General features: G+C 35.7%; 4 protein-coding genes and 1 pseudogene across 5 annotated transcripts; 1 reads left to right on the top strand and 4 right to left on the bottom strand.

The window, feature by feature from the left end:
- Window positions 1-3,031: 3,031 nt before the first annotated feature.
- LOC132279879 (probable clathrin assembly protein At4g32285) lies at window positions 3,032-5,593 on the bottom strand. 2 transcript variants are annotated; one of them, XM_059781926.1, is made up of 2 exons: window positions 5,312-5,593; window positions 3,032-5,168 (listed from the first exon to the last, which is right to left on the bottom strand). In XM_059781926.1, exon 2 carries the CDS (start codon window positions 5,148-5,150, stop codon window positions 3,264-3,266), a length of 1,887 nt encoding a protein of 628 aa, XP_059637909.1. In that variant the 5' UTR covers window positions 5,151-5,168; window positions 5,312-5,593; the 3' UTR covers window positions 3,032-3,263. The 2 variants fall into 2 exon arrangements, with proteins under 2 accessions (XP_059637909.1, XP_059637910.1); XM_059781927.1 differs by having other exon boundaries at window positions 3,032-5,165.
- Window positions 5,594-9,154: 3,561 nt separating this feature from the next.
- LOC132278097 (probable galacturonosyltransferase-like 3) lies at window positions 9,155-10,600 on the bottom strand (annotated as a pseudogene).
- A 1,113-nt stretch (window positions 10,601-11,713) lies between these two features.
- On the bottom strand, window positions 11,714-18,453 carry LOC132278096 (protein TPR3-like). Its single transcript, XM_059779920.1, has 16 exons — window positions 18,374-18,453; window positions 17,945-18,124; window positions 17,687-17,797; window positions 17,453-17,611; window positions 17,197-17,380; window positions 16,995-17,092; window positions 16,643-16,763; window positions 15,265-15,357; window positions 14,478-14,573; window positions 14,198-14,383; window positions 13,680-13,705; window positions 13,487-13,592; window positions 13,297-13,392; window positions 12,701-12,888; window positions 12,246-12,425; window positions 11,714-12,144 (listed from the first exon to the last, which is right to left on the bottom strand). The coding sequence occupies exons 1-16, from the start codon at window positions 18,451-18,453 to the stop codon at window positions 11,958-11,960; spliced, it is 2,091 nt and encodes a 696-aa protein (XP_059635903.1). The 3' UTR covers window positions 11,714-11,957.
- Window positions 18,454-22,134: 3,681 nt separating this feature from the next.
- Window positions 22,135-22,938, top strand: LOC132278095 (putative B3 domain-containing protein At1g78640). The gene has a single exon (XM_059779919.1). The coding sequence runs from the start codon at window positions 22,135-22,137 to the stop codon at window positions 22,936-22,938; it is 804 nt and encodes a 267-aa protein (XP_059635902.1).
- An 8,415-nt stretch (window positions 22,939-31,353) lies between these two features.
- Window positions 31,354-49,241, bottom strand: LOC132278093 (topless-related protein 4-like). The gene is made up of 27 exons (XM_059779918.1): window positions 49,045-49,241; window positions 48,352-48,454; window positions 47,792-47,971; window positions 47,532-47,645; window positions 47,302-47,457; window positions 47,027-47,210; window positions 46,789-46,939; window positions 46,391-46,506; window positions 44,896-45,042; window positions 43,966-44,073; window positions 43,693-43,872; window positions 43,090-43,218; window positions 42,897-42,992; window positions 42,286-42,474; window positions 41,849-42,021; window positions 41,531-41,747; window positions 39,111-39,201; window positions 38,712-38,812; window positions 37,436-37,582; window positions 36,553-36,657; window positions 36,282-36,461; window positions 35,693-35,827; window positions 35,501-35,596; window positions 34,912-35,097; window positions 34,513-34,688; window positions 34,278-34,419; window positions 31,354-32,733 (listed from the first exon to the last, which is right to left on the bottom strand). The coding sequence occupies exons 2-27, from the start codon at window positions 48,429-48,431 to the stop codon at window positions 31,354-31,356; spliced, it is 4,959 nt and encodes a 1,652-aa protein (XP_059635901.1). The 5' UTR covers window positions 48,432-48,454; window positions 49,045-49,241.
- Between the last annotated feature and the right edge of the window lie 22,848 nt (window positions 49,242-72,089).

The following is a 72,089-nucleotide window of genomic DNA, read 5'->3' as shown; positions in this document are numbered from 1 at the left end:
TGCCATGGTATTCATTCCCTTATCTCATCAAAGCTAATTGTGTACTTTATCACAATTTTTTTCCACACGAACAAAAATGTAAAGATAGTGCTTGCTCTATAGCTATGTTTGGTGTGAGTGAATGGAATTAAATGAAGGTGGAATGAAATGTATTTGTTTTCATTCTCTTGTTTGGTATGTCACGTTAAAAGTGGAATGGTCAGTCCTAGGGAATGCCCATTCCATCAAAAAGGTGGAATGGCCATTCCTCTTCTTGAGAGATGGAATGATCATTCCATTCCTACCAAGAATTAATAAAGTAATAAAGTAAATTAAAGAGATAATTCACGCATTCACACACCATATATATATATATATATATATATATATATATATATATATAATATGTATCTATATGCCGTTTGTTCCCTCCCCGATTTACACACATAAGGATGAGACAAAAATAGTGTAATTGAATTTATATGAGCTTTTGTGCTTTGTTATGCAACTTTCTCAGTTATTATCTAGCCCTCTGTTTCTTTTTTCTTGCCCGAAAAAATGATCCGAAAATTATCTCTTTCCCTTTTATTTTTGCTGTTTCTCTCTATCTCGTCTATTTTTCTCTCTCTATTATCTCTTTCCCTTTTATTTTTGCAGATTAATTTTTTTAGTTATTTTTTTTTACTAATAATAAAATGTAATTTAAATAAACAATATAAATTCATTCTATTCCAACTTTCTTACCAAACATAGGAATGAGAATGAGATTCCATTTTTATACATTCCATATTTACAACCAAACAGCAGAATGAGAATCATTATTTCCACTCCATTCCATTCTCATTCCATTCCCACCTCCATTCCGTTCTCATTCCATTCCCACCTCCATTCTCATTCCATTCCAATTCATTTCACCACACCAAACATGCCCTATGTGTTTTGGATCTTATCTTTGTAATACGATTCTTCTATATTCCTTCTGTTACACTTACTCTGTGTTTTAGATCTTATTTTTATTACACAACTATTTTTTAATATCAAAATAAATAATTTAAATACTTTGTAAGATCGCTGAATTCTCATGTGAACAATTCTTCTACCATTTTGTAAAAAGGAGAAAGAAATAATTAAAAAGAATGAAAGCATTTAATGTCAAATTCGAGGAACTTTTATGAACCTTCTCCCGAATTAAAGCGTATTGTCACAAAGTGATTCCTAAGACGCTTGGAGGATGGAAGACACGCATGCTGGTTGGCAAAGAGTAGAGTTTAACTGGGAATGGTTCCAGGGAAGGGGCGTGCAGGAGCACAGGATAATACCTCTTCAGAGTTCAGGCAGGTCGACTCGGTTGAGTGCGAGAAGCTTGTCGCTGGTTGTGGACTTGACTATGAAAAAGGGAGTTGGCCATCCCTGCACAAACTGGTCGGGAGCTGGAGCCGTTCCCCTGATGAGACCAAGGCAGGTCGAAACCAGTCAGCATGTATCCTTGGAGGGCAGGTCGTGGTGGCTGACCAAGGAGCTTGCGCGAGTTGAAGCAATGCCTTGGTGCCGCACGGGCCGTGCCGCTGCACCAAATCTCTAGGCCCGTGACAAATGGTATCAAAGTAGGACTTGGGGTAAAGCACGGTGGGGTGCCCCCTTGTTAGTCCGGGAGGGGTCAGAGAATGAAGACGGTGCAATGCAGTTGCGTCAATGAGGAGGAATCAATGCAGTTGGGGGGAGAGCCTCCATCTCCCTAGGAAGAGGCATCCGTTGAAGTTGCGCACCAGAGGGCCGGAGGGCCGTGCGCACCAAAGTTCATGCTTAGTCCTTGGGTGATGCAAACCATGGTAAAGGGTGAGCATTAAGTCGACAGGAGGCCCTTGCTTGCTCAGGATGCCGCGGAGGCGACATGACGGAGAAGAATCACATCCTTGAGGAGTGGACGTCCCCTTGGTCCGAGGCCTATCATTGGGCGAGTGCAATGCAGGGAGCTGCACAAGGAAGCGATGGTGGGAAGACGAGCATACCGCATGGAGGCAGACTTTGGAAGGGAGTGGATGCAGTAGTGAAGCGCCGCACTGCGACAAGGGCGTCGCAGGATTTGGGTGGGGGAGAGTGTCACGAAGTGATTCCTAAGACGCTTAGAGAATGGAAGACACGCATGCTGGTTGGCAAAGAGCAGAGTTTGATTGGGAATGGTTCTAGGGAAGGGGCGTGCAGGAGCACAGGATGGTACCTCTTCAGAGTTCAAGCAGGTCGACTCGGTTGAGTGCGAGGAGCTTGTCGCTGGTCGTGGAATTGACTATGAAGAAGGGAGTTGGCCATCCCTGCACAAACTGGTCGGGAGCTGGAGCCGTTCCCCTAATGAGACCAAGGCAGGTCGAAACCAGTTAGCATGTATCCTTGGAGGGCAGGTCGTGGTAGCTGACCAGGGCGCTTGTGCGAGCTAAAGCAACGCCTTGGTGCCGCACGGGCCGTGCCACTACGCCAAATCTCTAGGCCCGTGACATTATGTAAAGTTTTAAAAGTTGATTTTAACATTTTTCATCAATTAAACAAGATTCAATGTAGTAAACAATAATTTTGTTTTTGTTTTTGTTTTTTTGGGTAAGAATATGTTGATTTTCTTGTAAATAACCTTTATGGTAACAGTTTGATAAGTTTAAATATATCCTTAAAAGCATGCGTAAAAACATATTAATATCATAGTTAATAATAATTAATTAGAAAATGTTAAGTCAAATATAATTAATTATTGGCATTTGAACAATTCAAATTTAAGTCAATGGAAGAACCAGTCGGGCATTTGAAGTCTTAGTCTATCCAAATACCAGAGGATCAACCTCTATTTGACTATAATTTTATCCAACAAATACGAATACGACTAGGAAATTTTCAAAGGCTTGCATTTCGAAAGGGACACTATTGATAACTGACAAGTTATATGATAGAAAACAATCAGCTAATATTCATACTTCTTGGTCTAATTCCTGCTAATCAATTGTTAGGTGTCAAATAAAATTGGCTCCAAACAGAGCAAAACAAAATGACAAAGGAAAGGAAAAGAAAAGAAAGGAAAACATGAAATCAGAATTATATGAAGAATTCATCAAACAAGAACAAATTATAACAAATACTATAGTATGGCCTCTATAATCTTCTCTCACTCCCTCTTATGCATAATATAGTAAATACACAAATGAAGCAAATGATATAAAACAAAGGGGAGGCAATCAGAAAATTATGATAGTTATGCGCATTGTAGCAAGAAGATCACTCAACCAGAGAAAGCAATTCAGTAATCAGTAGGGTGTGGAGTAGTATCCTCCGGGCTGTCCCATGCCGGTGACTGGTGGCATACCATAAGGCATCATTGGGTGCACACCAGAGCCATAGTAATTGGCATCACCGGCAATCTTGGCAAAACCGACTTGGCCTTGCATTCCATTGCTTCCATACTGCTGCCAAAGCTGCTGTTCTTGTGTAAGCAAATGCTGTTTCTTCTCCATATCCGCGACCTGCACGTATGAAGGAGGCGGCACTGTAAGGGATGCTGCAAAAGGGTCTTGTTGCCCCACAGCTTGGACTGCTCCATCCGGGGCAGGCAATGCAAGCACCGGTGTTGCACTCTTGCCCATCCCTGGCATCGCCACACTACTCGAGCTCCCATCACTCAGCTGAGAATTGCTCACATGCTGCCTCACTGTCCCCTGATCATACATGCCATTCAATAGCAATGGATCAAAACCACCTGCTAAATCAGCCTTTTGTTTTGATAGATTACTAGCTGACTCCACCAAGGCCAATTCCCAATCAGCTTTACCACTTTCAGCTGCCATTGTTTGCCAAGCCGAAGTCACTTCAGGTTGTCCATTTGATGGAAATGCTTCCCATGATCCATTTGCATTTGTAGAGGCTGGTCCAGAAAACAAAGCCAACGCCAATTTGTTACTCTGATCTTCAGCTGAAACCGCATCATCCTTCAAATTCACCAAGTCTTCAGTCACCTGTGGTGGCTGTGGTTTGTGTTCGGGCATAGGAGGTGGTGCAGGAGTGTAATTCTCCGGTGGAGGGAGTGCTTTCATTTCATTCATATCCGGGGTTGCCACCTCTTTAACAACCGATGAACCCTCTTGCCTACTTCTCTCAGGGCTCCTTGGCTTATTGACCTTTTCCCTCAAAAACCCCTCAAGTGTATCCAAAAGCTTATCAGAGATCTTCTGCACTTCAGGATACTCCGAAGACCTAGCAACCCCAATATCATTACACCACCCATAAAACCCCACAAGCTCATCGATCATCTTTCCTGCACTAACATAAGCATCAAAAGCCTTAACACAATCTGCATACTCCATCTCCGAAAAACGTTCCAACAAAACCCCCAAAACCTCACATACATCATTATAAAGCCTAAAACTCTCCTTCACAACAGGGTATAGAGCAACAAGCACCATCCTACTATTCTTTGCCGCCCCGGTAGGCCAACAAGCCAACAACCGGTTAAAATTCCGAAGCAACTGATTCAACCTCTCCAAAATCCTTTCCGAATTCAATTCCCTAATTGGGGTACTCTCTTTCCTCTGCTCTTCCTCCACCACCCTCTCATTCAAATCACCATAAGACCTCGACCTCCTATCCATCCCATAACTGGATTCTTCCCTAGACTCGCCATTTCCATAACCATCCTCGTATCGCCTCCGATCATCAACACTCAATTTCCTTTCATACACCAAAAATTCAAGCTTTTGATCAAGGTACAACGCATAAGTCCTCACAAACCCCGAATGATCCCACGAATTCGAGTGAGCCTCGTCGCGAAAATCAGACATGTTCAAAACCCTCGTCCCCTTTCGACTCGCATACATGATCTCTTGCCCCAAAACAGGACTCCCATCAACCAACAGTCTGTGTACAAGCATCAAAGCCTTCAATGCCACAATCCAATCACGAGTTTTGCTTAATCGCTTCGAGATGGTCAAAACACACGCGTTGGCGTAGCCTTTCCAATACGAAGTGATTTTCAGGATCTCCCGAACGTACTTCTCGTCGGCAGGTTCGTTGTCGTGGCTCGTCGCCTTGACGATCAAAACTTCGAGGTCCGGCGCGACGTTGCCGGCCACTTTGGCGATGCTGATGCTCGTTTGGTCCTTTACGGCGCCGATCGCCTTCCGGATCGTGCTCGGTGCCATCACCACCACCTCCAACTACTACAATTGAGGTCAGTGGTTGTGATCGTCAATGCGAACTCTTATGAGATCTTGATATATACATGCAGAAATGGATCGATATCTATATATAATATATAACAAATAAATACACGTGTATAGAGAGAGAGAGGGGGAGGAGTTACCGTTTCTGAGATTGGGATTGATCTGAGGCGAAAATGCTTTGATTTGTGGAGAAAATGAGTGATTGATTGACTGACGACAACGACAGTAAATAGCGTATGATCGGATAGGGGTACAGGAGGACGGTGGTGTGAAGGGTTTCTCACTCTATATAAATATATATCGGTACGTCTCTTTCTCTCTCTATATGTACACACAAACGCATACAGTATCTCTTTCCATGCGAAGAAGAAGAAGAAGAAGAGAGAGAGAGAGTCCAAGAGAAGCAGCGCAAGGGAGGGAGAGCAAAACCGCGTGAGTTAAATAGGAGTCAAAAGGACACCACCACACTATTTGCTTTATCAAATGTAACGCCAATTATTATTTTGTTTTAACACGCAGCATATATATTGCTTATTTGACAACAAAATTATAATAATATTGAAATACAAAATAAGGATGTCACTTTTTTCTTTTTAGGAAAGCTGGTATTATTTTTTTCAATATCCGTATATAATAAACTGTTAATCAATCTTTATTTTAAAATGTAACAAATTTTCAACTGAACATATGCAAGGATTATTGTAGACCTCTTTTAAATGGTTTGTGATTTATTAATATAAAAAAATTGGTTGTAAATTTTTTTTTTTTGTGTTTTTGGGAAAGTAATTGGTTGTAAAGTTGGTTCTAATAGGATTAGGATTTTTTTTTTCTCTTGTTAAAAAGAGGAGTAAAAAGCCAGTGAATAAGTTCTATGCCACATCTAATCCACTTTTCGGTTGTTATTTGATCCTTATTTTGGTTATTTTATTTCTATATCCATAGTAAACTAGATTATAAATTATAATGAAGCCAATGTTTCCTTTTACTACTTTTGAGGTGTTACAAAAGAGGTTATACTTGTGAGTCGTTTATTTTTGAATAAAGTATGAAAGCCCCCTTTGGACTTGTAACTTTTTTTTTAGTAAATTCTTTTTATCTATTTTTTTATTAAAGAATCCCCATTGAACTTGTCTAATTATTTTACCAAAAACCCCCCTCAACTATCTGAAGGGGGTAAAATAGTTGATATTTGAACTAAAATGCTCTTTTATTTAAATCTTTATTCTCCCGAAATTCAAAAATTCATATCTCAAAAACCGTACATTTAAAAATTACAAATAATATATGCACGGAAAGATTATGAAATAAGAATTCCAGAAATATTAATTTGTACGACAAGTCTTCATAACCAGAGAAAAATAGGTAATCTAAAAATCTACTCCAACAATCTTATTTTATTTTTAAAAAATAAAATACTGAAAATATTTGTAAGAAATTTTTTAGAATTATTCATTTACATATGGAGCCGAATATATATATAAAAATAATTCTAACAGAAATCGATATCACGAGATATCATATTTTGCGTCAAAGTATTTTCATTCTTTTATTGACTCACCATTTAAAAAATAAATAAAAATGAATATTCGGTCTTTATTGGGGCTAATTTTTTTATATGTTATACTCCATATGAAAATAAACAGTTCTAAAAATTTTCTTACAAATAACCCTAGTATTTTATAAAAAATAAAATAAAATAAGATTATTACAGTAGATGTTTAGATTGTCTACTGGAATCCTTGTTTTATAAGCTTTCTGTACATATATTATTTGTAATATTTGGATATACAGTTTGTGAGATATGAATTTTTGAAGTTCGGAAACATTAAGATTTAAATAAAAAGGCATTTTGATCCAAATATCAACTATTTTACCTCCTTTAGATAGTTAAGAAGGGTTTTTTAGTAAATAATTATACAAAGGAGATTTATTGGAAATAACTACAAGTTGAGGGGAGTTCTTTAGTAAAAAATTAGACGAGATGGGTTTACTGAAAAATATTACAAGTCGAAGAGGGTTTTCTGTACTTTACCCTTTATTTTTTTGTTAAAGTATTAAATTTCAATAACTACTTAGGTGTTATTTTATAGGAGGGCACAAAAAAAAAACCCAAAACTATACAATTGTTGCGTAATGTCCTCCTCAACTATTTTTGGGAGCAAGTTACCCCTCAATTATTACAAGCAGGCAAAATGTCCCCTTTAAGGCCATCGGAGACAACTTTCTGATCTACAAAGTGATACAATTACTAATTTACCCTTAGTTATTAATTTATTATAAAAAAAATATAAAATTCATGAATGTGAAATACCAATAATGCCCTCATATTTTATTTTATTTTTTTCTTCCACAGTCTTCCTTCACCCTCTTCATTCTCTCTCTACCATTCTCTCTCTACCTCTTCTCCTTCACCCACGTCTCACCACGATCACCTTACCATAACCGCCCGGCAACACCACTGCACTACATAAAAGTTCTTCAATCTCCAAAATACCCCTTCTCCGACGTCAACATTTCCTCATTTTGTCCCCCCACAGTTTTGTCCTCTTTTGTCTTTTCACACCAGACACGGTTCCTCTTTTCTAAGTAAACGGTACAAGGTTTTCTATTCCATTTGCTCATTCTGTTCAACCCGCTCTAGTGATATCTCGCAGACCTGGATCATCCACACAAGAGTGTCACACCTTTCAAACAGCAGGATCTTCAAATGTGGCAGTAGATAAATCCTTAATGCGAGGATAAGCAGCTTTCTCATCAAGTTGGTTCTGGGCCCATAACAGCATCTTCAATAAGCTGGGAAGCTTTGGGTCTGCATTCCAATTTATCATTCACAAAAATCATTGATAATTACAAGGAAAAAACTAAATAAAAAATTAACTAGCCAGTTAAGTCAGGTCAGTCAATTTTTTTTAGCAGTGTCCTTCAAAGTCATGTTACAAAGTTCATAATTCAATTACTTGTACCACCAAACACTCCAGACAAATTAACAAGTGGGTGAATTACACTGACCTTGAAATATCCATATGGTCACGGCTTCTTGGAATCCAATCTCAGCCATGGCTTCCCCTTCCCACTGGTGGCGGAGGCCCAACAAAGTTTGATTTTGGAAAAACACCATCATTATGGGAATGTACACGCGGTAGAAAAATTACGTCAATCCATTGAGATATGGTATGCTACAAGTGAATATTTGAGACAAGAAATGAATCCCAATTTTAGGATGACTGACCCTTTTAATCCAGTCCATATAATGTCTTTTTCGGGAGCTAGAGGAAATGCATCTCAGGTACATCAATTAGTAGGTATGAAGGGATTAATGTCGGATCCCCAAGGACAAATGATTGATTTACCTATTCAAAGTAATTTACGTAAAGGACTCTCTTTAACAGAATATATCATTTGCCCCCCCTGCCCAGTAACGGAGCCAGGATTTCAAGTGAGGAGGGGCACACTGTCAAAAAAAAAAAAAAAATAGTACGGAGTATATATATATATATATATATATATATATATATAACAACTATAAAATTCAAAAGGAAAGAAAAATGAAAGAACTTTAATAGGAAAAAAAAACGAAAGAACTTTAATAGGAAATAGTTAAAACATTTTCAATTGAAAAAGAAAATTTTGACTTTTTACTAAGGAAATTTAAGGAATGTGAGAGTAAAAAAGAAAATAAAGGAAAAATAAGAATATAATTTTAGGAACTACAAATTTGAGGGAGGGCACTATATAAAATTTTTCATATATATGGAATTTTTTTTAAAAATCACCACATATATTATAAGTTGCTGGCCAACTCAGGGGGCACATGCCCCCCTAGGCCTTCATTGACTCCGTCCCTACCTCTGCCCATGCTGCCCACTATAATTTTTTATTTATTTTTATATATATATTTGTAAAAAATGATAGAATTCCCCCCTGAAGTTATTAAAATGATCTCTTTTTCCCTAAATCTACTAATATTTATTTTATTTTATGCATATAATTTGTAAATATTTATAAAATACCCTCATAAAATTTATAAATTATCCCCATACAATTATCTATTTCTAAAAACGTCTTTAATTCTTTATTACTTTTCCTTCTTATTCTTCAAATTTCTTTTTGTCATCTTCAAAAACTTTTGCATTCTCTTTTTACAATTAAAATCTATTTTTTCCTTCAAAATTTTCTCATATTTTTTTCTTTTTATTTCATTTTCTTCTTAAAAAAATTCATATTTCTTCTTAAAAATTTATTTTTTCTTGCACTCATACGTAATTTATGTGCAATAACCCTTCTTTTTCTTTTTTATCTTCTTATGCATTTTTTATTCACTTATTCTAATGCACTGTTGTTACACTATTATATTTTCGGCATGCTTGAAAAAAGAAAAAAAATTGTCAATGTTAACATGTCCACCCTGAACCAAATTTCTGGCTCCGCTCCTGCTTCCCACCAAGCCCGTGTTGGTTCCATCAGTGCTTAACTCTCTCCACATTTCCGGCGAACACTAGCAGAAACTGTGGCAACGAACCAATTCATATATTCTGTATCTCTTCTAATCCTCATCCAATTCTGGAGCTTATCAGTGTACCTCCCTTCCCTCCATTTCTCTACATCAATCACCATCACTTCGATGTTGAAATAACACGGATTTCGATCTCTGAAAGCGGTTTTGAACAATGGGCTAGTCTAGAGTTTGTGATTGACGTAATGGGTGAAATTAGCGTGGCAATATTCGGGTGCGCCGAGGACGTGGGAGTTGAGATTGATGTTCCAGAGCTTGGAGACGTCGTCGACGACGATGAGGTCGGAGTCGAAGTAGATGATGCGGTTGAGGCGGGGAGGAGCTCGAAGAGGTATATGCGGGCGTAGTTGAGATGTTGGTCAAACGCATGGTGGATGGAGGCGGAGATCTTGCCGCAGACTAGGTTGGTGTCGAAGTGGTAGAGGCAGAAGGTGAGGTAAGGAAAGGTTGTGAGGACAGTGACGGACCCAGAAAATTTTGTGAGGAGAGACGGCTTTTTAATTTGTGGGTACAAAATTATATGATGGGTTCATTTTTGTAATTTTAATAGGGTTTTTTTCATAAATTTTAAAAAATTTAAAGTATAAAATGAAAAAAAAAAATCACTGGGGCAAATTAAATTCTAGTGGGGGCATCTTCATAAATTATCAAAATTTGATATATAAAATGGTAAAAAAAAAAGAATCCAGTGGGGGCGAATTGTAATTTTGGGGGGGGGGGGGGGGGGGCATCTGCCCCCCATGGTCATCTGCTGGGTCCGTGCCTGTGTGAGGATGGTGCGGTGGAGGTCGGCGAGGAAGTGGAAGACAATGTTCTCCGGGTAGGTGGCGTGTTGGAGGACGGAGAAGACTCCCGCGATGGAGCCGCAGAGGTAGGTGGCATCAAGGGTCATGGCTATGTGGATGGTGGACGATAATGGATTCGGGTGGGTGAAGGAGAAGTGGTAGAGAAAGAATGAAGAGGGTGAAGGAAGACGAAGAAGAAAAAAATAAAATAAAAATATAAGGGCATTATTGGTATTTTATATTCTTGAATTTTATATTTTTTATAATAAATTAATAACTAAGACTAAATTAGTAATTGTATCACTTTGCTATTCGGAAAATTATTTCCAATGGCCTTAAAGGGAGCATTTTGCTTGCTTTTAATAGTTACGGGGACAACTTACTCTCAAAATTAGTTGAGGAGGGCATTATGCAACAATTGTATAGTTCAGTGGAGTTTTTTTTTGCTCTTTTACCTATTTTATAATACAAACTGAATTAATTGTTAATTTTAAATTAAGTGTCGGGACTCTGGAGCTTTGAGAGGGAGAGATTGTTGGTATTCACATAGATCATATATTGTGTGTAGACATGTTTTGAAAACATATACATAGAAATGTATTTATGGAAAGGGTGCAAAGTAGGTGGTATTTACACAGCGGACCAGTCATAATAGACAATATTAGCACTAATCTAAGCGGAAAATGGAAGAGTGCACAATGGGTGTCAAATAGCGAGAACAATGGGTCCGTGATGAGGTGATGAGGGATAGATTGTCAACACTTAGATGTGTATAGACACTTCTTGCGATAACGTTTTGAAAACGATGAGCAACAAGAGTGTGTAAAGCCATGAGCACCGAGGAGGTGACGAGGGAGAGATTGTTTAATGCACTTAAACAATTAAGCAAGGAATAGAATTATCGAACACCACATTACCAGTTGTATTCTGGTGGTCTCTTTTCGGAAGTAAGAGAGTTGAGGAGGATGAAGTCCAGATAAGAATCCATTCACATTAAACACAGCAGTTCAGTACAGAACTCTCGAGACGAAACATAACTAGGTAATTCGATCAACTTTCATGAGCGATTCAGATGATCTTTAGATTATTTTTCTCATTCTGTTTTCAACTAAGATGATAAATTAATAACCGTAAGAAAAAAATCACAAACTAACAGAATATCCTTCTCGAGCGACTGAAGAAGTAACAAAGAACAAGAAACAAGCGTGAGGGCCATTAGCCAACAACATTCATTACTTCCTCATGTAACTCCAATGAATTCCACATACATTCCCTTCACAAATGCCTACTACAGATTTACGCTATGTTTCGCTATTTTTTTTTAAAATTTTACAAATGACAATTTTTAGCACCATGTCTTGGATTCAAATTGATTTGACACCCCTTATTACCATTGAACAAAGTCTATATGAAAGAGATACGTACACTTGGTTTTTTAGGTGAAACAACTAGCAAGCCTCGGCCTCCACAAGGACTTTATTGTTGGGGTTAATTCAAACCGAGTGATTCAGAGGTGCTAGGCCCGGCACAATCTACGTGGGGAGGAGAGGTGCCCCATTTGCCTTCTGATTCAAGTGGTTCAAGTATGCAAACTCCATAATCATTAGAAAGTCCTAATGCAAACTGATTAGGTTCTGTTGGATGTGCTGCGATCACAACTGGATGGACTCCCGGGCTGTCAAATTATTCTGTCAGATACTTACAAGAAGAAGAAAGGTAAAACAAAAAAAGCCTTTCCGATATTGATCTTCTAAAAGAAATTGTGGAAGTACTCACATTGCAGTGGCAGGGAGATAAGAAGTATACTTAATCATGCATCTCAATTGTAATGTAGCTGAAGCAGTAAGAATACCGACACTTCCATCATCAAAACCGACGTATACTGACTGGCTATCACAGGAATATGTAGCATGTGTGATCAGAGAAGCTCTTCCTTTTGGTGGAATCCACAATTTTTAGGAACATAAATTGCCAATACAAATATCAGAAGTCCAAACAACATGGGAAAAACCAACCATTATAAGTGACTGCATTTTTTGAAAACTTTCCAAATTACGCCTGCCCATACATGGACTCGTCAAATATCCAACAAGCGTTTCCAAGTGATGGATTTTCAGGAGTACGAGTAAAAACCGATGCATAATAGGACACTTGGCTTGGGAGGATGCTTAATCTGAATAAATCTAACAGGAAAAAATAAATAAATAAAATTTATATGCCACACCTTATCAAGGAGTTCCAACTCAGGTGCTTTGTATATGGATATCTCAGTTGCACACGCTACAAGTAAATGTATCTGATCTTGGTGAAATTGTATGAAGGTATCTGTAACAAGAACTTTGCCTGGCACATATGGAATATGCAAGGCTGTACTCTCTAGAAAATTATATTCATCCTCTTCAGAGTTCCAAACACACAGCTGTACAAACAAACGGGAATCACTATCAGTATAATCCAACATATAACGTTTTGCCTACTTAATCAATATTTGCTTTGTTGCCGGAGATAAAATAGCTGAAATATAGATGAAGCTTGAAGGAAACAACATATACAATTATATTACTAATGAAGTTAATTTTAAAGAATCATCCCAACCAGGGCTGCCCTTGCAGTCTATAATAAGGTGGCATCAACATCTACCATGTGGAGATTGGAAAAAATTAAAGTACAAAGCCAAACACTAAGCTAAGTAAGAGAGAGTGGAGTTCTGCACACTATTGGCCATCACTTGGTATTTTCTCTTCTTTTTAAATTTCTTAAATACAAGTTACTGCATTTTCTAACATAAGCAAAAAAATTGATAAACATTTTGCCTCCAATATCTTACCTGAGCATTATCTCCTGAAGACACAAGCACATTTAGAACAGTAGAGAAGGCAAGGCCTGTTATACTTCCCTGATGACCGTTGAACGTGGTTATGAGCTGTGTAATGGAACACACATAATGTTGATTAAATAATCATCGTATCTATCAGCAAACTTACAAACATTAGGCTTCAATTTAAACAGAGGAAAACCTCATAATACACGTGGCTATATATTTGGATATAAGAGTCTTTCATGCCTACAGCAATGATTCTGTCATCCTGAGGATAAAATGCAAGAAATGTTGCTGCAGACGGAGTCTGAGACAGAGGCGGAGACAGAGATGTAGACGGAGACGTTGGTGGAGACGGAGACAGAGACATTGGCACAGACAAAGGTTGAAATGGAGGGGGATCCAATGTCCTAATTGTCTGCATTTGGAAAGCACAACCACCAAAAAGAAGTTATGAAAAATAGTACAGGCAAAATTTAGAAATTTTCTGTCCACGAAGAAAGCTCCCAATAAGTTTTCAAATATTATTCATTGACATTGAAATTTCCATAGTAATTTTTCTTTTTTCACTTCGAAATAGTTTTGAGTTTTGACCATATAACTAATGCAAAACAAGAAACAACTATAACTGAGAAAATGAAGGAGCCAAAATTTGCGGCTTATATAATAATTCCAAGATTATTTTATAGAACTTTTACATCCCAAGCAGTTATTAAATCATAGAATTTGATCTCCAAACAAAGAATAGAACCTAGGGGTTAAGTGTATCTAACAAAAGTTAATGTTGCATAGAGCTCAGCTAAATTAATAATCATTAAGTTCCCCTATCATACTTTTTCATTACTTAGTGATAATAAATTAACCAACTGTACATGGGCAAAGATGGAGAAGTGGTGGAAAGGCCATTTACCTCAAATGTCATCAGCTTATATATCGAGATTTTGCCCCCTGAAGATGACATAACACAAGAGCCATTCGGTGTCAGTGCAAGGGTATGTATACAGGGATTGTATACAGGGTGTGTATCACTAACATCATTAGTCATCAATATTCCACATGAAGGTTGCCATAGTTGCGGTACAACACAAGCAGTTGCCTACAAGAGGAAAGTTGTGTATAGGCAGCAATACTATCAATATTAATGGAACAGAGTGAAGATGTTCAACTTTCAAGCACAGGTGAACTTGTACCTTATCATTCCTTGGCCATTTCCAGATGGTGTGCTCAGCATTTTCCGCTAATGCCAATATGGCAGCTCCTGATTCTGTATACATCAATCTGGAAACCTAACATGTTGAAAAAGAGACAGAACCATAAAAATTTGAATACCAAGCACACTAAGAGGGCTAACTTTAGTTCAATTAGGGGGGAAAAAAAGAAAGGAAAAGATTCTTTAACTTCTAGAAAATCTCAATGTTGGCAAGCTCAAATAAAAATATATTATGAGTTCTGAATTTTCAAGTTCAGCAAAGCAACTTTCACTCGATGTAGTTAAGCCTAATCAGTCAGCTGAAGAAGTGCCACTAATCATCTCTGCACATCAGTAGAGGCAGCAATGGCTTTGGTCTAGTCTAAAAAAACACATCGCCATGAATGTCCATGTGCATGTGACTGTAAGCATGCAAACATGGGTGTGTACAATTATCTTAACTGATTAAATCGTCCTATCTCCAGAAACCTAGAGAAGGGAAGTCATCTTTTGTGATAAATTAAACATGATGGACAAAGAGAAAATAAATTATTGACGAACCAAAAACATTTATAACTGCATATTATTGAACTTATGAGTGTCTTTATTTCTCAACTCATTTCAAATGATTTTTTTTCCTTCCTTTTTGAATTAAAAAACGTGAGTTCTTTTGCGGAGGTTATCACTTGGCGAGTGAGCGCGCACAAGTGTGTGAGAGAGAGATGAAAAGGAAGCAGGAAAATTAAAAACTACAGTTTCTAAGAAGTTTAAACAGAGTAAACACGTACCCCAATTGCTGTTAAACTGTCTGGGAGTCTTAGGGAGCGGCATTGTGATGGTTCATTGATTTCTTTCAGTTCCCAGATGCTAGATTTGCTATTCTACAGGAACTCAAAAGGAAAAAGTTACTAAAGCCACATGTGTTTAGTAAATCTACATCTTACATCTAAGCATAAGTTGCACAGATACAACAAAATCACATAAAATCATATGCAATAATTACATTGACAAAATAAATACACAGGTTAATAAATAAAATGCTTTTCTGATGGAGACAGTGACTCTCAATAATGCAAACACTGATGCTCTTGGAGTAGTTGGATCTTGCTTGATCCAACAGTTGCCCAAGTTTGTTCCAAGTAAATATGGTAGCATTCAAAATGGATTTATTATAAAGTAGATAATTTAGAAAGAAAAAGAAGAAAAGAAAAGAAGTAAACATGCATGTGCACAAATACGCACACTCATATCAATGTCACTCATGGCAGAAATGTGAATGGAGACCCAATATAAAGATGGCATATATTAGGTCAGACCTCTTAGAAGGAGAGTTCTTTTAGGTACATACAAACCGACATCAGATCAAAACCTAACAGAGAGAAGAAAGAAGCTTAATTTCTCATGTCAATGCCCTCTTTCTCCTTTCTAAACTTAAATTAGTGCATTCGATGTTGTTTCCTTGTGCATTTCATATCCTCCCAAAATTAGCTTCTACACCTAAAAACACTTAAATTGTTGGTCACATTTTACAGAAACATTTAATGTTGACAGGAAATGGATGTCTTCTGAAAAACTGCTCAGTCAAATTCTGTACCAGCTAATGTTGATACGTCTTTTGTTAAGTAAAAAACTCTCGTGTATCCTAATTAGTTGCTTCAAATTCAACTAGGAAAAAGTATTCTAAAATTCTAATGCCAATAGTGAACTGGGAATGCTATCCAAATCCCAAAAGACAAAACTAAAAGAGAACCAAAAACCTTTCAAATATTTTCTGAACCAAGAAAAATACATCAACCAACCACTTTTAGCACTTTGTTCAACGATAACAGCATTCTATGACTACAAATTCGAAATTAAATTGTTCTATAGGATGGATTAAATGCATAGAAAAGGTAAATGTTCAATTCATATGCTTATTTTAGGAAAAAGAATCAAGTCCTGATCCTTGAAAAGGATCTCCATTTTTTACTATTTCCATGAATAATACAACTTAGAGCTTCAAGGTAATGAACACCATACACATCTCAAAATCATGGAAAAGAAAATAATATATTTTTTAAGAAAAAAAAAAAAAAAAATCAAAGCTCTAAATTTTGGATATAGAGCTCAAAATTCTAGTAATAGAGCTTCATCTGGAATCCCCAAAGGTCTCAGTCTCTCCAACACATGTTCAGAATCTGCTGTTTGATAGACCACAGCAGAGTTTTTCGTAGGAGGAACCCCAGGGTGCTCTAAGATAGCTGCTACAGTGAGACGTATACATGTGTAGAACCGTAGAAGGCATCCGCTATGGGAAAGCACTCGTCAACTAGGAAAAAGAATAATGATAAAAAATATTTTATCCCTTTCACATATCATTGTTCCTTTGTTGGGCACAAGTGAAATATTTCTTATCACTAATATTTTCATCCATTTCTAGATTTGTTTGGTATGCTGGTATGCTATAGCAATCAAAAAAATTGCGTCACATGTAGATAGCGTAAAAGCATAAAGACAATACCATACTATATATACTTACATCTTAACTGCAGCAAAACCCACGGGCTCGGCAGGAGAGGCAAATGCAGTGAAATCAAGGGGCTTTTTAGATGATGTTGGTAGATGAGCTAGCACCGGCTGAAATGGATTAAAAAAAAAAAAAAGAAGTAGCACCCCATATTAGATTTCTAGAAACCAGAAAGCAGTCCATTATTAAGAATAATTCATTATAGTTCACTTACACCATGAGCACCGAAAGGCGAAAAATCCCCTGCTTTAGGAAAAGCACCTGTTAGAGGATTAGCTACAGAAGGTAAAGCTTGTGGACCAATTGTCAGCAACTGGCTACGAGAAGGGTCCACAAGCGGGGTTTCTGTGTCAGTGATAAGCGTGGGATTCTCATGAAACAGATTCTGGCAATTCAAACTGCAACAAAACAAAGAGTAATGTCAACTGAAAACAAACATTCATTTAAAAAAAAAAAAAAATCAACTCTACAAAGACAAAGATAATGACCTTTGAGTCATTAGAGTCTGCAGTCTGGATTTCAAGTCAGGACAATTTAGCTTGTCACGCAACAGGGGGTTACTTCGAATCAACAATTCAAGTTCATGAAACAAATTTCTCCTCGCAGACTTGGATAGTTGCTCATTTTCTCTGCAAGACTCCCAAGTTAATATACATTACATCAGAATCCAATAATACAGCAAATCTTTAGTACATGACAAGTACCTAAAGTTCTCCAACACCAGAAGCTGTGGCAGTTCTTTAAAATGGCTTTCGTCGAAAGCCGAAACCACTTTTAAGTCCCTTAGAATATCAACAGCTTTAGCCGTATCTTTCCTACAATTAAAGAAGAGAAAAACAGGGGAATATAAAAACAAGTTCCTCTTTGAAGTAAAACTATAAAAGAGTTGGGGTAAATGCAACCCTAACAAAACATGTATAGCATGCATCCAATTTCATCAATCTATGGAATATATAGTTTACCTGTCTACGGCTTCTAGGTACTTCTGCTTTCGGATCTTGAAGAAAACTTTCGTGGAGTATTCGTTATCATCAACCTTCGTAAATCCAGAAAAATACTTCTCCACCTCATCCCAATCCCCACTCTTCACCAGTTCCTCAATATAGCTGAGGTTGAAGAAAAGTCCCAACTCTTGCTCCAACCTCCATCATATAAATAAATAATTAAACAAAATCAAATTAACTAACCACAACAAGTCACACACACACACACACACACTATATATATATATATATATATATATATATATATATATATATATATATATATATATAATAACCATCTGGTTGATTGCTCAGTAAAAATATAAAAAAAAAATGTTTGTAAGTGATATAATCTAAACCTAAACAGCTGTTAAGGTTCATTCAACAGAAGAATGTATAAAACCTTACTTGTGAGCAGTCTCATTAAATTTCTCTTCACCGAGAAACTGACGTAGAAGAAACACAAATTCTCTGTTCAGGAACGACATGCTTGTCTTCAAAATGGTCGAAACTGCAAAAAGTGAAAATAAAAAGATAGAAACACAGACAGATTCATACTAACAGATCGAACAAACACGCCTCAACTGAAATCCCTAAATTTCCAAACAAACGCATCAAACAATTGAGTTCTAAGTCCTAATTGCTTGATTCTCGTCAACATCAAAAGAATGAGACAACCGCATCTGGAATCCATATATCCGAAGAATTAGAGTAACTCATCGTTTTCTTGAACTTCCAGTATCATCTTACTATGGTTATGTGTCTATACATATATATTATATTTACACATACATGTGTGTACGTGTGTGTGTGACTGTGTGAGAGAGGGGGAGAGAGATGTGAAGCGAAGATTAAATAATGCAATCGCGAGAACGAATTGACACTGTTGAATATTCAAGAAGGAATGGAATCTAGCTCTTGAAGCTTTTCTCGAATTTCCATTTCATCTATGTATGTATACATAATATACATTCTATATATATATATATACACACACACATTTATATATGTGTGCGTGTGTGTGAATTAGTGAGAAAGTTAAGAAGCACGCGATTGTACCTTGATTGAACGAGAACGAGAACGAATTGCAGAGTCCGTAGACGACGAAGACAGTCTGTCCTTCAACCAATCTTTCTCTCTCTAGAGATTTGAAGAGAAAGAAGGAGAGCGCGCGCGCAAATGATTCCAGACGAAGTTACCAAGTTGGTTTAAAATTGAAAAAATAATACTCCGTACTAATAAAATGAAGGGACGCCTTTCACGCTTATTTTGTTAAAGTTACAAAAATGTCCCCCACAACATATTTATTAAAAACTCTATAAATTTGGTACCACTAAATTTTGGGTCTTCAAAATCAACCCCCCTCTCAAAATTTCCCACATCTCTGCCCATGGATACTCACAATTCTAGCCCAAATTATTAGATGATTCTGGACCATTAATACTTGGTGGACCAGTTAAATACAGATTTTCGGATTGAAAAAATAACCCTACAACAGTACGATATTAATAAATTACAAAGTTTAATGATCGGAGGATTTTAGTTCACCAAGTATCAAATAGACCAGGACCATCTAATAATTTCTCTCATAAAAATCATAATGATTGTTGTAGTATAAAGAAGGGTTGTTTATCTTTTGTTTAAGTCTTAAATTTCATTAACTACTTAATTCAACTTTTAAATTTTGTTCAGTCTTAAATTTCATTAAAATTTGTTCAGTTTTATTAACTACTTAAATTTCATTAACTATTTAAAATAGGATTGCAAGGATTAAGTGCATTGAAGATGCTTCTTTCACCTTGTTATGTTATGTTCACATAGATTCAGAATATGAATCTTAAATTACATTCATGATACGCAACTCATTATTTAATAAAGAACGAATTTTTATCATTTTAATGTGTATGCAGTTGCCAAAAGTATGTCGTATACCCTTTTGTTCACATTTTAGATTATTTCTTTGACAAAATTATGGTACAATGTAGTAATGTGGCACAAATTTACGGTTAAAAAAGTGTTTTGCGATCTTCACCAACAAATAAAATAAAATAAAAGAAGTAAATAGTAATGGCCTAACGCGCACCGGTAGCCAATTAATTAAGATGTCTCTTGAGTGCTTGGACTCTCACAAAATATAAAAACATTAGTAATAGATAATAATGTATACTGAATTGAAAATTTTGTGTGTATATGTATATATATATTTTTATAAGAAACTAAATAATATTAGGTCAGAATAAAAATGACCTTGTTCAGTAGTGACAGCCGAATTAATGTCACAAGATTTCTGTCATTTGTGGCTATGGCAACCATTTGTAAAAAAAAATTAAAAAAAATGAAAGAAAATAAAAGAAAATTTCCATTCACATTAAATAAAAATATCCACACTTTTTCAAGAAGCTGACCTTTCCTATTTTTGTATGATAGAATTGGACCCACATATATGAAGACCTCACGGCCCATCTTTTATGATCCATCGAACCCAAATGTGCATATTCCAAGCCCAATCACCCAAACCCAACCAACTTACGGAGTATGAATTATTCGGCGTTCTTAAATACTCAAGATTTCAAAATCCATCTTTTTTTTTTTTTTTTTTTGATAAATGTTTCAAAATCCATCTAATTTTATCTAATTATTTGAAAATTCTAAAAAAATTATGCTAGCAATTAGTTTTTTTTTTTTTTTTTTTTTTTTTTTTCCATTTTTATCAAAATAAATTAGTCTATTTTTCAAATGGATAAAAATTTATTCAAATTATTTCAATAAGAACTCATAATCTTTATGAAAAATTTTAGTAGAATTTTAAATTTTTGTATATCATTTAAATTTACATCATAATATATATGAGTTAACTAAAACATAAATGAACGTAGGAAAGTAAAAGTATTCTATATCAATTTTAGAATAGAAACTCTAATGGCAAAACTTTACTTCTATTTAGTAAGAGTGTATGTGAAAAATTGGGAGGTTAAAGGATTAGTAGAATTATTGATCCTATAATAATAATAATAATAATAATAATAATAATAATAATAGTAATAGTAATGGACTTATTAATCTTTTACTAAAAAAAAACAGTAAGACTTCCAAGTAATTTTTCCTATTGATTAGGAAACAAACAGTCAAAGCACGTAAAAGAAAATAAAAAATAAAAAATAAAAAAATTGGACCCACATATATGAAGGCCTCACCGCCCATCTCTTATGATCCATCGAACCCAGATGTGCATATTCCAAGCCCAATCACCCAAACCCAACCAACTTACGGAGTATGAATTATTCCGCGTTTGTTATTCAAAATCCATCTTCTTTTTTTATTTATTTTTTTATTTTTATAAATGTTTCAAAATCCATCTAATTTCATCTAATTATTTGAAAGTTCTAAAAAAATTCTGCTAGCAATTAGTTTTTTTTTTCTTTTCATTTTTATCAAAATAATTAGTCTATTTTTCAAATGGATAAAAATTTATTCCAATTATTTCAATAAGAAATCAAAATATTTTATGAAAATTTTTAGTAGAATTTTAAATTTTTGTATATTAAAAATGATTGTGGTAAATCTACAAAATATTATTGGAATTGAGCTTTAATTAAATTAATTATCATTTAAATTTACATCAGAATATATATTTATTAACTAAAACATAAATGAACGTAGGAAAATAAAAGTATTCTATATCAATTTTAGAATAGAAACTCTAATGGCAAAACTTTACTTCTATTTAGTAAGAGTGTATGTGAAAAATTGGGAGGTTAAAAGATTTGTAGAATTATTGATCCTATAATAATAATAATAATGGACTTATTTGTCTTTTACAACAACAAAAAAAAAAAAAAAAAGGTAAGACTTCGGAGTAATTTTTCCTATTGATTGAAACAACCAGTTAAAGCGCGTATTAAAAAAAAAAAATTACTGAGTATATATATATATATATATATATATATTCTTAGTCCTAATCATTCCAGTCAGTGTGTATGATACTTGTGCCGCCAGAGGGGAGCGTATATATACACACACACACACACACATAGACATATGTATATTCTTTGTTCTTAAGTCTCAAGTCTAAATCTCTCACATACCATTCTCTTTCTCTTTCATCACCCAAACCCTACAAAAATTTTCCAAGTCTGTTTCTTTAATCTTGTTTCTTCTTCAAACAATTAATGGCGAAACAGTTCTTTATTGCTCCTAGTCTATCCTTTCCGACCAAGAACACAGCATTTGCAGACTCGGAAAATCAAGAAAATAGTGCGAAACAGTTCTTTGTCGCTGATAGTCTTTTCTCTCCTTTGAAAAACACAGCAGTTGGAGACTCGAAAGACGAAGAACACAGTGTGGTTTCATCGGAAAAGATGGAAGTATTAATGGAGTCCAGTAGTACTACTAGTTGCATCCCACAACCAAGAACCATGGAAGGACGTTGCATAACAAGAAAACCTGCCGAAAAGGTTTCAACCCAATTGATGAAACCATCTTCCATTATTATCATCAAGAAAAGGAAGATGATGATGGGTGATAATAACCCATGTTGCTCTCTGGCTCCCAAACCCAAACAACAGAAGATTCAAAGAGAAGAAGAAGAAGAAGAGATGACAAGGTTGAGGCTGTATGAAGATCCCTGGAAAATCAAGAAGATACTGACAAAAAGTGATGTGAATACTTCATGCAGGCTCCTGTTATCACAAGAATCAGTCCACAAACATATAATCCCTCTGTTCAGCGCTAAACAAGCCACGGATTGTGGGACTGTAGGTGGCACAAAGCTTAAGGTTTTTGACTTCGACACAAGGACTGAACATGAGTTGACGCTCAAGAGATGGAAGACAGAAAGCTATTTGCTCACCGGTGGCTGGATCAAAGAGTTCAAAAACAGGAGGAACTTGGAGGTGGGTGATGAGGTTGGCCTTTTCTGGAATCCATACCTTTCAAGACTCTATTTTACCCTTCTCAAAAAGGCAGCTGCCTAGTCATATGTGAATGCTTCGTTGTAACATGACTTGTATCATGGCTTGAATGGTTTTATTATATGTTTAATGAATATGATTAATAATATCTCAGTCTTGAAAAGCTTTAAGTATTCTATACTTTGCCTTCTAGCAATAAAACCAAGCACTTAATAATAAACTAATAGAGATGAGTTCTTTTAGATAATTTTAGAAGCAACAACAAAGTCCATTCTTTTGCTAAACTTCTCTAAAACGCACTGTTGATGTACAAATTAATGTGGACAAAATTCTTTTTTCGGTAATTCCCGTGTCTAGAATAAATAGAAAATGACCTACTCTTATCTTTTACTTGGATGAAATCTATGAATTTCAAAGCCTAGCTTGAAATCTCCAATAAAGCATATATATATGGATCAAACCAGAGTATATGAACTGTTTGGTGTAGAACATACCTTGTTAAGGCTAGAAGCTTATGGGACATCAAAGCTCCAAAGCAGTCATCTTGGTGTTGGAAGAAATTGCTCCAGTTGAGGTGTCTTGCCGGGCATCTCTCTGATCAGGAAAAAGATTGGCGTCGGCAGAGGCACATTCTTTCTGGACAGACATCTGGTTTGGGAGTCGATCTTTCCACATTCCCAAACACAAAATTATCCTGTGCCTGGCCATCCGACGTCTTGGCACATACCCTCTTTGCTTTTGAATTGTCTGGTAGTCTTAGAGAGCGGCATTGTGATGGTTCATTGATTTCATTCAGTTTCCAGGTCCTAGATTTGTCTACCAACTCATAAGAAATTCTGGAATTTTCATCTGCAGGACTTTGATTTATGCTATTCTACGGGAACTCAAAAGGAAAAGTTAATCACTAAATGCACATTTGTAAATCTACATCTGACATCTAAGCATAACTTAATAACTTGCACAGATACAACAAAATCACATAAAATCATATGCAATAATTATATTGACAACAATGCAAAGTTCTATTCTGATGGAGACAGTGACTCTCACCAATGCAAACATTGATACTCTTGGCACAGTTGGTCTGAAATGCTTGATCCAGCAGTTGCCCAAGTTTGTTCCAAGTAAATATGGTAGCATTCAAAATAGAATTATTATAAAGTAGATAATTTAGAGAGAGAGAGAGAGAAAAAAAATAAAATAAAATAAAATAAAAATGAAAAAGAAAAAGAAAAAGAAGAGTAAACATGCATGCGCACAAATACGCCCACTCAAACCCTAAGTTAATTTAGTGTATTCGATGTTGTTTACTTCATTTAGTAATTACATCAGGTTAGTTTTCTTGTGCATTTCATATCCTCCCAAATTTAACTTCTACAACCATAAACACCTAAATTGTGGGTCACGTTTTACAGAAACATTTAATGTTGACAGGAAATGGATGTCTTCTGAAAAAACTGCTGAGTCAATTTCTGTACCAGCTAACATTTATTAAGTACATAAATCTCATGTATCCTAATTAGTTGCTTCAAAATCAACTAGAAAAAATATTCTAAAATTCTAATGCCGAAACTGAACTGGGAATGTGATCCAAATCCCTAAAGACAAAACTAAAAGAGAAGCAAAAGCCTTTCAAATGTTTTCTGAACTACGATAAATACAAGAAGTCAACAACCAACCCCTTTTAGCCCTTTTTTCAATTATAATGGCATTCTGTGACTACAAATTCCAAATTAAATTGGTCTATTTGATGGATTAGAGGGAAATTATCAATTCATATACTTATTTTAGGAAAAAGAATCAAGTCCTGATCCTTGAAAAGGATCTCCATTTTTTACTATTTCCATGACTCACACAACTTAGAGCTTCAAGGTATGAGCATCATACACATCTCAAAATCATGGAAGAAAGTAATAGGCTTGTTCTTTTTATAAATAAATAAAATCAAAGCTCTAAAATTTGGATACAGAGCTCAAAATTCTAGTAATAGAGCTTCGAGTGCCACTAAATCCATGGAAAATACAGAGGACCCGTTATGTATTACTTCATCCGGAATCCCGGAAGGAATCAGCCTCTCCAACACATGTTCAGAATTTGCTGTTTGATAGACCACAACTGAGATTTTTGTAGGAGGAATCCCATGGCGCACTAAGATAGCTGCTACAGTGAGACGAATACATGGGTAGAACCATAGAAGGCATCCGCTATGGGAAAGCACTCGTCAATTAGGAAAAAGAATAATGATAAAGAATGTTTTATAAAAAACATCCCTATTATAAATTCTCCAAGATACAAAATTTAAAAAGCTTGAAAGCATGCCGTTCACATATCACTGTTACTTAGTTGGGCACAAATGAAATATATCTTATCCTCCATTTCTAGATTTGTTTGGTATGCTGGTAATAGCAATAAAAAGAAATTGTTTGACATGTAGCTAGTGTAAAAGATTAAAGGACAATACCACACCATATGTACTTACATTCAATGCAGCAAAACCCATAGGCTTGGCAGGAGCTAGCGCTGGCCGAAGTGGATGAAAAAAGAAGTAGCACCCATGTTAGATTTCTAGAGACCAGAAAGCAGTCCATTAATTAGAATAATTCATTCTAGTTCACTTATACGATGACCACCTAGAGGCGAAAGATCCCATGCTTTGGGAACAGCACCCATTAGAGGATTATCGATAGGCTTCGGATTCTCATGAAACAGATTCCGCCAATTCAAACTGTAACACAACAAAGAGTAATGTCAACTGAAAACAGACTTTCATTTAGAAGAAAAAAGAAATCAACTCTACAAAGCCAAAGATAATGACCTTCGATTCATTGGAATCTGCATTCTGGAGTTCAAGTCAGGAAAATTTAGCTTGTCACGCAACAGGGGGTTTCTTTGAATCAACAATTCAAGTTGATGAAACAAATTTCTCCTAGCAGACTGGGTATCTCCATATTGAGATAGTTGCACATTTTCTCTGTAGGACTCCCAAGTTAATATATTTACATCAGAACCCATTAATAATACAGCAAAACTGAGGTACATGACACTTACCTAAAGTTCTCCAACGTAAGAAGCTGTGTCAGTTCTTTAAAATGGTTTTTGTCTAAAGCCGAAACCACTTTCAAGTCCTTTAGAATATCAACAGATTTAGCCCGATCCTTCCTAAAATTAAAGAAGACAGGAATATAAAAACACGTTCCTCTTTGAAGTAAACTATATAAGAGTAGAGTAAAATGCACAAAACATGTACAGCATGCATCCAATTTCATCAATTTATGGCATACATAGTTTACCTGTCTAAGCCTTCTAGGTACTTCTGCTTTCGGATTCCAAAGAAAATTCTCATGGAATATCTGTTATCATCAACCTTCGTAAATCCAGATAAGTATTTCTCCACCTCATCCCAATCCCCATTGTTCATCAGTTCCTCAAAATATCTGAGGTTGAAGAAAAATCCTGACTCTTGCTTCCAACCTTAATAAATAATTAAACAAAATCAAATTAATTAACCACACCAAATCACACACACACTATATGTATATATATTATATAGTAATCACCTGGTTCACTGCTCAGAAAAGGGAGGATTGTAAAAAAATAAGAAATGTTTGAAAGTGATATAATTGTGATCTTTTTAAATTCAGAAAATTTAAGAACATAATCTATCTTGTCTAAACAGTTAAGTTTGACTGTTTGAAGGCTTGAAGCCTTGAGCTACTTGGTGAAAAATAATAAAAATCAAAACTATGGAATTTTAAATTCTCTCGTTTTCATTCATTTCTTAATATCCAGCAGAAATAACACAATAAATGTACAAAATAAAATAGAAAAACGGACAGATTCATACAAACAGATCAAACAAACACACCTCACCAGAAATCCCTAAATTCCAAACAAACGCATCAAACAATTGACTTCTAAGTCCTAATTGCTTTAATCTCGTAAACAATGAGACAACATCTCCTGGAATCCATATATCTGAAGAATTAGAGTACCTCATCCTTTTTTTGAACTTCCGATATCATCTTATTATATTTATGTATCTATACATATAAATTTGTGTGCGCGAGCGTGTGCGAGAGAGAGACATGTGAATCGAAGACTAAATAATGCAATAGCGAGAACGAATTGACACTGTTGAATATTCAAGAAGAAATGGAATCTAGCTCTTGAAGCTTTTTTTGAATTTCCATTTCATCTATTTATGCATAAATTCTACACACACACACACATCCATAGATGCGTGTGTGAATTAATGAAAAAGTTAAGAAGTACGCGTTTGTACCTTGATTGAACGAGAAAGAGAACGAATTGGTGATTCTGTAGAAGACGAAGACAGTCAACCAAGCTCTCGCTCTAGAGATTTGAAGCAGAGAGAGAGCGCGCGCAAATGCTTCCAGACGAACGGATGCCTTTCACCCTTATTTTGTTGAAAGTTACAATAATGCCCCCACAATTTTTTTTTTTTTTTTTTTGTTTTTTTGAAAGGTCCCCAAAAAAATATTTGTTATTATATAGTATGTAGTAGTATTAAGCCGCAGTGAATAAGTTGTATGGCACATCTGATCCAGTTTCCGATTCTTATGATCCTTATTTTAGCTGTAACATTACTATATGCAAAGTTACAATAATGCCCCCACAAAAATATTTGTTACTGTATTATATATTTAGTAGTATAAAGCCACAGTGAATAAGTTGTATGGCACATCTGATCCAGTTTTGCGATTCTTAATTTCTATATGCAAAGTTGATAAATTATGCTATAATGGAATATGGAACCCATGTTTCCTTTTAATACTTAGAACTGACTTTATAATAAGGGTTGTTTATCTTTTGTTTAAGTCTTAAATTTTATTAATTACTTATTTCGACTTTAAAAATTTGTTCAGTCTTAAATTTCATTAAAATTTGTTCAGTTTCATTAACTATTTAAAATAAGATTGTAAGGATTTAAGTGCATTAAAGATGCTTCTTTCACTTTGTTATTGTGTCAGCACAACGAATTAAAAAACTCAATTGTATATGAAGTTTTAACTAGGAAGTAATCATTTGACTGTCCGCCATGTTATTTTTACGTAGATTCAAAATACGGATCTTGAATTACATTCATGATACGCAATTCATCATTTAATAAAGAATGAATTTTGATAATTTAAATGTGTATGCAGTTGCTCAAATTATGTTAATTGTGCCCTTTTGTTCAAATTTTAGATTATTTCTTTGACAAAATTATAGTACAATATAGTAATGTGGCACAAATTTGCGGTAAAAAAGGGTTTTGCGATCTTCATCAACAAATAAAATAAAATTAAAGAAGTAAATAGTAATGGCCTAACCTGCACCGGTAGCAAATTGATTAATATGTCTCTTGAGTACTTAGACTTCCACAAAATATAAAAATATTAGTAATAAATAATAATGTGTACTGAATTGAAAACTTTGTGTGTGTGTATATATATATATTTATAAGAAACTAAATAATATTAGGTCAGAATAAAAATGACCTTTTTCAGTAGTGATAGCCGAATTAATGTTACCAGATTTCTGTCATTTGTGGCTATGGCAACTTACGAAGTATGAATTATTCGGCGTTCTTAAATACTTTCAAAATCCTTTTTTTTTTCAAAATCCATATAATTTTATCTAATTATTTGAAAATTCTAAAAAAATTATGCTAGCAATTAGTTTTTTTTTTTCATTTTTATCAAAATAATTAGTATATTTTTCAAATGGATAAAATTTTATTCAAATTATCTCAATAAGAAATCATAATATTTTATGAAAAATTTTAGTAGAATTTTAATTTTTTGTATATTAGAAATGATTGTGGTAAATCTACAAAAATATTTTCGGAATTGAGCTTTAATTAAATTAATTATCATTTAAATTTACATCATAATATATATTAATTAACTAAAACATAAATGAACTTAGGACAATAAAAGTATTCCATTTCAATTTTAGAATAGAAACTCTAATGGCAAAACTTTACTTCTATTTAGTAAGAGTGTATGTGAAAAATTGGGAGGTTAAAGGATTTGTAGAATTATCTATCCTATAATAATAATAATAATAATAATAATAATAATAATGGACTTGTTTGTCTTTAATAAAAAAAAGCAAGACTTCGGAGTAATTTTTCCTATTGATTAGGAAACAACCAGTTAAAGCGCGTATTAAAAAAAATAACAATAAAATAAATAAATTACGGAGTGTGTATATATATATATATATATTCTTGATCCTAATCATTCCATTCAGTTAGTATGATATTTGTGCCAGAGGGGAGCGTGTGTGTATATATATATATATACATATAGACATATGTATATTCTTGGTTCTTAAGTCTTTAAGCCTAAATCTCTCACATACCACATTCTCTCTCTCTCTTTCATCACCCAAATCTTACAAATATTTCCCAAGTCTGTTTCTTTAATCTTGTTTCTTCTTCAAACAATTAATGGCGAAACGGTTCTTTATTGCTCCTAGTCTATCCTCTCCGACCCTGAACACAGCATTTGCAGACTCGGAAAATCAAGAAAATAGTGCGAAACAGTTCTTTGTCGCTGATAGTCTTTTCTCTCCGTTGAAAAACACAGCAGTTGGAGACTCGAAAGACGAAGAACACAGTGGGGTTTCATCGGAAAAGATGAAAGAATTCATGGAGTCCAGTAGTACTACTAGTTGCATCCCACAACCAAGAACCATGGAAGGACGTTGCATAACAAGAAAACCTGCAGAAAAGGTTTTAACCCAATTGATGAAACCATCTTCCATTATTATCATCAAGAAAAGGAGGATGATGATGGGTGATAATAACCCATGTTGCTCTCTGGCTCCCAAACCCAAACAACAGAAGATTCAAAGAGAAGAAGAAGAAGAAGAAGAAGAGATGACAAGGTTGAGGCTGTATGAAGATCCCTGGAAAATCAAGAAGATACTGACAAAAAGTGATGTGAATACTTCATGCAGGCTCTTGTTATCACAAGAATCAATCCGCAAACATGTAATCCCTCTGTTCAGCGCTAAACAAGCCACATATTGTGGGACTGTAGATGGCACAAAGCTTAAGGTTTTTGACTTCGACACAAGGACTGAACATGAGTTGACGCTCAAGAGATGGAAGACAGAGAGCTATTTGCTTACCGGTGGCTGGATCAAAGAGTTCAAAAACAGGAGGAACTTGGAGGTGGGTGATGAGGTTGGCCTTTTCTGGAATCCATACCTTTCAAGACTCTATTTTACCCTTCTCAAAAAGGCAGCTGCCTAGTCAAATTCAAATGCTTCATTGTAATTAACATGACTTCAGATGTATCATGGCTTGAATGGTTTTATTATATGTTTAATGAATATGATTAATAATATCTCAGTTTTGAAAAGCTTCTAGTATTCCACTTCATTTTGTATATTTTGCCTTCTAGCAATAAAACCAAGCACTTATAATATACTAATAGAGATAAGTTCTTTTAGATAATTTTAGAAGCAATAACAAAGTCCATTCTTTTGCTAAACTTCTCTAAAACACACTGTTGATGTACAAATGTGGACAACATTCTGTTTTCGGCAATTTGTATATCAAGAATAAATAGAAAATGACCTACTCTTGCCTTCTTGCATGAAATCTATGAATTTCAAAGCCTAGCTTGAAATCTCCAATAAAGCATATATATCTATGGATCAAACCAGAGTATATGGACTGTTTGGTGTAGAACATACCTTGTTAAGGCTAGAAGCTTATGGGACATCAAAGCTCCAAATTAGTCATCTTGGTGTTGGAAGAAATTGCTCCAGTTGAGGTGTCTTTCTGGGCCTCTCTCTAATCGGGAAAAAGATTGGCGTCGGCAGAGGCACATTCTTTCTGGACTGACATCTGGTTTGGGACTCTTTCAAGATTCCCAAACACAAAATTATCCTGTGCCTGGCTATCCACATTTGATGGAAAGGCCATCTCCTACCTCTATTGGCCAAATGCATGCCCATTATGCCTATCAGAACTAGAAAGCCATTACACTTGTTTTTTGAGTGCCAATTCACATCCCCAATCTGGCACTATCTCCAATTGAAAATGTGGATTCTTCATTTTCCCTGAAATTTGGTCATCCCTAATCGAATGGAGCTCCCATCATTGGAAGGAGAAAAGCATCAGCAACCCGATGGAAAGGAATTCAAGGGTGTTCAGATGTGCTTCTTCAACCCATAACTCTGTTCTTTGAAAAATCACCATTCTGCTCTCCTTTTGAATATAGCGTATTGGGATGCTGTGCTTGGGCTGGACCTAAGTCTAGCTACATCAGGTCCCTTTGTACATTTTTGTTTTTTTGTTTATTTTTCATTGCGCCTGTAATTCCTAGCACTCAGACCCGTTCTATATCTTTACAATCTTACACTTCTATAAACTTGTTTGAACCTCCCACCAAAAAAAACAGCACATTGTGTTGCATTTTAAAAGAAATTTTGCTTTCATCAAATTTCCATACTTTTTCATGAAGCTGACCTTTCAACTTCAAGTGAACTATATCCTATAACTCTTTGAACTCCTCTCTCATTTATTAGGCTTCTGATCTTGTGGACACCATCCCATCCTCCCTTGCTTGCATAAGTATTTAATAGTAGCTTATAGTAACCTGCTGTTTTTGGATCCAATTCAACCATGCTCTCTTCTGCTGATTTCCCTATGTCAAACTTTCCATGTATCTTACAAGCACCGAAGAAGGCACCCCAAATGCTGATGTCTGGTTCCATCGGCATTTGCTTGATGAACTGAAAGGCTTCGTCAATGAAGCCTGCCCTCCCAATAAGATCAACCATAGTCACAAAGTGCTCCATCTTTGGTTCAATTCCAAACTGTCCAACCATATAATCAAAGACTTTGTGGCCTTCGCTAACCATTCCGGTGTGACTACAAGAAGAAAGTACAAGAAGGAAACACACACCATCAGGATCTATGCCTCTCTTCAACATCCGGAAGAAACTCATCAAAGCAGCTTCTCCATGCCCATGCATTCCCAAGCCATGAATGATGGCGCTCCACGCGTTTACACTTTCTTTAGTGACTGTAAAAAGTACTTGACAAGCTAAATCTAGTCTTCCACACTTCGAATACATGCTAATCAGAAGTGCTTCAACAGAGACATCTGAACTGAACCCATTCTTCATAACATAACCATGGATAGTTCCTCCTATTCGCAAGCTTGGTAAATCTGCACAAGCTTGGAGGGCAATCGATAAAGTAGCAGCAGTTGGCTCTACGCCCTCTGTGTGCATCTTGCAGACGAAATTGAGCACCATAACTAACAGCCCGTTTCTGCAATACCCACTAATCATCACATTCCAAGTTACAGCATCTTTATGATGAATCTCATGAAAAAGTTTCTCAGCAGAATCTATCATCCCACATTTTGCATACATGTCCATGATAGCAGTTGATATAGTTGTGTCTGAAGAACCCAATACAATAACATAAGCATGAACTGATTCGCCAATATGAATTGCTCCTAATAAACCAATTGCAGGAAGAACAATTTTCAGAGTCACTTTATCTAATCCAATCCCTTCAAATCTCATCAAACTACAGAGCTCCAATGCATCTTCCGGAAGACCATTCAATGCAAATCCTGAAACCATGCAATTCCAAGAAACCAAATTCCTTTTAAGCATTTCATCAAAAACATAATGGGCAGATTTCAAAGCCCCAATTTTGGAGTACATGTCTATCAGTGAATTCGCGACAACGACATTGTGATCAAACCCGGATTTTATTATCCGGGTATGGACTAATTTGCCTTCAGTGAAAGCAGTGAGAGCAGCACAGGCCTTAAGCACATATGGGTATGTGAAATTATCAGGTTTTGCATTGGAAAGCTGAAGAATGAAGTAAACATCAAGTATTTGATCATGAAGTCCAATGTTGGACAGTTGTTTAAGCTTGTCATTTATTAAATAAATATGGGTTTCAAGGAAAAAATGAGGATTGACACAAAAGGTTGATGAGGAAGATATTTGTGGTGATTGGTACTGGAAATAATGAGCACTACTCTTACACTTCAATATTAATCCAAGAGAAGAAGAAAGAAGAGGCTTCAACTTGCCAACCAGCTTTAGCATGATGGAAGTGTGATACAAACAAAGGCCGGAAAGTAATTGTATATGTATTTTAATGTGGTTAAGATAATTAAATTTTATAATTAAAAATACTAAAAGAAAAAAAATAAATCTGAAATCACAAATATATGAAATGACAACAATACCCCTCACAAACTTCTATATATTTTACACGGTTGGATGTGCCATATTTGGATGGGAAAATTATTAGATGGTTCTGGTCTATTTGACACTTGGTGAACTAATTCAATGAAAGTTTTCTAATCATGAAACTTTGTAATTTATTAATATACTCTTATAGGGCCATTTTCTGAATACGAGAGTCTTTATTTAATTGATCCACCAAGTACCATCTAATGATTTCTCTGTTTGGATGCCTCTATTAGACCATTTCTCTCTCTATGAATAACTATTTTTTTTCTCTCTATAACATCTACACACTCTCTCCATTCTCTCTCTCTCAAATATTTTTCTTGCACAGATAACACATGCATACATATATAAATATATGTATTATTTATATGTTTTTCAACAATTAATAAATAAGAGAATTTGAACAAATAAAGAGATTTCAACACTGAATTTTTAATTATACCCATTGTTTTTACATTCCTAGTGCTTATATTCATTTCAGATTTCTTTCAATCAATTAACAGTTAAAAAAAAAAAAAAAAACCCACTTAATCCAGAGTGAATTCATAAAAACTTTACTGTTTCGAGATTTCTGTCATTTGTGGCTATGGCAACCATTTGTACAAAATAAAAATAAAAAAAAATGAAAGAAAACAAAAGAAAATTTCCATTCAGATTAAATACAACAGTTCAGTACAGAACTCTGTGAAACATAATTAGGCAATTCAATTTTCATAAGAGATTCAGATGATCTTTATATTACTTTTCTCATTTTGTTTTCAGCTAAGATTGTTAACTAGTAACTATAAAACAGCAATATACAAACTAACAGACAGAATATCCTTTTTCCAGTAACTGAAGGAGTAAAAAGGAACAACAAGAGTAACTAACTAACAGAATATCCTTTTTCCATTAGCCAACAACAGCAGCAGTCATTACTTTCTCACGTAACTCCAATGAATTCTACAACATAGATTTACACTGTGTATCCCGATTGTGTACATTTTACAAACAAGAATTTTTTTACCATTGAACTAAAACTCTATATGAAAGAGATATATACACTTGGTGTTTTAGCCTTTAGGCCAAAAAACTAGCATGCCTGCACAAGGAGCCTTTATTGTTGGGGTTGATCCGAAGCATCTGCTTCAGAGGAGCATAGGCCTAGCAACATTTTCGCGCGGAGGAGAGGTGCCCCATTTGCCTCCTGGTTCTATTGGTTCAACTATGCAAACTCCACCATCAGCAAGACCCAATGCAAACTGATTAGGTTTTGATGGATGTGCCGCGATCACTAGTGGATGGACTCTCGAGCTGTCAAATTACTTTTTCAGATACTTGCAACAACAACAAAGGTAAAAACGAAAAAGCCTTTCCTATTTTACAAGAAATTGTGGAACTACTCACCTTGTACCGGCAGGTAGATAAGAAGTAGAGTTAATTATGCATCTCAATTGTAATGTAGGTGAAGCAGTAAGAATTCTGACACTTCCATCATTAAAACCGACGTATATTGACTGGCTATCGCAGGAATATGTCGCATGTGTGATCAGATGAGGATCTCTTCCTTCTGGTGGAATCCACTATTTTAGAAACATAAATTGCCAATAAAAATATCAGAACTCGAGGAATATCACTGATCAAACTAACATAATGATGTCTCACATGCTTGCTTGAATTCATACATGGACTCATAAGATATCCAACAAGAATTTCCAAGTGATAAGAGTTTCAAAAGTACAAGTGAAAACCAATGCTTAATCTGAATAAATCTAACAGGAACAAATTTAAATTTTTATGCCACACCTGATTAAGGAATTTCAACGTAGGTGCTTTATATATGGCTATGTGAGTTGCATGTACTGCAAGTAAACATGTCTGCTCTTGGTGAAATTGTATGCACTCTGTAAGAGGAACCATGGCTCGTCCAACTGGAATCTGCGAGCGTTTACTCCTTCGTTGCTGCCATCCATCTGTGCTCCAAACACACAGCTGTACAAACAAACTGGAATCACTATCTGTATAAATCCAACATGTAACATTTTGCCAACTTAAATCAATATTTGGTTTGATACAGGAGGTAAAATAACTGAAATATAGATGAAGCCTGAAGGAATCAACATATGTTTATTCTACTAATAAAGCATCATCCCCAACAAGGGCTGTGCTTGCAGTCTATAATAAGGTGGCACCAACATCAACCGTGAGGAGACTGAAAAAACATAAAAATAAAAGTCAAACACTAATCTAAGTAAGAGATAGTGGAGTTCTTCAGAGTTCAGACTATTGGCTATCACTTGGAATTTTCGGTTCTTTAAATTTCTTACATATAAGTCACTGCATTTTCTAACATAAACAAAAAAAAATAGATAAACATATTGCCTTCATATCTTACCTGTGAATCAGCTCCTGAAGATACAAGCACATGTAGAACGTTAGAGAAGGCGAGTCCTGTTATTCTTTCCCGATGGCCTTTGAGCTTCCAATTGACCTGTGTAGAACATGCAAAATGTTAATCGAATAACTATCGTATTTTTCAGCAAAACTTACTCACAAACATTAGGCTTTAATTTAAACTAAGGACAACCTCATCTAACCGGGAATATATTTGGATAGAAGAGTCTTCCATGCCTACGGCAATGATATCGCTGTCCTGGTGATCATAAAACGCAATATATGTTGCTGTAGGTGGAGGGGGCGCAAACGTTGCAATTCTGTACATCTAGAAATCACAACCACCAAAAATAAAAAAGTTTGAAAAATAATAGAGGCAAAATGTAGAAATTTTCTGTCCACAAAGAAAGCTCCCAATAAGTTTTCAAATATTAGTCATTAACCCTAAAATTTCCACAGTAATTTTTCTGTATACACTTCAAAATAGGTTTGACCATATATAACTTATGCAAACCAAAAAACAACTGTAACTGAGAAAATGGAGCCGCCAAAATTTGTAGCTTATATCATGATTCCAATATTTATAGACCATTTAAATCCCAAGCAGATAAAAAATCGTTGAATTTGATCTCCTAACAATGAATAGAACCTAGGGTGCAACTGTATCTAACAGAAATTAATAACCATTAAGTTCCCTTATCATACTTTTTCAGTAGTTAGTGATAATAAAATAACCAACTGTAAATGAGGAAACATGGAGAAGTGGTGGAAAGGCCATTTACCTCAGGTGTGGTCAGAGAATATAAAGAGACTTTCCCCCCTGAAGCTGACATAGCAAAACAACCATTCTTTGAAAGTGCAAGGCATGGAACTGCAACTTCAGGGTTTGTACCACTAATATCATTGGCCGTCCATATTCCACTTGAAGGTTGCCATAGTTGTGGTACAACACTAGCAGTTGCCTATAAGAGGAATGTTGTGTATAGGAAGCAGTCCTATGGACATTAATGGAACGGATGAAAATGTTCAGCTTTCTACAGCAGGTGAAGTTACCTTGCCGGCTTCATCAATCATCGACCATGCCCACCTCTTGTGCACAGCATTGGCCGTTAATGCCAATATGGCACTTCCAAAATTTGTATATATCAATCTGGAAACCTGAAATGTTGAAAAAGCGACAGAACCATAAAAATTTGAATACCAAGCACATTAACAGGTCTAACTTGAGTTCAATGAAGGGAAAAAAAGTGTTGAAGAAAATCTTAGATTGTTAACTTTTAGAAATCTCAAACTTGGCAAACTTAAATAGAAATATATTATAAGTTCTGAACTTTCAAGTTCAATAAAGCAACTTTAACACAACGTAGTTAAGCCTAACCCCTGGTATATAAATCATTCAACTGAAGACATGCCACTGACCTCTGCACATCAGTAGAGGCAGCAATGGCTTTGGTCAAGTCTAAAGAAACACATCACCATGCGTGTCCATGTGCATGTGTAAGTGTGCTTGCATGCATCTGTATAATGTGTCTTAACTGATTAAATTGTCCTATCTCCAAAACATGAGAAGGGAAGTCATCTTTTGCGATAAATTAAAACTGATGAAGAGAAAAATTGATTTCTGATGAACCAAAACGGTTAAAACTGCATATTATTGCACATATGAATATATTTCTCACTCATCTCAAAAAATGCTTTTTTCCCATCCTTTTTGGAAAAGAAAAAAAAATCTTTTGCGGAGGGCATCACTTGGCAAATGTATGTGAGAGAGAGATGAAAAGGAAGCAGGAAAATTAAAGACTAAAAAGAGGCAGCATATCATCTGCAATTTAAATAACAAATTATAATGTTAAGGATTAAAGAAAACTGTACAGAACAAAATATATATATATATATATATATATATCTAAATATTTCAAACTGAGTAGACCCGGACCCTTGATGCTGCAAAACTGTCTGGGAGTCTTAAGGAGCAGCATTGTGATGATTCATTGATTTCTGTCAGTTTCCAGTTCCTAGAATTGTCTACCGACTCATCAGCAATTCTGGATTTTTCATCTGCCGATCTTTGGTTTATGTTATTCTACGGGAGCTCAAAAGGAAAAAGTTAATCACTAAATGCACAAGTGTTTAGTAAATCTAAATCTGACATATAAGCAAAAGTTGCAGAGATATAACAAAATCACAAAAAATTATGCAATTATTACATCGACAACATTTACATACAGGTTAATAAACAAAATGCTCTTCTGATGGAGAAGGGAACTCTCACCAATGCAACAACCAATGCTACTGGAGCATTTGGATCTGAAAAGCTTGATCCAACAATTGCCCAAGTTTGTTCCAAGAAGGTTCATCAAAGGTAGCATTCAAATTTTCAAAAAGGATTTATTATAAAGTAGATAATTTAGAAGGGAAAAAAAAAGTAGGCTTCCGTGTGCACGGATGCACACTCAAATCCTAAGCATATCAACTGGCCCTCATGTCAGAAATACAAATAGAGGTTCATTATGGCATACATTAGATCAGACCTCATAGGAGGAGAGTTTTTTTAGGTACATACAACCTGACATCAGATCAAAATCTAACAGAGAGAGACCTCATGTCAATGCCTTCTTTCTCCTTTCTCAACTTAATTTAGTGCATTCGATGTTTACTTCATATAATAATTAATTACACGAGGTTAGTTTCCTTGTGTAGTTTCATATCCTCACAAACTTAATCACTATACCAGCGAAGTCAAAAACTCGCGTGTATCCTAATTAGTTGCGTCAAATTCAACTAGAAAAAATATTCTAGAATTCTACTGCTGAAAGTGAACTGGGAACATGATCCAAATCCCTAAAGACAAAACTAAAATAGAATCAAAAACCTTTCAGACATGTTCTGAACTAAGAAAAATACATCAACCAACCCCTTTTAGCCCTTTGTTCAATGATAGCGCTACTCTATGACTAAAAGTTCCAAATTAAATTGTTCTATAGGATGATTAAATGCACACAAAAAGTTAATTATCAATTCATATACTTATTTTAGGAAAAAGAATCAAGTCCTGACCCTTGAAGAGGATCTCCAATTTTTACTATATCCATGAATCACACAACTTAGAGCTTCAAGGTGTGAGCATCATACACATCTCAAAATCATGGAAAAGAAAGTATTAGGAGTGCCACAAAATCCATAGAAAATACAGAGGATTAGTTATGTATTACTTCATCCGGAATCCCAGAAGGTGTCAGTCTCTCCAACACATGTTCAGAATCTGCTGTTAGATAGATTACAGGAGGAATCCCAGGTTGGTTTAAGATAGCTGCTACAGTAAGACAAATACATGGGTAGAAGGCATCAGCTATGGGAAAGCACTCGTCAATTAGGAAAAAGAATAATGATGAAGAATGTTTTATCACAAACATCCTTCATATAAATTTCCATCATGCAAAATTTAAAAAGCATGCCGTTCACGTATCATTGTTACTTTGTTGGACACGAATGAAATATTTCTTATTACTAACATTTTCATCCATTTCAAGTATTGTTCGGTATGCTGGTAAGCCATAGCAATAAAAAAATTGCTTCACAAGCAGCTAGTGTAAAAGCATAAAGGACAATACCTCCACTGTTAAATGCAGCAAAACCGGCAGAAGATGAAAACGCAGTAAAATCAGTGGGCTTGCCAGAAGATGAACTATCCATCCGTCCGTCCTGCAAGATATGTTGGTAGAGGAGCTAGCGCGGGCTGAAATGGATTAAAAAAAGTAGCACCCCAAGTTAGATTTCTAAAAACCAGAAAGCAGCCCATAAACTCATTGTAGTTCACTCATACCATGAGCACCTAGAGGAGAAAAAACCCCTGATTTGGTTGGCTGCTTAGCAAAGGGAGGTTTGTAATAAAATAAAAAATGATTGTAAGTGATATATTTGTGATGTTTTAAATTCAGAAAAATTAAAACAGGGTTTATCTAATTCTAAACAGCTGTTAAGGTTCAATTAATTAGGTTTGAGGCTTTGAGCAACTAGGTAAAAATAATTAAAATAAAAAAACTACCGAATTTAAATTCTGTATTTTCCCTTCATTTTCTTAATAACCAGATATAAGCATCAATACACAATTTCTCTGCTCAACGACATGCTTGTCTTCAAAATGGTCGAAACTGCAAAAAGTTATTAAAAATATATATATATATATATAGAAACACTGACAGATTCATACAAACAGATCAAACAAACACACTCCACCAGAAATCCCTAAATTCCAAACAAACGCATCAGACAATGGATTTCTAAGTCCCGATTGTTTACATCTCATATACATTAAAATCAAATATGTATATATAGGGTATGATATTGGCAGTCCAAGAAAAGAATGGCACAAACACTCCTGGAATCCATATATCCCCAATAATTAGAGTGCCTCATGATTTTCTTGAACTTCGAATATCATCTTGCTATATTTATTCGTCTATACATATATATCATGTGTACATCTACATGTGTGTGTGTGGTGTGTGGTGTGTGTGTGTGTCAAAGAGAGAGAGAGATGTGAAGGGATCGAAGACTAAATAATGCAATCGCGAGAACGAATTTACACTGTTGAATATTCAAGAAGAAACGGAATCTAGCTCTTGAAGCTTTTCTTGAATTCTGTTTCATCTATGTATGTATACATTATTTATTTATGTATATATATTATTCAAGAAGAAACGGAATCTAGCTCTTGAAGCTTTTCTTGAATTCCAGTTTCATCTATGTATGTATACAGTATATATATATATTCATTATATGTGTGTGTGTGTGTGTGTGAATTAATGCGAAAGTTAAGTAGTGTTTGTACCTTGATTGAACGAGAACGAATTGACGATCGAGTTTGTAGAAGACGAAGACAGAGGCGGTCTAAGAAACTAATCTTTCTCTCTCTACAGATTTGAAGAGGGAAAGAGAGAGCGCGCGCAAAGGCTTCAGACAAGTTGGTTTTAAAATGGAAAACAAAAAAAAATTAAGGCACGGACCTACTCTGTGCAAGTGAGGGGGGCCGAGCTTGGACGTCTTTCACGCACAAATTTGTTAAATTTATAATAATGCCCTCCACAACATATTTGCAAAAAACTACAAAAAGTGGCCCCCATTAAATTTTGACACTTAATTTCACATTTGATTGAATTTATTATTAAAATTTAAATTTATTTTTGTTGTAATTAAATAAGATGAACATTCAAAACAAAGTGATTTCTCCAAAAAGGGATTGTCCGTGAGCTGATGGATTTAGAATTTTTCTATTCTTATGGGTTGGAAAATGATTCTATGATTCATGCTTATTATTATTTTTTTTAAGGTAATTTAGAATTGTTCACTTCTTGTTGTAGTATAAAGCCACAGTGAACTACGTAACTTATAAAAGTAAAATATGGTAAAAATTTATAAAGGGTTGAATTAAGTAAAAAAATAATTAAATCAATCAATCAATCACTTAAAATATCACCCTACTTTGGTATCTTTAAGCACTTAAATAATTAAGGGAAGAATAGAGTTATAGTTGTATCCTAGTGGTGTTCCGGAAGTAAGTCCAACAAACGGTGCACAAGCGTATTCCTTAAAAATAAATAAATAATAAAATTAATTAATTAATTAATAACAATAATAATCCAGAGTAGATTCATGGAAACATGCTGTTATTTGTCATTTGCATTTGCGACTATAGCTACTATTTCTCTAATAAAATAAAAAATAAAATAAAAAAGCAATAACAAACAGAATATCCTTCTCAAGTAACTGGAGGACAGAAGAAAAGAAGAAACAAGAATAAAGGCCATTAGCCAAGCACATTCATCACTTCCTCATGAACTCCACTGAAAATTCAAAACACATTCCCTTTGCAACAGATTTACAATATGTATCTCCACAATTTTTACATTTAACAAACGAGAGAATTTTTAACACCATGCCTTGGATTCAAATTGATTTGACACCCCCTTATTACCATTGAACTAACTCTAGTATGACGGCTTCAAGTATTCTATACACCCAAGTCCTAGTCTACCATGGAAAAGAGTTGGGGTTGATGGCAAGATTCAAACTGGCTGGCTTCGGATGTGGAGCTAGGCCCAGCACCATCTTCGTGCGGAGGAGAGGTGCCCCATTTGCCTTCTGATTCTAGCGGTTCAAGTACACAAACTCTGCCATCAGAAAGTCCCAAGGCAAACTGATTAGGTTCTGATGGATGTGCCGCGATCACAAGTGGATGGACTCTCGAGCTGTCAAATTATTCTGTCAGATGCTTACAACCAAGAAGAAAGGTAAAACAGAAAAGCCTTTCCTCTTTTAATCTTCTAAAAGAAATTGTGGAAATACTCACCTTGGATTGACAGGCAGATAAGATGTAGAGTTAATTATGCATCTCAATTGTATTGAAGCTGAAGCAGCAAGTATACCGACACTTCCATCATCAAAACCGACGTATATTGACTGGCTATCACAGGAATATGTAGCATGTGTGATCAGAGGAGCACTTGGTTTTGGTGGAATCCACTATTTTAGAAACAAAAATTGCCAATAAAAATATCAGAAGTCCAGTAATATCCCTGATTAAACTAACAACATGTTCAAAGTAATTTACCCAATGACGTCTGCACATGCTTGCTGGAATTGATACATGGACTCATAAAATATACAACAAGAATTTCAAGTGATGGAGTACAAGTGAAAACCGATGTATAATACGACACTTGGGGTTGTGAGGATGCTTAATCTGAATAAATCTAACAGGAAAAAAATTAAATTTATATGCCACACCTGATTAAGGAGTTCCAACATAGGTGCTTTATATACGGCTATCTGAGTTTCATGCACCACAAGTAAACGCGTCTGATCTTGGTGAAATTGTATGCAGGTATCTGTAAGAGGAACTGTGGCTCGCCCAACTGGAATCTGCAAGCATTGACTCCATTGTATCTTCCATTCATCTGTGCTCCAAACACACAGCTGTACAAACACACTGAATTCACTATCTGTATAATCCAACATGTAACATTTTGCAAATTAATCAATAATTGGTTTGTTACAGGAGATAAAATAACAACATTATAGACGAAGCCTGAAGGAATCAACATATATATTTATATTACTAATGAAGTTAATTTTAAAGAATCATCCCCAACCAGGGCTTCACTTGCAGTCTATATAATAATGTGGCATCAACATCTACAGTGTGGAGACTGACAAAAAAAAAATAAAGTAAAATGCCAAATGCTGTTACGCTGAGCGAAGTAAGAGATAGTGGAGTTCTGCACACTATTGGCCATTACTTGTTATTTTATTTTCTTTTAAATACTTAAATATAAGTTACTGCAATTTCTAACATAAACAAAAATAAATAAATAAACATATTGCCTCCAATATCTTACCCGAGAATCAGCTCCTGAAGATACAAGCACCTTTAGAACACTAGAGAAGACGAGACCTGTTATTCTTTCCTGATGGCCCTTGAGCAAGATTTGAAGCTGTGTAATGGAACATGCAAAATGTTAATCAAATAAGTGTCGATCTATCAGCAAACTTACTCGCAAACATTAGGCTTCAATTTAAACGGAGGACAACCTTAGCTAACTTTGAATAATATATTTCGATAGAAGAGTCTTCCATGCCTATGGCAATGACATTGTTGTCCTGAGGATAAAATGCAATATATGTTGCTGTAGGTGGAGGGTGCGCAAACGTTTTAATTGTCTGCAGTTAGAAAGCCAGTAACGAAAAAGAAAAAGGTATTAAAAATGGTAGAAAATTTCTGTCCACAGAGAAAGGTCCCAATAAGTTTTCAAATATTAGTCATTAACCTTAAAATTTCCACAGTAATTTTACTTTATTCACTTCAAAATAGGTTTGACCAAATCACGTATGTAAACCAAAAAACAACTATAACTGAGAACGAAGGAGCCAAAATTTGTAGCTTATATCATGATTCCAAGATTTAATTTATCGAACTTTTACATCACAAGCAGATATAAAATAATAAAATTTGATCTCCAAACAAAATATAGTACCTAGGGGGTTAAGTTGTAACTAACAAAAGTAAATTTTGCATAGAGCTCAGTTAAATCAATAATCATTAAGTTCCTCTATCATACTTTTTCAGTAGTTAGTGATAATAAATTAACCAACTGTACATGAGCAAGACGGAGAACTAGTGGAAAGGCCTTTTACCTGAAATGTCATCAGATCATATACAGAGATTTTCTCCCCAGAAGCTGACAAAACATAAGAGCCATTTGGTGACAGTGCAAGGCAAGGAACAGCATCTTCAGGGTTTGTATCACTAACATCATTGGTCATCAATATTCCACTTGAAGGTTGCCATAGTTGTGGTACAACACTAGCAGTTGCCTATAAGAGGAAAGTTGTGTATAGGCAGCAATACTATGGACATTAATGGAACAGAGTGAAAATCTTCAGCTTTCTACCACAGGTGAATAGTACCTTGCCGGTTAAGTTTTCATCATTCCTCCATCTCCAGAGCTTGTGCACAGCATTGGCCGCTAATGCCAATATGGAAAGTCCTGATTTTGTATACATCAATCTGGAAACCTGAAATGTTGAAAAAGAGAGAGAACCATAAAAATTTGAATACCAAGCACACTAAGAGGCCTAACTTGAGTTCATTAAGGGGACAAAAAAGAAAGAAAAAATAAAAAAGTTGAAGAAAGTCTTAGATTCTGAACTTTTAGAACCTCTCAAACTTGGCAAACTCAAATAGAAATAATTGTAAGTTCTGAAATTTCAAGTTCAGCAAAGAAACTTTCACTCAACGTGGTTAAACCTAACCCCTTGGAATATAAATCATTCAGCTGAAGACAAGCCACTGATCTTCTCTGCACATAAGTAGAGGCAGCAATGGCTTTGGTCGAGTCTAAAGAAACACATCGCCATACGTGTCCATGTGCATGTGCATGTAAGTGTGCTTGCATGCGTGTGTATAATGCGTCTTAGCTGATTATGTTGTCCTATCTCCAAAAACCTAGAGAAGGGAAGTCATCTTTTGAAATAAACTAAAATAATGATGAGAAAGAGAAAAATAAATTACAGATGAACCAAAAAAAAGTTATAATTGCTCATTAGTGCACATACGAGTGTCTTTATTTCTTAACTCATCTCAAATGATCAATAAAAAAAAATGAGTTCTTTTGTGGGGGCATCACTTGGCAAATGTGTGTGTGTGTGAGAGAGAGAGAGAGAGAGGAATCAGGAAAATTAAAGATTAAAAGTAAGCAGCATTACATGTGTAATTTATATAACAAAGTATAATATTAAGGATTAAAGAAAACTGTAAAGAGAGAGAGAGAGAGAGAGAGAGAGAGAGAGAGAAAAAAATCTACAGTTTCTAAAAAGTTTAACAGAGTAGACCCGTACCCTCACTGCTGTCAAATTATCTGGGAGTCTTAGGGAGCGGCATTCTGATGGTTCATTGATTTCTGTCAGTTTCCAGATCCCAGAATTGTCTAACGACTCATCAGCATTTCTGGATTTTTCATCTGCCGACCTTTGATTTATGCCATTCTACAGGAACTCAAATGGAAAAAGTTAAATCACTAAATGCTCAAATGTTTAGTAAATCTACATCTGACATCTGAGCACAAGTTGCACAGATACAACAAAATCACATAAAATCCTATGCAATAATTGCATTGACAACATTAACACACAGGTTAATAAATAAAATGCTCTTCCGATGGAGAAGGTGACTCTCACCAATGCAACCACTGATGCTACCGGAGCAGTAGGCTCTGAAATGCTTTTTCCAACAATTGCCCAAGTTTGTTCCAAGTAAATATGGTAGCAATCAAAATTGATTTATTATAAAGTAGATAGTTTAGGAAAAAGGGGGTGGGGTGGGCGGGGAAGAAAGAACGAAAGTAAACGTGCATGTGCACAAATACACACACTCAAATCCTAAAATATCAATTGTTCCTTGTGTCAGAAATATGAATGGAGACCCAATATAAAGAGGGTTCATTATGGCATATATTAGATTAGACCTCTTAGAAGGAAAGTTTTTTAGCTACATACAACCTGACATCAGATTAAAATCCAACAGAGAGAAAAAAGAAGCTCAAGTCCTCATGTCAATGCCTTCTTTCTCCTTTCTCAACTTAAGTTAGTGCATTTGATGTTTACTTTATATGGTTAATACAACAGGTTAGTTTCCATGTGCGGTACTTCATATCCTCCCAAAATTAACTTCTATGACTAAAAACACTTAAATTGTGGGTCACATTATACAGAAACATTTAATGTAGACAGGAAAAGGATGTCTTCTGAAAAACTGCCCAGTCTAACATTCATATTATCTCCTATTAAGAAGAAAAAAAAAAAAAAAACACTAGAAAAATATTCTAAAATTCTAATGCCAAAAGTGAAATGGGAATGTGATCCAAATCCCTAAAGACGAAACAAAAAGAGAAGCAAAAACCTTTCAAATGTTTTCTGAACTAAGAAAAATATATCAACCAACTCCTTGTAACACTTCGTTCAATGATAACAGCATTCTGTGACTACAAGCTCCAAATTGAATTTTTCTCTATGATGGATTAAATGCATAGAAAAGGTTAATTTTCAATTCATATATACTTATTTTAGTATAAAGAATCAAGTCCTGATCCTTGAAAAGGATCTCCAATTTTACTATTTCCATGAATCACACAACCTAGAGCTTCAAGGTATGATGAGCATCATAGACATCCCAAAATCATGGGAAAAAAAAGTATCAGATTTTTTTATTTATTTTTTTTTAAGAAAAGAACAAAATTAAAGCTCTAACTTTTTGATATAGAGCTTAAAATGCTAGCAATAGAGTTTAGAGTGCCACAAAATCCATGGAAAATACAGAGGATCAGTTATGTACTACTTCATCCGGAATCCCAGAAGTTCCGAGTCTCTCCAACACATGTTCAGAATCTGCTGTTTGATAGACTACAGCTGAGTTGTTCGTTGGAGGAATCCCAGGGTGCTCTAAGATAGCTGCTACAGTAAGACAAATACATGGGGTAGAAGGCATCAGTTATGGGAAAGCAATCGTCAATTAGGAAAAAGAATAATGATAAAGAATGTTTCATCATAAACATCCTTCTTATAAATTCTCGCCGTTCACATATCATTATTACTTTGTTGGGAAATGAAATATTTCTTATCACTAATATTTTCATCCATTTCTAGATTTGTTCGGTATGCTGGTAAGCTATAGCAATTAAAAATTTGCTTTACAAGTAGCTAGTGTAAAAGCATAAAGGATAATGGTACATATACCTTCACCGTTAAATGCAGTAAAACCAATGGGCTTGGCAGAAGATGAAAATGCAGTAAAACCAATGGGCTTTTCAGAAGAAGAAGGGTGAGGGATAAAAGATGGATTATCCATCTGTCCTGCAATATATGTTGGTAGAGGAGCTGGCGCTGGCTGAAATGGATTAAAAAAAGTAGCACCCCAAGTTAGATTTCTAGAAATCAGCCCATTAATTAGAATAACTCATTCTCGTTCACTTACACGATGAGCACCTGGAGGCGAAAAACCCATTGCTTTGGGAACATCACCCATTAGAGGATTAGCTACAGAAGATAGGGGTTGTGCACCAATTGGCTGCAACTGGCTACAAGAAGGGTCCAGAAGTGGGGTTATTGTGTCAGCGATAGGCTTTGGATTCCCATGAAACGAATACTGCTGATTAAAACTGCAACACAACAAAGAGCAATGTCAACTGAAAACATATCTTCATTTAGAAGAAACAAATCAACTCTACCAAGCCAAAGATAATGAATGACCTTTGGTTAACTAGAGTCCACAGTCCGGAGTTCAAGTGAGAAAAATTTAGCTTTTCACGCAACAGGGGGTTCCTTTGAATCAAATATTCAAGTTGCGCAAACAAATTTCTCCTAGCAGACTCGGTATCTCCATATCGAGATAGTTGCTTATTTTCTCTGCAAGACTCCCAAGTTAATATATTTACATTAGAACCCAATAATACAGCAAAACTTAAGTACAGGACAAGTACCTAAGATCCTCCAACATCAGAAGCTCAGTCATTTCTTTAAAAATCTCTTTGTTAATATCCGAAAACACGTTCAAGTCCTTCTTTAGAATATCAACAGCTTTAGCCCAATCGTTCCTACAATTAAAAAAGAGAAAACAGGGAAATATAAATAATAAAAAAACACACCCTTTTTGAAGTAAACTATAAGAGTTGGAGTAAATACAACGTGAACAAAGCACGTAGAGCATGCATCCAATCTATCAATTTATGGCATAGTTTACCTGTCTAAGGCTTCTAGGTACTTCTGCTTTCGGATTTCAAAGAAAATTTTCGTGGAATGTCTGTTGTCATCAACCTTAGTAAATCCAGATAAGTATTTCTCCACCTCATCCCAATCCCCATTGATCACCAGTTCCTCAAAATATCTGACGTTGAAGAAAAATCCCGACTCTCGCTCCAACCTCCATCATATAAGTCAATAATTAACCAATATCAAATTATCCAACCACACCAAATCATGCTATGTGTGTGTGTCATATAGTAACCATCTGGTTGGTTGCTCAGCAAAGGGAGGATTTTAAAAAAGAAAAAAATAATAAAAAATTTGATTGTAAGTGATATATTTGATATGTTTTAAATTCAGAAAAATTAAAAACAGAATCTATCTCATCTAAACAGCTGTTCAGGGTCATTTAAGTTAAGTTTGAGGCTCTGAGCTACTTGGTAAAAAAAAAAAACACTACCGAATTTTAGATTGTCTCCTTTTCCTTCATTTTCTTAACAACCAGATAGAAGCAGATAACACAAAAATGTATAAAAATAAAAGATAACTAAAACTTACTGATGAACAGTCTCTTTAAATTTCTCTTCATCAAGAGAATGAAGTAAAAAAAACACAATTTCTCTGCTCAGAGATGACATGCTTGTCTTCAAAATGGTCAAAACTGCAAAAAATAAAAAATAAAAAAATAAAAAGATAGACACACTGACAGGTTAATACGAACAGATCAAACAAACACGCCCCTCCAGAAATCCTTAAATTCCAAACAAACGCATCAAACAATAGACTTCGTCCCAATTGTTTACATCTCATATACATTAATATCATATATGTATATAGAGGGTATGATATTGGAAGTCCAAGAAAAGAATGATACAACTCCTCCTGGAATCCATAAATCCCAAGAATTAGTGTCTCATACTTTTCTTGAACTTCCAATATAATCTCACTATATTCATGCGTCTATGCATATATATTATACGAGTATGTACATACACGTGTGTGTGTGAGAGAGAGAGAGAACAAATTAAAGTCTTGAAGACTAAAGAATGCAATCGATTAAGAGAACGAATTGACGCTCCACGCTCCCAAAAGAAGTCGTTTCCACTTTATATATATATCATATATATATTGAAGAAGAAATGGAATCTAGCTCTTGAAGCTTTTCTTGAATCCCCATTTCATCTATGTATCTATACATTCTATGTGTGTCAGTGTGTGTGAATTAGTGAGGAAGTAAAGAAGTGTTTGTACCTTGATTGAACGAGAACGTATTGGCGATGGAGTCTGTAGAAGACGAAGACAGAGGCGGTCCTTCAACAAATCTTTCTCTCTCTAGAGATTTGAAGAGAGAGAGAGAGAGTGACAGCGGGCAAAGGTTTAAAAATGAAATCGAGAAAGGGAGAAAGACCACAACTTGATAAGTAGATTGGCTTATATAGAGTTCTGGAAACCCCCGACTTAGAGACCTCAAGCGAATTTATTTGTGATAGTGATATGAATAGGGAGAATTTTATAAAAATAAAAAAAGCCCTAATCGGTATTTTTATCCATTGATGTCTTTGTTTGCTTGTTTTTATCGATCACTCGTTAATTAACTAAAAGAGTTGTTGTAGAGACTAATGATTAAAATGGCAATTGTTAACACCTAAAATATAATTCGAGGCAATCATGCCACGTGGTCAAAGAATATGAGGTCCGAACCTTGGGTTAACCCATGATCATTAGGGTGAAAGATTAATTTCTAATCAGGGTGATCAGGTTTAAGGTTGGGAATCAAAAAGAATGGATTTTTTAGGCCATTAAAGCTGAGATGAGGTTTTGAGCTTATAACCGGTCACAATTGGGACTCTCAGTCTCAATGGTCATGATCATGAGTTTAGGCCAAAATCTTCTCAGTCACTGTGGTCATAAAAGTCTCAGTCCCATAGTCATGAGTTTAGGCCAAAACCTTCTCAGTCAATATGGTTATGACTTTCAGTCTTAATGGTCATGATCATGAGTCTCTCTAAAGACTCATAACCAGCCATGATCAAGACTCATGACCAAATATGGCTATGATTAGTGGTCTCGGATCATAATCACTTGAAGAATCTTTGGGGTAATTCTCAGTCACTATGGACATAAGAGTCTCAGTCCCATGGTCATGAGTTTAGGCCAAAACCTTCTCAGTCAGTATGGTTATGACTTTCAGTCTCAGTCACTATGATCATAAGTTTTAGGCCATATTTCTCTCAGTCACTATGGTCATAAGAGTCTCAGTCCCATGGTCATGAGTTTAGGCCAAAACCTTCTCAGTCAATATGGTTATAACTTTCAGTCTTAATGGTCATGATCATGAGTCTCTCCAAAGACTCATAACCAACCATGATCAAGACTCATGACCAAATATGGTTATGATTAGGGGTCTCGGGTCATAATCACTTGAAGAATCTTTGGGGTAATTCAAATGAAGATCGGCTGGAATCCCAATGATTTAAAAACCCAACAAGTCAGGTCTGGAAACGTGAAAAGAGCTTGAAATAGAAAAGGACAACTTGACAATATCAGAAGTTCAGAACTACAATTGGAAGTTTCTCACCTACATCTGATGAGGAGAGTCAGAATTGTCAGTAATCAGATGCCTCCAGGCTAATGTACAAATCAAGCCAGACATGACAGGTGCAGAGAGCTGAAAATGGCTTGAAGACCAAAATCATCAAGCATGAAAGACAAGGCACCACTTAGTTAAAAATCCTATGTCAGACATACTTTAATTTGCCTATAGAAGGATGTGCAAGTCAGTCAACCTGACCAGCTCAGCAAGGTGGTTAGGAAGGGTCACTTTCAGTTTACAACCAATCAATTTCTAGAGAAACGGTTGAAAGGGACAACACCAGGTGGAAACCTCTATAAATACCCACTCAAGCTTCACAAGGAAGGGGTCCAAGACCATTTCTGAAGTTCAACCTTTAGCATTTATATCACTTAGCACTTAGCTTTTATTTCATCAAGTTCAGTTTATTACTTAGCTTTTATTTCAGCAAGTTCAGCTTAGCACTATCAGTTTAGTACTTAGTTATCTTTCAGCATTCAATCAAGAGTTTGTAATTCATTCATCATTGTAATCAGTCAAGTTCAATGAAGAAAGGTTTGCAGATTCAGGTATATTTATTGTTCAGTTTAAGTTGCTTCTAATTGATACTCATCTTAAATGTTTAAAGTCCTTTCTTAAAGGCAATAGCAACATTAAGGAGAGGGTCATTCCTACTCTCCAACTCTCGCCTGAATCACCTTAGGTCGGTGACTCGACCCAATAGGAATAGTTTGGCAAGAAATATTCGAGTCCATCAAGACTCTAGCACGCCCGCGTTCTAGGTCAGCCATTCATTGGCTAGCGACTTCAGACCACTTTGTGAGCCAAACAACTTTGGCACGCCCGGTGGGACTTTTGTTTTATTCGTGAATGGTCGTCGAGACTAGGTCACAAACTCAGACTTCAGCTGGACAAGCTAACCCTCAAAGGGAAGATCAGGAAGAAAATCAGCCTGCTCCCATTATGCAAGATTCCGGGTCTGAGCATGGAACATTAGGCCAGCCACCAAATGGCGGCCGAAAGTGTCAGCAATATGGTGACACGATTTGAAAGTAGAGTGGAGGGTTCCTGTGATACCCCCGGATTTTCGGATGCGGGTTGGCCAGGCCCACGCCCGACTACCCGAGAATATTAAACAAATTAGCAATAAACGAACACAGAATACAATTAAGGAAACAATAATAAATAAAAATTTGCTGAAAAGAAACTAGAATGATAAACCAAATACTGAAACCTCAGAATAAAATTAAATTAATAAAGAATTATTCTGATACATCCAAATTCTCCATTTCTAATACAACTCGGGAATCCATCTGGTGGACCCCTAATAAAATCATCACTGAGAAATGAACCACCGAAAAAGAATCCAATGCTAAACCATACAGGAACCACCTACGTCGTCAAAAGAATGAGAAGTCATCTCTGCTCAGCACGAACAAGCTCTAAGACCTGGAATCGTCCGTTACCTGAAAAATAATAGTGGGTCAGGCCCACGAACAAGTTCTATCCTAACTACAATCCAAACAGAGACCCGATACGCAGATACATCCTAGACGTCTCAAACATATCTATATAGTCCGTAATAGATAAATATATAGCCACACTACAGGACTCTCACTAACTATGCTGAGGGTCTCAACTTGAATAGAAGGTAACATGCAATACGCACCTGAGTGGGCATGACTACCTAAGCCTAACAGGGTATACCTCAACCAACATAGCTAGCTACGCATCCTACTGCATATACGCACCCTAACCGTCGACTATGAGACTCAAGCTCAAATCGCGGTACCATAATTTATATATACAAATTCCCGTCCAAACCAATATAGTGCCGCTCAACTGATTCGTTGCCATGACACGACATAAAATTAGGATTTAAATGTTTTAATTAAATCCCTACTCCAATTATATATATAAGTTCCTTCCAAATACAATGTTGTGCCGGTCAATAGTTCATTGGTCAAGACACAACATATAATCAGGATTTAAACGTTTTAGTTAAAACCCTATCCATCCTAACACAGAAATATAAACAACCATCCAGTATGTCGTTCAACTGTTTTAGTTGACAGGACATAAAACCATGTAGGATTTAACTGTTTTAGTTAATCCATTCCGTATGTATGAATGGGTTGGAATTAGTGTTTTGATCTAATCCGTCCCTCCGTATGTCACCGTCCCATACCGGTACATACCATGCATATGATCCGTAAATGATACAACATTTAGACAGAATATCAAATAAAGTCTACAATATCCATATAGTTGATAAACACATAATTTCAACAAGTCATCAACTAAAAATCCAGAATCCATCCATGTAATTAAATGAAACAAAGTTTACAAATTCGTCAAGTTAAATTCCAGCATCCAGCCAGGTAATTGACAAAAAATATACATTTATTTCTTCAATTAATTCCAGGCCAACGTCTAATTAGATTGGCAGAGCCTAAGTACAAGTCCAACAATTAAAGTCCAAACCCTAATCCAAATAATTGCAGTGTAATGCTTAATATTACAGCAATTTAAAATTCCAAGCTTAAATTCATGCATTGCATAAAAGTATTTAGTATTTCAACAATTAACATCCAGGATATGCATAGACCAAACTTGTTAATTGAGTGATCCTAGCATACAACCACAACAAGAGTTACAAATATATACATACTCCGTTAAATTGCTAAACTAAAAAAAACAATTAAACTTCCTTCATCCGTTAACAACCTGCACTGCTGTATACCTTCCCACGATTAAACCCCTGAGTATAAAGACCTTAATTTATTAAAAATGGCTCTAGTATAGCATAATATAATGCTTGGAATCCATGTTCCAACTTTTTTTAATTTTTAGACGCAGTTTGCACAATTAAGTCCTTTCGGTCCGCTAAGTCCGTAAACTGCCTGCGTCTTGCCTTAGATTTTCCTACAGTTTAAAACCTTAGCATATAAATAAATTAATGCATCCTAGGACTTTAATATTTCTTGAATTAATATATAAATCCATCTCCCTAACCCAAACACAGCTCAGAAAAACCACCATCGAACCAAACAACACACAAACAGCCCCAGAACACAAATATGATTACAAAGCCTTCTCCAAATAAGTGGAGCAGGCTCTAACCTGCCTAGAGCCGCCTCTTTTAGAGGTAGAGCTTGCTCTACTTCCTCTAGAGCAGGCTCTACTCATGGGGGAGCCGTCTCCTCCCTCCGTGGAGCCGTCTCTTTCCCCTTCTGCGAGCTTCAATCCGTTCCTGCTTTGTTTCAGTCCGTCCTCTTCACCTCTGGTCTATTCCTAACACTCTGTTGGTCTTGAAAACTGATCTTAGGAGTTTAATTAACACCCAGTAGCATCCCTCAGTTTGTTATAACAGTAGGAATTAAAACAACAACAAAAATAACAATCGTCATAACACGCTTTTACGAACAAACACTGAATACAATCTTACAACTACAGTTCCATTCCAACCCCTCTACTCCTCTTAAAAACTGAACCTAAGGTCTTATAACATCCCATTAACATCCCCATGGCTTGTTCATAATAGTTTAATTCAATTACAGTGTTTAAAACCTTAACCGATTAAACATGCTTCCACTCCAAACTGCAAATCAGAGGTACAAGAACTTTAACAGAATAATTCCACACATATAGACGTCTTATTTAGCATATAACAAACATGTATAATTTAATTATTGATCAATTAAAACCCTAGAGACAGTCTAAGGATGCACAGAACACAGGCAACGGGAGAGAGAAAAGAAAGAACTTGCCTTTACAGTTTTGGATTCAAAACTCTGTTGCCGTCGTTCTAAGTTTTTCTGGCAATCCCATTCACTGTTAAATCTCCTATTGCTCCATCTTCCCTTCTCCTACGTCCGTCCTGTAAGCCACGGCCAAACCCTCACCAAAGTAGCTCTGTTTGTTTCTCACGACCCCTCTCTGTTCCTCTCTGTTGTTCTCTCAATACTCTGAACGTAAATAAGGTCTGTGATTGCTAAAACCCTAAGGTGACATACTGTTCTATATATATATAGACTTAATTGAAACCCTATTCCCTGTAGGATTAAAAATAGAGCCCTAATCTAAATACTAGTCGGCCCATAAACAGAGCCTACGTTTAAAATCTATGTCGGCTACACTTAAGTGACGTCTAAAAACTCACTTAACTTAATTACAATAATTTAAACCCAATGCTGAAATTAACGCAACCAATACCAATAATCACCAATAAATCCATTCAGTCAAAAAATAATATCATTAACGCAAATAATTCAAATAATTACAAATAGGTCCAACAATTCAAATAATAAAATAAAAATCCAATTAATTTAAATATCACAATTACCAAATAAACCAAGGAAAAATAAAACAACTAACAAATCAATTTAATGTATAACCATTTAAATTCACCCAACACTTAATTTAATTCAGAAAAGCCTAACCACATAAATACCAAAAACAAATAAAATAAATAATGAAAACAATAAAAAGAATATTAAAATTCCAATTATAACCCTTTTAAAACTAGGGGTCTTACACTTCGCAACGCCAAGTCGCTTGGGAAATCAACAAAAATATGGAGCCATTGGTGGCTTCATCCCACATGACTAATGCTCAGCTCCAACAGCTGAATGAGGTGATTAATGCCTTAATGACTCGTATTGATAGGCAGGTTATTGTTCAGCCGCCTAGGTTAGAAAACCAGAATGATAGACCCGTGGACCAGTTTCCTCCTCAACAAGTTGGTCAACCAGAAAGAGGTGCCCAACCACATCCCATGGTTAATGGTCCTCGACCAGTAGCTCCAATTCCACCACAAGTCCATCCAGTAGAGCAAGGAGTGAATGGTCACTAACAACCAAGATGGAGGAATCATGACCAATCTAATGGTCGACCTCCTCATTTTCAACCTCAAGTCTTGCCACCTCAGGCTGCGAACCCAGGGGGGCAAGAAGGACATAACCCTTGGCCCAATGTCCCTTTTCAGAACCAAGTCCCACCTATGGTCATGACTAGGGTGCAATTGGCTGAGGTCATACAAGAACAGTATGGACCAGCTTTAAAAAGGGCTACTCGACCTACTTTTTGGCACCCATTTCCTGACTCGATAGATCGGATGGATCTTCCCCAAAATTTTCGGGTGCCAAACTTTGCAACCTTCTCAGGAGAAGGCAACCAATCGACTCTTGAGCACATTGGCCATTTCACATTAAAATGTGGGCCACTAGATTGGTATAAAATGAAGCTATTCTCTAACACTCTCACTGAGACTGCCTTCAAGTGGTATCTAAACTTGCCACCAAATTCCATCCACACTTGGCAACAGATGCAGGATGTGTTCCATGATCAGTTCTATAGGACAGAACCAGAAGTCTCTATGTCCGACCTATCTAGGATCCATCAGTTACCAAATGAGGATGTTGAGACATTTTTGGCTAGGTTTAAGAAGGCACGAAATAGGTGCCAACTTTCTTTGCCTGAAGAAGAGTTTGTCAACTTGGCCCTTAGCGGTTTAGACTTTGAATTACGAAAGAAGTTCGAGGGTACTCATTTTGGAGATTTGTTCCAATTAGCCGATAGGGTTACCAAGTATGAAAAAATCTTATGAGAGGAAAACGAGAGGAAAAACTCCTCTCGGGGGACCTATTATAAGGACCCTAATTATGAAATACACATGGTTGATACAGTATATGATGACCTAGAGGTCGATGCTGTTGAAATTATTTCAAAAAAACCATATGTATGTAAAGCTTTAGCTAAGCCCTTAGAGACTGTTAGCGGTGTTCAACCCTCATCATCTTCAGCCAAAAGGAATATCTTTGAGGCTGGCAAACAATATGCTTTCGATATAAGTAAAGCAGAGCAAATCTTTGACCACCTATTGTCTGATAAAATTATCAAAGTCACTGGGGTACATAAAATACCTTCAGCTGATGAAATCAAAGATCGAGAGTATTGCAAATATCATAACTCCTGGAATCACGCAACTAATAATTGTGTTGTCTTTCGTAATGTGATTCAGGCACAGATCGAGAAGGGGGCATGGAAATTCCCGGAGAAGAAGAAAGAGGTGATGAGCGTTAACAGTGATCCATTCCCAGCCTTGGTTAGCAGTAACATGGTCGAAATCTCAATGGCCAGCAGGCCACGGAGAAGAATTGATTTTGAGGATGCTTCAGCTAACAGAGAAAGCAAGGTTGAAGGAAAGAAGCCAATGGTTAAGGAAACTCCAAGGTCTAAGGATGACTTAGAAAAGGAGTTGCGGGAGGCTCAACTGACGCTGATCAAGCAAGGATTATGCCCTAAATGCAAGACAGACATTGGAAGGGACCAAGAGAGGTTCCACAGCGACACTCAGGGACGTCCTGAAAGTTCACGTCATGAAAACAGACCTAGGTCACCCTCGTCTAGGGTGCCTGTGACAAGTCGATTAATATGGCCTGATAGAAGGTCTAATACCAATGAGCATCACAAGCGAATGCGAGAAGTGAACCCCAACAATCGGTCAAGGAAACTTACTCATGCTGTCTGGAAGCCTATAGAGAATAACTCAAATGTGGCTCGCCAAGCTGAGACATCAGTTGACCACCCAAACCATAGACAAAGGATGGTCAAGCCATCAGTCACTGACGATGGTCGATGGTCAAGGGTGAGTCATCCAAAGTTCTCTAGGGTCAGGCATATCCCGCTAGCATTCATGACTCGCACTCAAGTAAGACGGTGGCAGCGGATGAAAACTGAGTTAAAGAAAATGGAAGAAAAATATTCAGCTCCACAGCCAGAGAAAGTGACTTTGCTTAGGAGATAACCTATTGTAATACCCCTAATTTAAAAGGATAGTCTCGGTATTTATTTATTTGTTTTAATTGTATTTTTTAATTATTTAATTAATTATTTGACTAATTGCTTATGTGTTTAATTGAATTAGGTATTACTTGATTATTTGATTATGTGTCTATGTATTATTTGTATTTGTGTATGTGTTAATTGTTTAATTAGATTATGTGCTTAAATGGTGTTTTGATTAATTGTAAATTAAATGTTTTCTTTTCTTTTATTATTTTATTTAATTTTTCTTTTATGGTTATGGTTAGTAGTAATGGGCCAACCAATTGGGTCCCATGGACTACTTGGATAGGAGGTTGGATGTGTATGGATTATTACCCATGGATAATGTATGGATTATCACCCATGGATAATGTATGTATATATATAGATATATATTATATACATTATAAAAATGAAAGTAATTTATTAATTATTTTTATGGTAACTTGGGTAGTAATATTTAACCTGATGTATATGTTTTATATTTAAATAATAAAAATATACATAGATTTGATACGTGTTATATTTTATGTTACTTTATAATATTATGGTAACTTAAGTATTATTGGATAATCCATTAATAAATAATGGAATGTGTATAATTTATTTATTTAATAAACATATACATAAATTATATACGTAACATATTTTACTTACCTTTTTAATATATATATAAAAGAGAAAGTAATTTATTAATTACTTTTATGGTAATTTGGATAGTATTATTTAATCTGATGTATATGTTTATTTAAATAATAAAAATATACATAGATTTGATACGTGTTATGTTTTAAGTTACTTTATAATATTATGGTAACTTAAATATTATTGGATAATCCATTAATAAATAATGGAATGTGTATAATTTATTTATTTACTAAATATATACATAAATTATATACGTAACATATTTTGCTTACCTTTTTAATATTTTTATTTTCATTTTTTTTTTAGTTGACTTGGTTTGGGGAAAAGGGTTAGGGTTATTTTATTTAACCTATAAATATATAGCTATAGGTTGTAAAAGGGGGTTAGAAATATTCACGTGATATATACTGGAGAGATAGTGTTAGAGAGGGAAGGAGGAAAATGAAGGAATGAGGAGAAAAACCCTATAGAGAGAAGATCAAGGAAGAAGAAGTTTAATTTTCGATCCGAAAGTTTAAGGCAAGTTCTTCTTCTATCTCTTTCCCTTTGATTCGTATTTCTGTACATGCCTAGGAAATTCCAGAATTTATTAAACACATAAAATTAAATAATTATGCATGTTTAATTGGGTTAGAACATATGTTTTATGAAATTGGTTCATATATGTTCTTGTGTTATGAATTGATAAAATGCATGATTTTGATTTGATTTCTTATGTGAATTTTTACACGTTTAAATTATGTATTTTTCATATCTGTGGAATGATGGAACGTAGAAACATGCCTAGGATTCCTGAACATTAAATAGGGACTAGGTTTGGGTTTTAATAAATTTAAATAGACTCAATCATAATGATGTTTGCTATTTGAATGTTTTAAACAAACGAATGAATTTAATCTTTAAAATATTTTAGCAATTGAGATTAAATGTGTATGATGAATTGGATATAGAGAATCCTTATTTAACGGTATAATAAAATATCATCATGTATAAGATTCAGTTTGTGTAGGACATATGATATAGGAAGTTTAAAGAAATAAAAAGTTATTCCTATTATGTGATAACTTGATATCATATTTATCATAGTTATTTATGGAATATTTGATTTTCCTTAATTGTTACATCAATTGTTGGATTGTGTGATTTAATGCACCGGTATGGGACGGTGGCATTCTAGGGATGGATTAACTTATTAGTTAAGTCCTACTTATTTTATATAAGGGAATAGATTAACTAAAATGTTAAGTCCTACTTATATTTAAGTCAGGTCAGCTGAACCAGTTGAATGACTTATGGAGGATTAATTTATTATATAAGGGAATGGATTAACTAAAATGTTAAGTCCTACTTATATTCAAGTCAGGTCAGCTGAACAAGTTGAATGACTTATGGAGGATTAATTTATACTGGATAGGATGGTTACTAGATTTTATATATATAAGTATGGTGCCATGATATGAGCTTGAGTTTTAGGATCAATGGTTAGGGCGCGTATATCGCCAGGGATGTGTAACTAGATATAGTGTAGTTGTGTACCCTGGTAGGTCTAGGTATTCATGCCCACTATATGTGCGTTTTGCATGTTGCTTACTATTCAGGTTGAGACAACCCTATAGTCTAGTAAGGTTCCTTTAGTGTGTGTATATATATATACGGACTACTAGTTACTGTTAGATTGACTAGGATGTATACGTGTATCGGATCTCTACTTGGACTGTAGTAGAGTAGAACTTGTTTGTGGGCCTGACCCACCATTATTTTTCAGGTGTTCGTCACGAGTAAAGGTTGTTCGTGCTGAGCGGGTATCAGTTTACTTCATTCTTCCGATGCTACATAGGAGTTCCTTTATGATTCAGTTTCCTGTTTTAGATTACTGTCATTTGTTTAGTTTGGATTTTCTAGGGGTCCACACAGTATGGATTTCCGAGTTGTATTTTGGAAGATCAGTTGCATCAGAAGAGTTTATTAATTAATGAAAATATATTATGAGGTTTATTATTAGATTATCATTTTAGTTTCTTGTAAGCATTTTATTTATTCTTCTTTATTTTTTTGTACTCTGTGTTCGTTTATTATCAATTTGTTTTGATATCTTCGGGTATTCGGGCGTGGGCCTGGCCAACCCGCATTCGGAAATTCGGGGGTATCACAATTGGTATCAGAGCACTCCAGGTTCAAGTGTCCTTAGGAGTGTCTTTCGTTATGTGACTTCCGCGTTGCGTCTCTTAAAACTTAGAACCCATATTAGGATTCGTTGTACTTTATTTACGGTTTGTTAGGAGGAGCTGATGTCAATTATATTCTGTAGTCATAGAATGGTTGGCACTAGAAAAAGGATGGGTTCAAGGCGAAAGCAATAAAGACCTAAAGGAGTAGAGGAGTATGTTATCGATTTCGTTGCCAGAAGGCAGAGTTAAGGATTGACGGTTTAGGTTCGTTTGGCGTTACTTTAAAATTATAAGCCAAGGAAGGATTTAGGTGTACGTGATAGGTCACCGCATATCGGGACCAACACGACTTCAGTTGATCTCAAAAAGGAGACAAGCAAGGAGTAGGAGCCGAAGAGGATCCTAATGGAGGAGATTTATGTGTATCCAATAGAGAGGGTACTAAATCTTGAAGAGGGATGATTGCGCGAGGTGATCTGAATTGCTAGTAGTATAGCGAATGTTATTAGTAGAATTGGGGTTGATCAATCTACAAATAATTAAATCTTTCTTATCATCTCTAAAAGAGGTATATAAGAAGTATTGTTTAGGAGTTTGGGGATCGGATGTGTTCTTATCAGAACGAAATATATAATTTTTAAATTAGATACAAAAAGGCATTGGTATTATGTTGTGACGTTCTAATTCGATTTATAAAGTCAAGTAAGACAATTTACATTCCGCATATAAGGAGGATGAGGGTTAAGCCCTTGGTATTTGCTTAGGAAAACATTTGTGCTTTTAAGCGATATTTTAAAAGATATGTTTCGAGGTTGAATGATTATTTACGAAACTATAAAAGGAAATTTTGAAACAATCTAGTAAAGTTGATTTCAAATGAGACTTTCTTTTCTAGAAAGAACGATGTCCTAAGTAGGAGTATATTTTGTTCTATTGTGTTTATCATACGTGTTTTATTTTATTTTTTTGTTAATTACTCGGGATTTGGTATGTGGTTTAGTTGGAGACGTAAGTGTGTGATCAACCAATTATTGTTTTAATAACATGGAGTCATAGCGCTATTTACGCTAAATTTGCGAGCATACGGTCATAGGATTTGGTAGATACACATAAATCTAACCAATCTATTGGACCTGGACATGTGTCATTATGGTGTATTTTGGGATGGGATAATTAAACCATCACTACGAGTCAAACAATCTATAACGATTAATTTGATATACTTTATGTTAGGTATGGATTTGTATCATATTACAACGTCATGATATTGGTGATTGTTAATGTTTCGGTATGCGTGAGGTAGTGGTAAATAAAGATCACTAAAACGCCATGATGATATATCAGAGGTGCTGGATTTGCTGAACATCTTCTTGAAAATTCAGAAGTTGTTATTAAGTCAGAAGGAGGATTTAGTACTGGATTAAGTACTTATTGGAATGACACCGAGTGAGGATAGGAGACTGAATAAATATTCATCAGTAAATTCTTAATCAAGAATTTATTTAAGAGGGTGTGTCATTGGGAGGAATTTGCCGGTGTTGCACATGGAGGAGGAAACTAAGTCTCTTCATTTCCATAAATAATATGGAATTATTTTTTTAGTCACAATTTGCAACAATTAGCTGTTGCAAGGAAATTGATGACTTATGTAGAGGATGGGAAGATTTCATATTCTTTTAAAGTTAGATAAAGAAGTCAGATTGTCATTAACTTGTCTTAAAGAAGCAGGGTGTGTCAAAGACAAGATGGTGAGACCAAATACTTATATAAAGATGAGGTGCATGGTATGTATGGAAAGGTCGTAGTCTGTTGATTTTTGTTAAGTTAAAGTCATAGTTAACTATTGATAAATTGAATTACCGATTGATTTTTAATATCGGCAAGTTTATCACGGATCAGTGGTGGATAGATTTAGTTACAGAATTCGCTTTTGAAGATGCTCCAATTTAAACAATGGGTACAGACGAAAGCTGGTGGTACCGGACTAACGGTACTTTCTGTAGACAAATTTGATGGAGGATGTAAGGATTGAGTTTCACAACTCTTAGTTCTTTATTCACCCTAGTAGAAACATGATGTTTCACAGTATGAAGAAGATGTTTGGAGGACAGGCATGAAGAGGAATATAGTGTTTTTTTCTCTAAGTCTAATATTTATTAAATAGTAGAGATGGACCATCAGAGATCACTGGATTCTTGCAGCTATTTTCTATACTGAAGAGGAAATGACTGAGCATTTTCACGGATTTAGTTGAGGGATTGCTGATTTGATGCAAGGGTCAGGATTCTAGATGGGATATTGGTTGACTGATAAAATTAAATCAGTTTCATTTTGTCTATTTTGATCGAGCTGGTAAGATATCAGTTCATACGAATATAACGGATCACGAGACGGCTTAGATGGATGCAAAGTGTGAATAATAACATTTGTTTATTACCAAGGTAGTTCAGGAGGTCAATTTTGAATATCGGAGCTGACCCTAGAGAATGTGTTACCTTACTCAGATGGAGTTTAAGGTAGTGGATGAGGAGTTAGTAGTTTCTATAAATAGTGATATGACTGTCGGGCGACTGAGATGGAAATTTATAATTTTTCTTGGTACACCCAGACGATTAGAAGGTACATCACGACATCAAATGTCAGTTTTGGTAAACAGGTACGGATAGGGACGTGTATATAATTGCCTTAAGTGTAAAACCTGCTACAAAGGTGGAAAGTTGATTATTAGATATCATAGGAATCTTTAGCCACTTCCTATAATAAATATGGAAGTTGAACTAAACAGGAGTGATAGTTGGTGGGAAGGATCGACATTGATTTGGAATTTCAATTTTCCATATGGAATCCGAGTGGTGGATTGAGAAAGATCGTTTGAGGACATAAATTTGAGTGATGCTTATTTTAGAACTTCATAGTAGTTATATAGTTCAGTGATAGTGGTGTTATAGCATGTGGATGTCCATATTATTGGATGCAAAGTGCTATTTCGAATGAGCTTTATGAAGATTTTAGAGCAACAGCTCTACTTCATATATATAGACGGAGGAATTAATCGAGAGATTAAATTAGACCATAAAGGATATGTTTGAGGCGTATATCCTAGATTTTCATGGATTGTTGGAAGTGTTTACTTCACTTGTCGGAATTTTGTCTGTGATATTGTTGGCACAAGGAGGTTAGTGTGACAACTTTGGAGGTTTTGTATCTTTCACAATGCATACCTCTCATTTGTTGGTTGGAAATGGAAGTAAGGGTTGTACAATCAGACCTCGACTTCATTTAAAAATATGTCGGAAATAGATACTTCCCTTTATATTGAACTGCGCGAGGTTGGGAGGCAACAGTAGGATGTTGTAAATAGTTGAACTCGTATACTAAAGTTTTTCTATCAGGGAGTAGTTTGCTCGTTCTGTTTTCTATGTAGGAAGAAAGGCGATTGTTGGAGAAAAGTCAATTTTACTTATTACATTGACTTTTAGACGATTGTATTTCATAATTGAGGCAGTCACCTCTGAATTAGCGTTACTAAATTATTAGCGCTGGGTGCATAGGAGTTTGTGCGTATATTCTATGGCACTTGGAGGTATGTAGATCATTCCCTTGTCGACACAGGAGGATTACGTTGTTATTTGATACAACCTATGCATTGTATGATTATTGTGTTTCTTAAAATATAGGAACTCTGTATACCACTGGGTATATTGGAGTTAAATGGAGCCCTTATAGTGAGGTTGCGTCTATTTGGGAATATGAGGATGTTTTTCACTCATAATTTCTGAGCATAATGAAAGAAAGTAAGGGCGAATTCCGAGAACGGAATTCCTTTTATTAGGGGGGAAGAATGTAATACCCCTAATTTTAAAAGGATAGTCTCGGTATTTATTTATTTGTTTTAATTTTATTTTTTAATTATTTAATTAATTATTTGACTAATTGCTTATGTGTTTAATTGAATTAGGTATTATTTGATTATTTAATTATGTGTCTATGTATTATTTGTATTTGTGTATGTGTTAATTGTTTAATTAGATTATGTGCTTAAATGGTGTTTTGATTAATTGTAAATTAAATGTTTTCTTTTCTTTTATTATTTTATTTAATTTTTCTTTTATGGTTATGGTTAGTAGTAATGGGCCAACCAATTGGGTCCCATGGACTACTTGGATAGGAGGTTGGATGTGTATGGATTATTACCCATGGATAATGTATGGATTATCACCCATGGATAATGTATGTATATATATAGATATATATTATATACATATATAAAAATGAAAGTAATTTATTAATTATTTTTATGGTAACTTGGGTAGTAATATTTAATCTGATGTATATGTTTTATATTTAAATAATAAAAATATACATAGATTTGATACGTGTTATGTTTTATGTTACTTTATAATATTATGGTAACTTAAGTATTATTGGATAATCCATTAATAAATAATGAAATGTGTATAATTTATTTATTTAATAAACATATACATAAATTATATACGTAACATATTTTACTTACCCTTTTAATATATATATAAAAGAGAAAGTAATTTATTAATTACTTTTATGGTAATTTGGGTAGTATTATTTAATCTGATGTATATGTTTATTTAAATAATAAAAATATACATAGATTTGATACGTGTTATGTTTTAAGTTACTTTATAATATTATGGTAACTTAAATATTATCGGATAATCCATTAATAAATAATGGAATGTGTATAATTTATTTATTTACTAAATATATACATAAATTATATACGTAACATATTTTGCTTACCTTTTTAATATTTTTATTTTCATTTTTTTTTTAGTTGACTTGGTTTGGGGAAAAGGGTTAGGGTTATTTTATTTAACCTATAAATATATAGCTTTAGGTTGTAAAAGGGGATTAGAAATATTCACGTGATATATACTGGAGAGATAGTGTTAGAGAGGGAAGGAGGAAAATGAAGGAATGGGGAGAAAAACCCTATAAAGAGAAGATCAAGGAAGAAGAATTTTAACTTTCGATCCGAAAGTTTAAGGCAAGTTCTTCTTCTATCTCTTTCCCTTTGATTCGTATTTCTGTACATGCCTAGGAAATTCCAGAATTTATTAAACACATAAAATTAAATAATTATGCATGTTTAATTGGGTTAGAACATAGGTTTTATGAAATTGGTTCATATATGTTCTTGTGTTATGAATTGATAAAATGCATGATTTTGATTTGATTTCTTATGTGAATTTTTACATGTTTAAATTATGTATTTTTCATATTTGTGGAGTGATGGAACGTAGAAACATGCCTAGGATTCCTGAACATTAAATATGGACTAGGTTTGGGTTTTAATAAATTTAAATAGACTCAATCATAATGATACTTGCTATTTGAATGTTTTTAACAAACGAATAAATTTAATCTTTTAAAATATTTTAGCAATTGAGATTAAATGTGTATGATGAATTGGATATAGAGAATCCTTATTTAACGGTATAATAAAATATCATCATGTATAAGATTCAGTTTGTGTTGGACATATGATATAGGAAGTTTAAAGAAATAATAAGTCGTTCCTATTATGTGATAACTTGATATCATATTTATCATAGTTATTTATGGAATATTTGATATATTTCCTTAATTGTTACATCAATTGTTGGATTGTGTGGTTTAATGCACCGGTATGGGACGGTGACATTCTAGGGATGGATTAACTTATCAGTTAAGTCCTACCTATTTTATATAAGGGAATGAATTAACTAAAATGTTAAGTCCTACTTATATTTAAGTCAGGTCAGCTGAACCAGTTGAATGACTTATGGAGGATTAATTTATTATATAAGGGAATGGATTAACTAAAATGTTAAGTCCTATTTATATTCAAGTCAGGTCAGCTGAACAAGTTGAATGACTTATGGAGGATTAATTTATACTGGATAGGATGGTTACTAGATTATATATATATAAGTATGGTGCCATGATATGAGCTTGAGTCTCAGGATCAATGGTTAGGGCGCGTATATCGCCAGGGATGTGTAACTAGATATAGTGTAGTTGTGTACCCTGGTAGGTCTAGGTATTCATGCCCACTATATGTGCGTTTTGCATGTTGCTTACTATTCAGGTTGAGACAACCCTATAGTCTAGTAAGGTTCCTTTAGTGTGTGTATATATATATACGGACTACTAGTTACTGTTAGATTGACTAGGATGTATACGTGTATCGGATCTCTACTTGGACTGTAGTAGAGTAGAACTTGTTTGTGGGCCTGACCCATCATTATTTTTCAGGTGTTCGTCACGAGTAAAGGTTGTTCGTGCTGAGCGGGTATCAGTTTACTTCATTCTTCCGATGCTACATAGGAGTTCCTTTATGATTCAGTTTCCTGTTTTAGATTACTGTCATTTGTTTAGTTTGGATTTTCTAGGGGTCCACACAGTATGGATTTCCGAGTTGTATTTTGGAAGATCAGTTGCATCAGAAGAGTTTATTAATTAATGAAAATATATTATGAGGTTTATTATTAGATTATCATTTTAGTTTCTTGTAAGCATTTTATTTATTCTTCTTTATTTTTTTGTACTCTGTGTTCGTTTATTATCAATTTGTTTTGATATCTTCGGGTATTCTGGCGTGGGCCTGGCCAACCCGCATTCGAAAATTCGGGGGTATCACACCTATCAAGCAAGATTCAAAAAGTGATCCGAAAGGAAAATCCAAGGAAGATATTGCAGACGGAAATGGATGCACTGAAGAGAAATATGCGTCCTCCTCCATGAAAGAAGCTGAAGATGAAGCAGGATTTGGTGATGATGAACTCGACCTGGATGACCAGGATGATGGTTCAAAGGGTATCAAATTTGGTTCATTTGAAGGAATTGTGAATTGCAATATGGTTCTTACCTTGTCTCATATTTTTGAGGCTAAACCTGATCAACCCTCCGCTATGGAAAGAGACGTCGAGGTGATCGATGATGAAGGTCAGGAAGTTCCAGAGATTATTGAGAACCCATCTGAGTTGATCTCTGAAGATAAGAAACAGAAAGTCGCTGTAATAAGAGCTAAACCACGAGATGATGAATCGGTGACTATTGGGAGAGATCAGGCGGCTAGGGGTGATTTTTGAGAAGCCTTCTGCGGCAATGTCTCAACACTTGAAACCACTCTATATCAGAGTGTTCCTAGAAGGGATGCCAGTGTCTCGGGTACTGATAGATAATGGATCTGCGGTTAATATCCTTCCGATGAACACCATGAGGTTGCTGCAAAAAACGGAAGATGACTTGATTTCCACTGACTTGATAGTCAGTAATTTCACGGGGGGCAGAGCCAGGACCAGAGGGGTGGTCACCTTGAAATGACAATTGGAAAATGTAAGACCATGACTGCATTCTTCGTAGTCGACGCAGGGGCGGTTTACAACGCTTTGATTGGGCGTGATTGGTTACACCCACATTTCTGCATCCCTTCTACCCTCCACCAGTTTATGATTTTCTGGGATGGGGATGAAATCCAAGTCATATGGGGAGACAATAAGCCTTTCGAAGCTCGGGTCCATGTGGCTGATGCAGTTTTATATAAGGAGGAAATAGGTCCTGTGAGGCTCATTGGTTGTGACAAGTATGGCAAGCCTGAAAAGGAGACGATGAGGAAAAATCTGATAGACGGGGACTTATCCGATTTATTCAAGGAACTATCAAGGCCAAGTGTTATCTACGAGCCAAGGCCGATAGTTGAAGTTGATGAACAACAGGTTATTAATGGATCAAGCTTAAAAGGAGATGGAGAAAATGCTAGCATTTAAAGCTAGCATGGCACGGCTGAGAGCATATCTCGTCGAAAGACGGGCAATGTTGTGGAGTGATATGTCGGCCAATATGGCCGAAATCATAGAAGAAGGTGAGTCAGGGGATTGTCGAGATTTTATTCAGCTAGAAAAGCTAGATGCAGCCCCAGCTACGCTAGAGGATCTGAAAGTCGATGTTCAGGATCCCTTGTTGGAGATCAATTTGGGAGCAGAAGAAGAGCCTCGGCCAACCTACATAAGTGATCTTCTAGAACCTAACTTTAAAGCTGAACTGATCTTGTTGCTTAGAGAATATAAGGATTGTTTTGCTTGGAATTACACTGAGATGCTGGGATTACCAAGACAGCTAGTCGAGTATCGACTACCTATAAAAGAAGGTTTTAGACCGTTCAAGCAAGCGCCTACACGTATGTCAACAGAAGTGACTATGAAAGTGAAGGAGGAAATTGAGAGGTTGCTCAAAGCAGGATTCATCCGGACCACAAGGTATTGCGATTGGCTATCCAATATCGTTCCCGTGGTTAAGAAGAATGGAAAGATTAGGGTGTGCGTAGACTTCAGGAATTTAAATTCAGCTACTTCAAAAGATGAGTATCCAATGCCCATGGTCGATCAATTGATTGATGCGGCCGCCAAGAATGAGATTCTGTCATTCATGGACGGTCACTCAGGATACAACCAGATATTCATAGCAGAGGATGATGTTAACAAAACGGCATTTAGATGTCCGGGAGCCATAGGCACTTTCGAATGGGTGGTGATGCCCTTTGGTTTGAAGAATACCGGAGCCACTTATCAACGAGCTATGAATGCAATCTTCCATGACATGATTGGGAAATTTATGGAAGTATACATTGACGACGTGGTGGTGAAATCAGCGACAAAGGCGAAACATTTGAGAGAATGAGAACCCATGGTTTGAAGATGAACCCACTTAAATGCGCCTTTGGAGTGACAGCAGGGAACTTTCTATCTTAGTGCATCGGAGGGGTATCGAGATCGACAAGAATAAAGCTAGAGCGATCATCGAAGCTCAACCACCTCGCAACAAGAAGGAGTTACAAAGACTAATTGGTCAAATCACATACTTGGGAAGGTTTATTTCAAACCGTGCTGGAAAGATCCATACCTTTTCTCCTCTCTTAAAGCTCAAATCAGAGGAAGACTTTCGATGGGAAAAGCATCACCAACATGTGTTTGAATCAATCAAGGAATATCTTGCTAACCCTCCTGTCCTTATGCCACCTAGGAAGAAACAGCCGCTGAAGTTATATATTTCAGCCGCGGATGAGTCAATCGGAAGTTTGTTAGCCCAAGATAATGAAGTAGGGAAAGAACAGGCAGTGTATTACCTTAGTCGTATTTTGACACCGGTTGAGCGTCGATATACGCCAATCGAAAAAATGTGTCTTGCTTTGTATTTTGCTGCTCACAAATTGAGAATATATATGCTACCTGTTTTAGTTTATGTGATTTGTGCCACTGAATTAATTAAGTACATGCTTTCTCGTCCAATAATTTCTGGACGAATAGGCAAGTGGTCCTTGGCCCTTATGGAATTCAGTTTCCAATATGTGCCTCAAAGGGCCGTAAAGGGCCAAGCACTTGCTGATTTCCTAGCTGACCATCCATGCTTGGATGTTGATTCGGGAGTCTATGATGCAATGGAGTTATGTGCTATTCAACTAACTCCTTAGACTCTAATATTTGACGGATCCAGCGCAAATGATGTCGGGGGAGCTGGAGTTGTAATAATTGCACCAAATGGCAGGAAAACAATATATTCTTTCTTTCTAGATTTCAAATGTTTTAACAATCAAGCAGAATATGAAGCTCTGATTATTGGTCTTGAAATACTCTTAGAGATGGGGGCACAGACCGTTGATTCAAGTCTAGTGATCGGTCAGTTGTCCAGCAATTTCAGGTGCCAAAGTTGGCACCTGAAACCATTTCACTCTATAGCCATGCAATTACTACAAGAATTTGCAGAGGTAAAGGTCAAGCATGTTTATAGATTGTATAATAAAGAGGCCAATGATTTGGCTCAAATAACATCTGGCGTTAGGGTGCCAGAAGGAATAATGGAAAATTTGATCAGAATAAAGAGAAGATCATTACCCTCAGTTAAGGTGAGGGAAGAATTGTTGGCAGAGGTCTTTGCAATCGAGGTGGACGAGGATATGGAAGAGAATGATTGGAGTACACCAATCGTCGATTTTCTCAAAAATCCAGACCCTAAGGTTGACAAGAAGCTAAAGATCAAAGCCTTAAGTTTGTGATGATTGATGGAGACCTATTCAGGAAAAGCATCAAAGATGACCTACTCTTAAGGTGTGTCAGTAAGAAAGAAGCCATGAAAGTAATGGGAGAGACCCATGAAGGGATATTTGGTGCTCACCAAGCTGGAATAAAAATGAAGTGGCTGATTAGAAGGTACGCTTATTACTGGCCCGGGATGCTTAAAGATTGTATCACATACGCCAAAGGATGTCAAGCATGTCAAAGGCATGGGCCAATCCATAGAGCCCCGGCGATTGAATTACAACCAATCATAAAACCATGGCCTTTTAGAGGATGGGCTATGGATTTGATAGGGAAAGTTTATCCACCTTCTTCTAAACAACATTGTTTTATCATTGTGGCAACTGACTACTTTACCAAGTGGGTCGAAGCGGTGCCCATGAAGTCAGTGCACTAAGAAGATGTGATTCGGTTTATCAAACAACATGTTATTCATTGATTTGGGATCCCAGAATCAATCACAACTGATCGAGGTTCAGCCCTTGTTGCCAAAGAAGTGCAGGCATTTACAGCAGAGTACAGGATCAAGCTCCTAAACTCAACCCCTCATTTTGCACAAGGAAATGGTCAAGCCGAGTCGTCTAATAAGACGCTGAAAGGCATCATTGAAAAAATGGTGGAAGATAACCCTAGGGTGTGGCATGAACTGTTATCAGAAGCACTTTGGGAATATAGGACTTCTCAGCGGTCAAGTACATGTGTGACTCCATTCATGCTCACCTATGGTCATGATGCAGTTTTGCTTATGGAAGTGACTGTGCGGTCAATGAGATTTGTATTGCAAAACAATTTGACCCCTGCTGAATATAATGAGTCTATGTTAGTCGAATTGGAGGACCTAGATGAAGTAAGGTTAAAGGCTCTTGACCACATACAAGTTCAGAAGAGGCGAATAGCAAGGGCATATAACAAGCGTGTTAGGGCCAAAATCTTCGGTGAAGGTGACTTGGTTTGGAAGACTGTCCTCCCAATGGGTGTGAATGATCGAAAATATGGAAAATGGTCACCAAATTGGGAAGGTCCATTTATGGTTTACAAAGTCTTAAAAGGAGGCGCATATCATTTGTAAGATCTTGACGGGGAAATACACACTCGACCGATTAATGGCCGATACTTAAAAACTTATTATCCTACAATGTGGGAGACAATGGAGAATAAAACCAAAGATGGTTAAATAACCAGAAGCCATAGAGACATGCATTTCATTCATTGTTTTCATTGAGTACAAAAGTTTATATGAGTCATTACCTATCATTTTCTTTGCAGATAAACAAAATGACTCCTGAGCTCATCACACTCTTTCTTAGACATGGCCATTTTTTCATCCTCTTTGGCCTTCTCAGTCCTCAGTCGAGGAATTTCTTTTGAGACCGATTCTCTCTGCTGATCAATTTCCATATTCTTTTGATAAATCTCCTTTATCTGAATAGTGAGTCCTTCTCTTGATCGGGCAGTTCCAGTCAATTCCATCTTGAGACATTCTATCTCCCGTTCGATCTCTGCTGCTCTCTGGTTTTCCTTAACATAAGTTGATTTTAAAGTCCGAAAATGGGAAACATTGTCTTTCTCTTGTTGAATCAAAGATTCTTGCTCCTGCAGCTTTTCATGGATCGTAGACGACAGCTCACCAGCCTTCTGAGAGGAGAGCTGAAAATCAGAGACGAGAGTCGGGAATCGACTCTGGACAGATTGAAGATGGTTTATCTGTTCTTGACTTAAGTTATGATGATCTATCAAGACAGACATGGCATCAGTCACATCAGCAGCCAAACTTGGCATCTCAGAGAGGTCTCGGGACACGACGGCGACTAGTAATCTTTTTGCCCCCTCAATATCTGGCGGACGACTGGAAGACGTAGGCACAACAACTGGCTCGCTCATCAAGGGATCTAGATCAAACCCAGCCACTATCTCAGAAAAGTAGGCATCAAAGTCATCGATCGTGCTATAAGTTTGAAGGGGCAGTTGGGACTGAGAATTTGAGCC

Source organism: Cornus florida, unplaced genomic scaffold (assembly GCF_030987335.1).
Source record: "Cornus florida cultivar Cherokee Brave unplaced genomic scaffold, ASM3098733v1 CherokeeBrave_3.0.0_Hap2_Chr10, whole genome shotgun sequence".
In the NCBI taxonomy this organism is placed as follows: domain Eukaryota; kingdom Viridiplantae; phylum Streptophyta; class Magnoliopsida; order Cornales; family Cornaceae; genus Cornus; species Cornus florida.
This window is presented reverse-complemented; position numbering and strand designations above follow the sequence as displayed.

Coding starts and splice junctions, on each gene's coding strand:
- LOC132279879 (XM_059781926.1), bottom strand. CDS start 5,150: ATGGCACCGAGCACGATCCGGAAGGCGATCGGCGCCGTAAAGGACCAA.
- LOC132278095 (XM_059779919.1), top strand. CDS start 22,135: ATGGCGAAACAGTTCTTTATTGCTCCTAGTCTATCCTTTCCGACCAAG.
- LOC132278093 (XM_059779918.1), bottom strand. CDS start 48,431: ATGTCATCTCTGAGCAGAGAAATTGTGTTTTTTTTACTTCATTCTCTT. Junction 36,658..37,435: donor ACAGTTTTGCAGCATCAAGG/GTCCGGGTCTAC, acceptor TCAACATTTCAG/GTTTCCAGATTGATATATAC. Junction 32,734..34,277: donor CCTCTCCTCCGCGCGAAAAT/GTTGCTAGGCCT, acceptor TTCATTCTTCAG/CTTTCCAATGCAAAACCTGA.
- LOC132278096 (XM_059779920.1), bottom strand. CDS start 18,453: ATGTCGTTCCTGAACAGAGAATTTGTGTTTCTTCTACGTCAGTTTCTC. Junction 17,798..17,944: donor TACCTAGAAGCCGTAGACAG/GTAAACTATATA, acceptor CTTTAATTGTAG/GAAAGATACGGCTAAAGCTG. Junction 12,145..12,245: donor TATCTCCCTGCCACTGCAAT/GTGAGTACTTCC, acceptor ATAATTTGACAG/CCCGGGAGTCCATCCAGTTG.